Below are 72,089 nucleotides of genomic sequence, written 5' to 3'. Positions count from 1 at the left end.
ATGAGAAACATGGGATTCGGAAATAAATGGATCAAATGGATTGAAGCTTGCCTATCTTCAACTGCCATTTTGGTACTTGTTAATGGCTCACCAACGAATGAATTCTTTTCGGAAAAAGGAGTTAGACAAGGCGATCTGATCTCACTTTTCTTATTTATTATCGTCACGGAAGGATTGAACCTATTAGTAAAAATAAACCATTGACTCCGAAGCCATCAAAGGTATATCTGTTGGTCGAAATAATGTCATAATCTCGCATTTATAATACGCAGACGACATGATTTTCTTCGGTGAATGGAGCGAAAGAAACACAATGAACATCATGAAACTTCTTAAATGTTTCAAAAAACTCTCTGGTCTCAAATTCAACCTTCAAAAAAGTAGTCTCTTCGGTATTGGTGTTAACAGCAATGAAGTATCAAGAATGGGATTAAGTGTTACTTCCTTATGAATCGGGCGAATTAAACATCGGGTCACTGAGCGCAAAATATTTAGTGCTCTTGGGCAAATGATGGTGGCGGTTCCATACCGATCACAACTCTCTTTGGGTCAAGGTTATTGTTAGCATTTATGGGTCGCGGGTGGTTTGGATTCTTTATATTCTAGCAGGTCTACTCAAGGAAGCTCAACTTGGAGGAGTATCATCAAAGCCGGTTACGCAATCGACTCCCTGAAAATAAGTTTTTCGAATTCATTCACCAAAAAGGTGGGAACGTCCAAACGATCAGCTTCTAGCACGATAGGTGGGTAGGTAATGGAATCTTAAAAGAAGACTTCAACAGGTTATAAGTATCGGAAAAGAACAAGCAAGCATTTGTGGCATAGAGACTACACCAAACACAAGGCTCCAACGGTTACTCTTGAGATTGGGCTAGGCCCATCAGAGAAAGATCACACACCGAATTAACAAATCTGGTAACTTTATTAAACGGTATTCATATAAACAACAACTCTGAAGATAAATGGAAGTGGGTGCTAGAGTCTGATGGTATCTTCCAAACTAAAATGCTAGCTAGAATCATCGATGATGCGGAACTAAGCCACAACATGTCGACTAGAACCCTCCGAAACAAAGCCATCCCCCCAAAAGTGGGAATTTTTATTTGGAGAGCAAACCTAAAAAGACTACAGTTTCGCATCGAACTTGATAAACGAGACATCGATATTGACTCCACACTTTGCCCAATTTGTATGAACGATATTGAAATGGTGGAACATTGCCTATCAAATTGTGTTAAGTACTTGATTTATGGAACCAATTCCTTAAGTGGTGGAACCTACCCCATATAAACCTTCTGTCGATGAACTAAATTTTAATGCGTCTCTGATCCAAAGCCCACCTCTAAAGGGTAAACAAATATGGCAAGGTGCTAAGTGGGTGTGCTGCTATGCGTGGAAGGCTCGTAATAAGGTAGTGTTTAAGAAGCATTCATGGAACACGACAACAATTTTGACAAATATTCAATCATCAAGCTATAGATGTATTTCTAAACGGGTCAAGAAAATTTTGTTGGGTTGGCACCAATGGCTAATAAACTCGGGCTTCTACATTTCTTCTTCGAATCAAAGATCCGGGATTGGCTAATTTTCACTCGCACCAAAGTTTAAGTTTCAAGCTCCTCTTTATTTTGTACATAAGTGTGTATATATTCATATTGTTTCGCTAGGTTTAGTTCGTTGGTCATTTTTTCCTTTGTAATCCTCGTTGTACTTCTTGTGTTTCATTAGATATAAAATTGCTTATTTAGAGAAAAAAACACTTACGGAAGTGATCAACTTTGACTTTAACTTGATTAGCACATCTAAATTTAGTAATGTATGAAAAATTTTTGGCTTTGTAAAGATCAATCATTCATACAAAATTATCAATTTTTTTATAAACTAACGAAAAGTTAGAAAAAGTTTGATAAGTGTTATTATTATTATAATATTACTTAACTAATAATAATTATTATTATTATTTCATTGTCACATATTTCATGTAGAAAAAATTATGATGTCAACTTTTAGTTTGTATAGTTCAACCTTTCTGAATGTATGATTTTTATAATGATATATAGTTGTAATACAATTATTAATTATTAATCCTCTATACTAAAACTCGTTCAAAAATATGCCGTTCCAACAAGATCAAAACGAAAACACCAAACAAATTTACAACATACCCCCCCCCCCCCCCACCCCCCCACCAAAAAAATATGCTATATTTACAAATTTTCAAGAGTAAAAAAATGTAAAAATCTTATTTTGTTAAAAAAAACATACACAAACTCCACCCAAAAACTTATACAAACTCGTCCAGATATATGTCGTTCCAACAAGATCAAAACGACAACACCAAACAAATTTACATCATACCCCCCAAACTATGCTATATTTACAAATTTTCCAGGGGTAAAAAATATAAAAATCTTATTTTGTTAAAAAAAAAAACTTACACAAACTCCACCCAAATTTTTAACGACACGTATCTTCCCGCTCGCTAGGTGTTAAATTTCTCCGAGACCACCGACCAACTCGAAATAATTTTACGAACGCAATGAAACTAACTATACGCGAAATTGACGCTTTTTAAAAAACGCTAAATATTTCGGACTATCTTGCGTACATACGTATACATGTATGATAAACAACCAAACTAACTACATCATATCGATGGTTCCGCCCCCCTTTTTAACACACTTTTTTCCGGCGTCAAAAATGCGCAGGCCATTTATTGTACTAGGTACTACCCACGCGTATCCAAACACACCCGCAACAACACGTTTTTAATTATGTAAATACATAACGTTACGTTAAATGTGAATATGCAACCCGAAAATCTCCGCCGCATCGCGCGGGCCAATTTAACTAGTTCAAACTAAAGTAACATGCACCCATTAACCGTGACTAATCTTTAATGACCCGTCCTAATCCATCCGGACGAATACATTACAATTGATTACATCGCGAGGTACTTGACCTCTATATGATACATTTTACAAACATTGCATTCGTTTTTAAAAAGACAATCATTCATTACATCGAAAGTTGACGGCATGCATACCATTTCATAATATATCCAACTATAATTGACTTAATAATAATCTTGATGAACTCAACGACTCGAATGCAACGTCTTTTGAAATATGTCATGAATGACTCCAAGTAATATCTCTAAAATGAGCAAATGCACAGCGGAAGATTTCTTTCATACCTGAGAATAAACATGCTTTAAAGTGTCAACCAAAAGGTTGGTGAGTTCATTAGTTTAACATAAACATTCATTTCCATCATGTTAATAGACCACAAGATTTTTATTTCTCATAAATATACGTCCCATGCATAGAGACAAAAATAATCATTCATATGGTGAACACCTGGTAACCGACCTTAACAAGATGCATATAGAATATCCCCTATCATTCCAGGACTCTCTTCGGACATGATAAATTCGAAGTACTAAAGCATCCAGTACTTTGGATGGGGCTTGTTGGGCCCAATAGATCTATCTTTAGGATTCGCGTCAATTAGGGTGTCTGTTCCCTAATTCTTAGATTACCAGACTAAAAATAGGCATATTCGGTTTAATAATTCAACCATAGAATGTTGTTTCGATTACTTGTGTCTATTTCGTAAAACAGTTATAAAAATAGCGCATGTATTCTCAGTCCCAAAAATATATATTGCAAAAGCATTTAAAAATGGAGCAAATGAAACTCACAATACTGTATTTTGTAGTAAAAATACATATAATGATATTGGACAACTGAACAATGCAGGGTTGGTCTCGGATTCACGAACCTATATCATTTGTATATATATATTAATACACATAATTGTGATTGAACAAATATATTATTATTAGTGATGTAATTCATTTATATAGTAGATTAATAAGTTTCATTATATATATTTTCATTTTATATATAGATATATTAATATAGTTAAGTTATGTGTATTAAAAATATATGTATAATCTTTATTCCTATGTTTATAACTTTAATAATATCATTAATACTTTTATTTTCATAATCGTAATTATCTTAATACTAATGATATAGATAATACTGATAACGATAATAATGATAGTTTTAATAAAAATAATACTTTTAATAATAATGGTAATTTTTAATAATTTTAATAGAAATCTCAGTAATCATACAGTATTACCAATATTAATGTTTAACAGATAAGTCGATTAATGATACCTTGTAATATTAATAATAATAATGATGATACTAATGATTCTACCTATGTTAATGATAATAATATTACTAATAATTCTAAAATTTTTTATAAAAAAATACTTTTATTGATTTTTATATAGATAACAATAATAATCCTAACAATATTGTTGGATATATAATAATAATAATTTTAATCATAATAATAATAATAATAATAATAATAATAATAATAATAATAATAATAATAATAATAATAATAATAATAATAATAATAATAATAATAATAATAATAATAATAATAATGATAACGTTAGTAGTAATACTAATAGTTTTTAAATGATAATACTAGTACCAATGATAACACTAATAAGAATGATAATAACTTTTATTAATCACATCACTACGAATTATTATACTAATATTAATGATAATAATAATATTTTTAATACTTACAATTATGATATTAATAATAATACTTGCAACACTAATAATAACAATCATAACAATGACAATGACAATAATAATAATAATAATAATAATAATAATAATAATAATAATAATAATAATAATAATGAAACTATAATAAAAAGGCTACCTTAATTAGAATGAGTTAAAAAAAAAACTGTCGATGCCAGGACTCGAACCCGTGACCTCCTGCTCGCCCGATAACACCCTTAACCATAGCACCATTTCGATTTTTCTGATTATATGCCAGACTCAAATATATTAAACCCGTATTTTCTTGTTTCTTATTTCTTCTTCTTCATAACGAAATCAACTAGAGGCAATTCAAACTAACCACTAATTACCTATCTAGTTTTAGGACTTGAAGTCTATACGGAAACGATTTAATTTAATGTTTGAAATTAACAAAAAGTAAGAAAGATGGATACCTGCTGTTCGACGTTGAAAAAAAAAATTTGGTTTTGATTTAGAGAATGTTTTATATAAAAGTTTCTACACGAATTAGTTTGTAAATCATATATAAAAACGTTTGGAATCATCAATTTATACATAAACTCAAAAACGAATACGAATTTTGCCAAGAACACTACGATTAACTTTTAAATCCTAAACTTTGACTCATAAATTGATAATCAATATGAAAAATTGAAATCTAAAAACTTACAGATAGTTTCCTTAAGGAATTCCTGACAAAATGGCATTTATACTTTTTGCAATTTGTTTCGAATTCGTAATTTAGCCAAAAAGTTACATGTACAGAGTACTATACGTGTTCTTCAATATTTCTGTTTCAAATTAATTAAATAAAAGCTGTAATGGTGTTTGTGATTGATAGGTGATATTGATGATGAGAGAAACTGGATGTGTTAGTTAAACTCATTGGGTAATTCGTTTGTTATACAGCCAATTTGATCGACGGAACCATATTCCCAAGGACAGCAAAAATTAAAAAAAATATATAAAAGGTTGAGTGTGATTGTTAACAAATTTTTGGATTCATTCATGTGATGATACAATGATTCGTATGATCTTGAGAAAGAAGAACAAATCATAAACAGTTTGATAGTGATTTGAAATTGATTATGTAATTATTTGTATATATATGTTTGTATATAATAGTACCTGTATCTATACGTATATGTATATGTAATCAGATATATAATACTGTTTTTATGCACGTAAATGCAACTGATAATAATCTGTATTATTATTACTATATACGCATTTCAATAATAATATCAATACTAATAATAATTATATAAATAATAATAATAAGTTAATAATAATAATGATAATAATATCAATAATAATAATAATAATAATAATAATAATAATAATAATAATAATAATAATAATAATAATAATAATAATAATAATAATAATAATAATAATAATAATAATAATAATAATAATAATAATGATAAATAATAATGATAAAAAAATGATAATGTTAATAAGTTTAATAATAATCATAATAAAAATGATATCACTGATATTATAACTAATACTAATAATAACACTACTTATAATACTATTAAAATGATATTGCTAATGATAATCATGTATCAAATTACATGTATCAAAATGTATATATAATCATTTTATTAGTGTTAATAATACTGATTTTAATATAAATCTTTATTTTAATGAAAGTACTAATATTATAAATGTGGCAATTATATTTTATCTCTTAGTAATTTAATATATTGATTTTACATATTATTAAGTATGTAGTATTTAATAATATCTATTATGCATAATAACACATATCAATTGTTTAATACTTATATATTTCATATCTATAATATTAATTAGGTATAGAAAACCATGTGCATATATTTATATATATATATATATATATATATATATATATATATATATATATATATATATATATATTCATTTTAATAGCAATTTAATTATTCTGTATATTATTTTGTATCGCCTTTTACGTATTTAATTCTAATGCTTAAATTATCTTTTATAATTTTGAACTATTATAATTACTTACATTTATATATATATATATATATATATATATATATATATATATATATATATATATATATATATATATATATATATATATATATTACAAACAATTGTTAGTGAATCATCGGGAATAGTCAATAGGTAATTGATAATATGAACACAGTTCAAAATTGTTAAGACTTCAACATAATAGACTTTGCTTATCGTGTCGAATCGAATAAAGATTCAAGTTTAAATTTGGTCGAAAATTTCCGGGTCGTCACATAATCAAGATGCTTTTATGTTTTATTTTATATTAATGTTAATTAATATTAATATTAATATCATATAAAAACATATATATTCGTAGAATTGTATCCATCAGAAGTTCATGCCTTGACCCTTGTACTACGGAGTACGGAGTATATATCAACAAACAGTATTCACATCAAGAGTATGGTGGTAATACACATCAACCATCATGATACGGTCTATTCGAGTCGACCGTTAACTCCTAGAATAAAGTCGATTCGAGATGGCGAGTCTCCAAAGAAAATAAGAGAGAAACAGACTTTTGGATTAAACCAATCTTTCATTCATATCCTCAAATACAAAACAAAGTGCATATTTATAATGCTAATAACATACGGTTACTAAACTGATAGACAGTTAATAAAACTACTAATGTAAACTAAAATAAACTACTACATTTGAAAGTGGGACACGTTAACCACTAACAATTAACTAGTGCATGAAATATTAGAATATGGAAATCATGGGATATCGCAGGAAGTTTCTTGACTTCTTCTTGTTTGAACATGTAACACAAATGAACATATAAAAACCGTAACCATGTTCGTATCAATACTCACCTGTTAAAAATCAACCTTGTCCTCAAGGTTGGAAAAAAACTTGCCACGGTGGTTCCTTAATAGTTTGGAGAACTACAAACTTCGGTGATTTGTACATGGGACCGGGTTCGAATATTTTTGGGCCATCCATAAAGGCGTCGGTACTAATCAAAATGGTAACGGGGTGGTTGCTGAGATGACCTGTAACTACCCTGAATGAAGAGAAATTTTCCCATGCAATGCGATTGGAGATAAGGCAAGGAGGTGTGTAGTAGTTTTAGAATACGGTGTGGTATGAATTTTGAGTGGTAGAGTAGGAAGGTTCATGTGATGATTCATGGGAACGGTATTCAAATTCATGGGTGGTGTAATAGGTGCACTTTTCTCAAGTAGTAAGGATGGAGGTGGGTTTTTGGTAAGGATGTCAGGAAACTGTTTAGATGGGTTAGTAGCATGGATTTTTGAGACTGATGTGATGATGTCTTCATTGGTGGTGGTATGGATTGCTAGTGGTTGAGTGACGGGCTCAAGGCGGTGATTGGTGATGGTGACATAGGTAGAGAATTGGTTGGCTAACAATTCAAGTCGGGTGTTAGTCACTCGATAAAAATCGTTCAGCTTATCCATTTTCTAGTTCATTTGCTCAACGAGGGCACTCATCTCCTCAACGAAAGTCATAAATGACACGTTGACTCAATGAAAGCACTATTGATACGGTCTATTCGAGTCGACCGTTAACTCCTAGGGTAAAGTCGATTCGAGATAGCGAGTCTCCAAAGAAAATAAGAGAGAAACAGATTTTTGGATTAAACCAATCTTTCATTCATATCCTCAAATACAAAACAAAGTGCACATTTATAATGCTAATAACATACGGTTACTAAACTGATAGACAGTTAATAAAACTACTAATGTAAACTAAAATAAACTACTACATTTGAAAGTGGGACACGTTAACCACTAACAATTAACTAGTGCATGAAATATTAGAATATGGAAATCATGGGATATCGCAGGAAGTTTCTTGACTTGTTCTTGTTTGAACATGTAACACAAATGAACATATAAAAACCGTAACCATGTTCGTATCACATCACACGCAACCAGCTTCTAATTAAACTAAAACTTAATACATATATACATACATCATCGACTGTTATAGGAGTATATCATTTATAATTTAACGTAATTTATAATTATTCGAAAAATGCAGTATTACGCTCTTTTGTTGAATTTTCTGTTTAATTCAATAAAACATTATATTATATTTATTCATTTCATATTTTATAATGCTTTTAAATCTCATAGTTATACACTTCTATAAAAATTTGCATAACACGACCATATCTTGTAAAATGACTTTATCGAAATCATCACGGAAAAATTCGGTTTTATCACATAAAATCAAATGGAGTATTATTATTTATCTTCTCTAGTTAGCTTTTAACATGGAACTATTATCCGTTTACCGTTTTATCTGTTTATTTAGTTTCTTAGTCAATAACGACTTTAAATAAAAAGTTGTAGTCAACCAAAAAATTCTAGTCAATATTGGCTACTCCCTTGTTTATTCACATTTTTAAAGGTATCTTAAATTAGGTGTCAAATTAGATTACGATTGAAAAACAAGGTAAAGACAAATATTTGATGACATGATTTAATGATTGTACTTTATTTAAAACGTGTAGTGTTACATATTAAAAATACAATTTCATACATGTCATGAAGTATTCATCCATGACACCTTTCTCATATCGTTTAGGAGATAAAGGGGAGGGGGTTTTACTTGGCCGTGCCCTTGGATCGGTTTCAATGTTTCCTCCTGGGCAACGATGGGGGCGGGGTTATTATCGTTGCATCGGCATAGTCGAAACGGGAGATAAACGCACCAGGTGGTTTAGTCCCCCTCGGTGATCCCAATCGTTATAAAAAAAAACAAGTGTGACGATAAATTTGAGACGTACTCTCTCCGTCTCAATTTATAGTCCCGAGTTGATTTTTTTCATAACTTTAACTCTTAATAATTTTTTTTATATTATACTTGACGAAAATTATATCAAATAGAACATATAAAATTTAATTTATTTATATAAATTTCATTAAATAACATAAAAAATTTATTTTAAGTTAAAGTTAAGAAAAAAGTCAACTCAGTACTATTAAATTGAGACGGATGCAGTATTTTAAGATATAGTGGTTTTCAGCAATGCATTGTTGACTGGATCAATTGAGAGCCCATTTAAATTTTCCTATATAAGTATTAAATAAGATCCAAGGTTTTTTTCATAATAAACTAGAAAAACAGAGCAATGGAACAATACAAAGGTTCAGATGTTGACAAATACAGATGTTTCATGAGTGGTGAAGGTGAGAAGAATACTACATGGAAGTTGGGTGTGCCTCCTAACTTTGATGTTGTCAATAAACTCTTTGAAGAAGGCAGAACCAAGGTAATCCTCCCACTTACTCTTTTAATTTTCTCCCAAAATATAACTTATATTTAAGACAATAGTGATGTACCATCTATTTTCCTATTTATAGAAAATCCGTATTTTTGGTGATTCTGATGTGGAGTGATTGCAGAGATTTTGAGTGTGTGATGACTGCAAAGGCAGATATAGTATTATGTGAGTGGTAGCATCGGCTAACACTGAAATACGTGATGTATTGATTTTTTTTTGAACTTTTAATTAATGATACTACTAGATAATGTAAATTTTTTGAGTGACACAGTGTAATTTTTTTTTTTAAGCTTTTAACTAGTGACACCCGTGACTACGAATTCTAGATCCATCATTGGATGACTGTGACTTGGTATAGTGGGGAATGTTTTGAATAAAGATGTGAAAAAGTTTTGAATTGATAGAATATGATAGAGAGTTGAGTGAAAAAGTGAGGAGATTGTGATAAAATAATAATATAATAATAGAAAATGGTTGTTGATCGTCCCGTTCGAAAACTACAAACCCTTCGGAAATGGTCGCATATAGGCTACCACCCCATAACACCCCTTATGGAGCACTTAAGGAGTTTGACTTATTAATAACTACAACAGGAGAAGTATAGCTGCCCATTTATAAAATGTTATGCTATTTGCTAGTTAAATACTTATAATTATCTTAAGACGCATCTACTATTACTTTCGAATAAGTTTATATTCTGTTCAGACTAGTTAAGAAAGGGATGTTTACATTGATATACAGAGTCTAACCGAGTTATTCCATGACCGTTTTCAACCTCTTACTAATGTTAAGTTTTCTTAATTTTAGAGATATAACCATAACCATGTTTCTTAATTAAGAGACTTGAACTTATAATTGAAGTTTATAAGCTTGATTATTACTTGTCAAAACTACTGCATATAATATCTCTACTTTGAAACATAAGATATGGCCCACAGGTTCATTAGAAGAACAAGTTCAAAATCTTGTGAAAACATGGGAGATGGAGATGTTCCATAAAATGGTTCCTGAAGATTTTAAAACTGTTGACGTCACAAGGGTGACAGTGAGTGTTAATGGTAAACAAAAATAATTACTAGCTAGTTTCATATTCAACTAAATAACTACAACTACTTATATCATCATATAATTTTCAGGTAGAAAACCTTTGACACCAAAAGATGTAGCAAAAATAGGTGGAGGGTACAATATGTTTCTTCAAACTTCATTGCCCGAAAATCTACGAATGTATAATCCTAACGATGAAACTGTCGATACGGCTCACAAATTATTCATAACTACATTTCCGCGCGGATTTGCAGTCGAGATTCTACAGGTTTATTCTGGTCCTCCGGTGATTGCGTATAAGTTTAGGCATTGGGGTTACATGGAAGGTCCATTTAAAGGTCAACCGGCTACAGGAGAAATGGTCGAAATGTTTGGTATATCTACAATGGAGGTACAAATTTAACTAGTTTTATTTAAACATATTATTATTCACAAGTTTAATTGTTTCCAATATAAACTGCATATATATGTATATACATGAAGTGGGATTTTAGCCTTCAAAGTCACTAGTTGGTATATTGTTCCACTTCGCCTTCCATCCAACATTATTCCGGTATAAAGTAATCAGTTTATAAAATATTATCATCTTTATTATACCATATATCTATCTTTATATATTTTAAGTTTTACATTATATTATATATTTTACCCTACATATATATATTCATTAAGGGTATAACAAAACTTTACATCCTTATTTTATCTATTTATTGTATAAGTAGACAATTAATTTGACAACGTAAAAAGAAATATTCCGACAATTAAATTGAGTATTGTTGTTGTTGTTAATTAAATTGAGATGAAACGAGTACTAAGAAATCTTTGATCCGGTCAAAATTGAATGGGTTGAGCATTATTATTACCATCTTATTTTGTGTTGTTTCCGTACTTATAAGTCTTCAGATGTCTTTATCGAAACAGTCAACCGACCAAACACATATTCTATGATTTGAATGACTTACGTTTATCATTGATTTTTCGAACAGTTGGATGAAAATTTTAAGGTTGTAAGGGTAGAGTTCTTTTACGACAGAGGAGAGCTGCTCGCAGGTCTAATGAAGGGTGCAGGTGCCAACGTTACCGAAGCTTCAGTCACTGGTGGAGAGTCAACAAGCTGTCCTTTCGCTTAATTCATTATGTATCAGGTCTCATTTGGTACCAAAATTGAACAAGTGATTGTTTGACATATGTCGTTTGGAATAAAAAAAATTTTATTGTTGGTTTAAATCTGGGAACAATTTGTGGGAGTTCATTACTCTGCTTGATTAATAAATTTGTAGCACAATGTAACCTTGTGTAGTTTGTTAAAAGTCGAAATTTTTGTATAATTTATTTTTACGCCTTTATTGTTGGTGAGATGACTAAAATATTAACAAAACTTGTGGTCCTTGCTCCTTAGTTTTATATTCTTAAACAAATCGTATTTGTATGGATGATTGTTTGAATCCTCTTGTTCTAATGGATCTGTTACTGACATACGTGCTTACGTTATCTTGTTTCACTTACCACAACTACTACTACTAGTACTATTACTACGTATTATTTTGAGTAGAATTAAGAATCAAATAGTCAATTAGCAAAAATTAAAAATGTGAAGAATAAATTAAAAAAAATCAAGATTAAGAAAAAGCATAGTTTAAGTTGGAAATGGACCGGTTTGAAAGCATAATTTTATTCTTTATATTTTGTGCATGATTTTAACATAGTATGTGTATGACTTTTATAATGTCAAACTTAACTCCTAATATGTATGTTCATAATACATACATAAATCAACTAGTTTCTGAATTTAAACTATGAATTACAACTAAAAATTACAAGTTTGATGTTGCAGCTAGATATAAGTTATATTCAGGTTGGTTTGTTCATTGTAAAGGTGGTTTTTTTCCAGTTTCAGGTTACCAAGTAAAATAATTCAACTGAACACATGAAGAACCCGAAACTCAACATGCTAAACACCTCAGCAAGCAGTGGTAGTATGTTAGGATGTTTATATTTATATCACCCTTGTACTTTTGACCTGTTCGGCGTATTTCTTAAATTCAGCCCAACTTCATCCAATTTCATACAGACGATCCAAATCGAATCTGTATTGATGCATTGAGTTTTGATCAATATGTCAAAACGTGACTAAAGAACTAGTAACAACATGTGATCATTGTTGCTAGTGTATTTGAAAGAATGTATGTACGGATCGCCCATAATACCCTAAAAAATTCTTATCAAGTCAACAACAACAACAAAACCCAATACCACCTGAGTGGTGTATGGGGGAGGTGAGATGTAGACAATCCTTCCCCTACCCGAGAATAAAAACAGGTCATTTCACCACCCAGAAAAGTAGAGAAAGTCATCCCTGTCTTTCTTCGACGGATAAAGAGATTGCTTCCGAGTGGACCTCCGGCCAAAAAGTAGGAAATTTGTTTTTTTTAAATAAAAACTAAGAAATAGTAGGAAGAAACAAAATAGTAAGGATAAAAATAAAAATAAAAAAGAAAATAAAAATAAAAATAAAAAAGAAAATGAAAATAAAATAAAGACGCCATGAAAATGGTAGAATCAGATTTTCATGGGTTTAAAAGTCTGTCTGAAAATCAATTTAGGCTCTAAGCGGCAGTCAAGACGCCACTTAATCGACGCTTGGTGTTGCCTCAATAAATAGAGCCAAGGGGCCTTGAAAACAGAAACAGAAACACGAAAGGCATGCCAGGTGGGCGTTGTTGCGCAAGCAAGGGGCCAACCACCGGTAACAAACCAAACACCACCCATGCATCATTACGGTAGACATCCCCGAAGACACACAACTAGAAGGCGGCGGCGGCGACGGCGACGACGACGAGTAATAGTTAATAGTTTTATTATTAATAATACAAATAGTCGTCGTCGTCGTCGGCGGCGGCGGCGGCGGCAGTAGTAACTAGTTGTGGAGCCCTCGCTTCGCGCCGGGGGCTCCGTTTTGAATGCGAGTTAAAAAAAAAAGTCTTATCTATTTTGTAAAAAAGAATTTTTTTCAACATCGAATATTGAAGGGTTGTTCCTTTTGTGAAAGTTGCTTCTTTTAGCGTTCGGGTTTTATTTTAAAAAAAAAAAGTTAGTAAAGTGGGGGTTCGATTTGTATTTTAATAAAAGTTAGAAGGTTAAGTTTGTGGAATTTGAAAAAAATGTATGTATAAAGTGGGGGTTCGATTTGTATTTTAATAAAAGTTAGGGGGTTAAGTTTGTGAAAATTGAAAAAAGAAATAGTACTATTCATAAGATTTTTAGAGGGTTAAGTTTGTGGAATTTGAAAAAAATGTATGTATGAAGTGGGGGTTCGATTTGTATTTTATTAAAAGTTAGGGGGTTAAGTTTGTAAAAATTGGAAAAAAAAATAGTACTATTCATAAGGTTTTGTCTGTTAGTTATATTTGTAATATTACAAGTACTAGTACTGCTAAGAGTAGTATCGTAGTAGTAGTAATAATAATAATAAAAATAATGCTAAAACTGGTAGTAGTGGTAGTAGTGGTAGTAGTAGTGGTAGTAGTAGAAGTAGTAGTGGTAGTAGTGGGAGGCGGCGGGCGGCGGCGGGCGGGGCAGGGGCGGCAGGCAGCGGCGGCGGCAGGGGCGGCAGGCAGCGGCGGCGGAAGCGGCGGCAGCAGCGGCGGCGGCAGTAGTAATAATAATAATAATAATAATAATAATAATAATAATAATAATAATAATAATAATAATAGTAATAGTAATAAAAAATAATAATCCTAATAATACTACCAATAAAAATATTAATAATAATAATAATAATTATCAAGTCGTTCAAGATATTTAATTTGTAAGTGACTGTCATACCTCTATAGAATATATCAAATTCATCTCATTTTTTTATATTGTTTCAAAATCTTACAATCCTAAAAGTTATATAGAACAATCAATATAATTACTATTCTTAAGCCCAAGGAACGGAACCTGTATACAGTGATGCCCCACAGTATCTGAACAGACCTTCGATTTCAGGGCAGCCATTTGGGTAAGGGATTGACCTGTGAAACGGGTCACGACCAATCTTTTTGCGCCGAAGTGAGCTTGAACATGAGTAAGGGTCGTGAAGAAATTGTGTCCGAACTAATGCTTCACCTTTTAATGCTGCTTCTCTTGAAGTTGTTGTCGCTGGAGTGCCCAAGTAAAAGAATCTCGTCTCCGGGAACCGAATTGCAGTACGGTGTAGATTAAAAAACCGTTCTTTCTTGAAATCATAACCGACAACCTACATTTTGGTTGTAAATGATTACTGCTTCATTAGTTCACAATTCTTAGATCAAAGTTATTTGATACTGGAAGAAACCCAACCATTCAATTGTGTTAAAGGTTGCAATGTCAACCCATTTACTAAAGATGGGTTATGTTCTATCTCAAACAGGTAACATAACAATTTTGATCTTGTGATATTGTGTTCTTAATCACATAAATTCCTAAAACAATATATTCAAAGGTGTTAGAGGGTCATCCCAAACAGACCCAATCTGACGTGTACACACGTTAAGCAGTTTTTGACTCATTACACAGCAGAATAGTAAATTTATTAATGGATGCCGCAATTCCAACCCGTATATGAGTATATGGATCAAACTCGTCCAAAGTTTAATCACACATAAAAATTTCCCCATAATAACTTCAGTAAAAGTTTACACTATAACTTTTGTGATGATATTTAGCATGTTAATGATATATAAAAATCAGAAAGAAAAAAAAAAGACAATAAATTGTTCGCCACTCGGCCAACATAACCCAAGTCATTGAAAACGTTGCCTGTTTTGGCCTAAACCAGATTTTGACCCATTGCTCAACCTGACTATTATGTCAACTCAACTTATAAATATAGAAAGATGAAGCTAATCATACGTACTGTGATATTTAGTGGATAAGATCCGGTGAGTTCCCGGAACCGGCATACACTAAAGAGAAGATTCTCAAAACTGTCCCTTGCATGTTCTTCAGTGAGTGCTTTCCATCGCACCTTCTCTTGGTTGCCTGTATCCAAATTTCTGATGTAAGTAAATTCACAAGGATGATATAATTATAATTGCAGATGGTATTAATATAAGAAGTTTATTAATCAAGAAACACAAATGTAAATTAACACAAATATAAGGCATTTTTCACTTATAGTGGGATTCAAACATTATGTGTTGTGCTATTTATAAGGCAGACATTAACATAGAGTATTTCTTAACATCAACGTGTATCATCATGAGAACAAAGGGTTATTCATTACATTGTCATACCTATATCAGATCAACAAAATATAGTACACTAATATGTTAAGACAGTTTACGGAAATATCTTCCTCCCGTTCAACATCTATCCTTCGTCAGACAATCATTGCAACTAAGATTAGAACAGTTAATTGAAACACACTGTGTAACAAAATAATTTGATATCGATTTGCTTGCTCTATATTTACATAACAGATCACTTGACATTAGCATCTACAGTTATACCTCTCACATGGTCGTTCATACCAATCAATCTACAATGTTTGCAATTTACCATCTATGAGCTAAATCACACTAACAATTATTCTAATTTTGATAATTAGCATAATCTATGGTATGAACACAAAGTTTTCCTAAAGATCCCCTCAGTAAATCCACAACAATAAGATCCATAATGACGTAAGATCAGCAAAATACAAGGACACAGAAACAGTAAAGATCCAACATTTTTCACCAATGATTAGAATTTTTTTTTTTTTTTTTGAAAAGCAAATAGTCGGCATCGAATACTCTGATTTGCCAAGCACGCACGCGCTTTCGGAAGGAAACCCGAATCACATTGCAGAACCCGATCCTTAAACCATCCCCAGGGCAGGCGGACCGAGTTTGAATCCTGTGATTAGAATTAATTAAGACAATTAACAAAAGAAACCACAAAAACTCACCAAACCATCCTTTCGATTCAGCAACCATCCAATAGCTTTGGGCCTCACTTCTTGGACCTGCATCTTTACGAGTCTCACCACCACTAAACAACAACAAAGCTTCATCATCATTAGCTGCACTCTCAATCCCTTCCTTTATATGTGCCACAAACGTCGAAGCTTGACCCGGATTCTTCTGATACGGTTCCAAATACCACGAATCCTCCTTATCAATTTTATCACAACTACTACTTGTATATATCGAATGTCCAGCAACCATTACCAGATTCTTAATCTTCGGAAACGGATAATTACCATCCATCGCAGCATCAAAAGTCCTATAACTACTCGTACTCCGAAATCGACTAGTGTAAATCGATAATGCGACAAGTGTAATCACTCCAAACGACATTAAGATCAAAAACATCATTACAGGATGTAATTTGTAATAGTACATTACTCGATTTCCAACGGATTTCAACATTATAACAGCAGATGAATGTTTATTAGGTTTTCGAGATTTTCGAATAGTATTTGATTCTAAATCGAAATCACCTTTTGGATAAGCGTTGAATGATTTCGGACTATCAGATGTGAATTGATAATTTAACATTATTGATTTGAATCACAGCATACCTAAATTGCTAAAATTGTGGATTACGTAGAATTAGGGTTTACCAACTGAAGTAACGGATCAGTGAAATTGAAAGGTGAATTTTTACGTGTTAATTGTGGAAAGAAATGAAATGAAATCTGATGAAGGGAATTCAGATTTCAGATCATTAATTGTGTTTACTTTTAATTATTTGATCTGATTGATTGATGTTTTTGAAATACGAAAGAAGATTGTTTAGTTTATAGGGGTTGATCCGTACACCACCTCAAATTTGCCATATCCATCAAATAAATTATTTAGACATTTTTACCCTTTCTTTTACAATATCAAATTTGTCATACACCACCAAATAAAGGGTATAAATGTCCAAATAATTTATTTAGTGGTGTATGGCAAATTTGAGGTGGTGTACGAATCAATTCCCCTAGTTTATTTCTATTTCTAGTGAAATGAACAGTGAAAACACGAGTTTGTTTAAACGAAACAGTTTAATGATATGTTTTAGGTATTAAGTTAATGTTTTATTGCCTATTGATTTTACAAATATAAAGTTTGCTCAAAGTTGAATATTTATATTTATATTTTTAATAATAATAATAATTATTATTATTATTAATAAATGCCTTTTAAATTTTTTTTAGAAAAATAAAATTACAATTTAGGAGAGTTTAATATTTCTTTTTATAAAAGAATTTGTATTATTTTTTTGATTAAATTAATATATTATTATGACATCATCAATATGAAAAATAATAGGTAATTTAGATTAACGATAATGTTATCATTTTAGAGGTTTATTAGATTATATAGATATAGATTAGTGGGAATTAGTAAAACGAATCCTTATACTTTTATGACTATCGAATAAGACCCTCGAAAGTTATTTTTCTTCCTTTTCTTTCCCTTTTCTTTCACTTGAAAGCCTAAGATAGATTCATTCTCCCATTTATCCTACTCATAAGTCATAAGGAACTGGGCAGATATGAACCGAGTCGAGCTATTTGGATCCGATCCTCGATTCACATTTTGCCAGACTTTTTGTCTTTTCTCTGACCGGACAGAGACAAACCCATATATAATATCAAAAATAACCGAAACGCAACGAATCGGACCGAACCAAAAATATATGGTCTGAACATTATTCTGACTGTTTACTACAACTTGAAACTCGAGACGGAACCAAACGAACTAGATTGGTCCGGTTCTGTACCATGCACACCCTTATTTATTACTGACATGTGAAATAATTATAATCAATAATTAGCAATCTTGATTTGTAAAAATAATTTGTAGATAACACTTGTCATATTCAGATATTCTTAACATATTAAGAGAATTATTAGGATAAATTGATAGAAATATAAATCATGCTCGATTAGATAAATTGTTTGTAATAAACGAAAAGAACAAAAGAGAACAATGGTCAAATTATCAAATCAAATCGTCTAGTAATAACAACATCACTCTACAAGTATAGGGACACACGTGCTTTTGCGCAGAAAACTCGAACCACATTATTGGTACCCGATTTTTAAACCATTATGAGGGCAGACGGAGCGGACCGAAATCTTGAAATACGGGTTGGTAAAACTTCACGGGGTGACTCCATAAATCTGGTAATACCTTGAAATGTTTTAAGGGGACTCGAACTTGAGAAATCTCACTCTCATCCAACATACAATGGTTGGGTGTATTATTATGCCACATGGACGGGTAATTTTTGTACTAGTATATGTTTACAATGCCGTAAAAAAAAGTATATTTTTACAATATCATTTAACAAAATATTAATATCACCGCGAGAAGTAAGAGAATTCGTACTTACAAAAATTGTATACAAATCTTCGGGCTGTGAATTTTTGGATACAATATTTATAATTACGAATTCTCTTATATAAAATACACTCCGATCTTGTCACAGTTTGAAATTTCGTACTTACAAAAATTGTATCCAAATCTTATAAACTCATATTATTAAATATAACTTGTTACACAAAATGGAGTTGAATCCGAGTTGATAAGATTGTTTTTAAACTTTGAACCAAACGAAACATTACAAAATCTTGATATTGTTGGCAAAGTGAAAAAGGTGCGCACGTGACACTCGAACTATATACTTCCTCTAGAAATACACCAAACCTCTTTGTAAGAGTCGAATGTCTGATAAATACTTCTACCGAATACCCCATGTGGTAGAACGAGTATCATCCCACTTTATCAAGAGTTGTAAATCCTTGCTGAAATTAAGACTCGAACTTGCGACCATTTTGACAAAGACTTCCACATGATGAGTCCCGACTTTTAAAATAACGAGTATCACTAAACTATTAGCTCATTGGTAAATATTGATATTGCTTATGTATTACCTTTCCGGATTTTGTTTGTCACAACTTAGTTTTTGACACCAATAATAAACAAATGACTAATAACCTGTGCTTGTTTCGTTGCTTAAAACAAAATGCTAACTTAACTTTTTGCATCTATGAACCAGACAAAAGTTCCAAATATAAACGAAGCACTTTACAATGACCATTTTCGACGATGAATTCATAGTATCATCCAAATTAGTATACATAGTTACTTTTTACAATACTCGATCATATCCAACAATATATGATGGTTAACGGTGAAGCCTCGGACACTGTATCGATCCATCATGCTGGTCGCCTTCTCCCATCATCGAATTTGGACTCGAATCCACCTTTCTTCCAAAGTCTCAAAACTCATTGGCTTATGAATCCCTCCCTTCAAGATTCTCTAAATCCATAGATTTCAATCTAACTATCACTAACAATAAACATTTCTCACGCTTTCTTTATTGCTCGTTCGCCTTTGTGTTCTTCCTTATAATTCTATGTTTGTTATTACATTTCTTGCCAAACAAGCAACGTCACCCAGGCACGTCTAAAGACCTAACTTTAGCGCTTAAACAAGCTCTCATTTTCTTCGATGCTCAAAAATGTATGTAAATCTGTTTATCATTCTACGTTTATTTATTCTGTTTTATCAAACACATCCTAAGTTATATTTAGTTCCGGTGTAATGTAATCTCTAACTTCTCGTTACCATTGTATAAGTATAATAAAAGGGTGGGCCTTTTACTGTTCACAGTGGCATGCCCATAAATATACCAACTTTCACGGGCAAAATGATAATCTTCTCCTTTTAAAAAAAAAAAAAAAAAAAAAAAAAAAAAAAAACTTTTTATCTTTAAAACTTATTTACGTTCCTTTTTCATTCCTTTACTCTTTTTACGTTAAATTAATCGGACAAAAAACACTACGCAGCGAAGCGCGGGCTTTTGCCCTCGTTTAATACAAACATCCCTTTTACTGAAATAATAAGCCTTTGAGACCTATCTTTTGTGAAGATTATGTATGTTACAAAACATCATATAAGTTATAAGTTTGTTCATTTTGGCAGCTGGTGTATTGCCTAAAAACAATATGGTGAAATTTCGAGGTGATTCTGGATTAGACGATGGGAATTCAAGCCTCGTTGGTGGATTTTATGACTCTGGGAACAACATCAAGTTTAGCTTTCCTATGGCTTATACAATCACTTTGTTGAGTTGGTCTGTTGTTGAGTATCATCATAAATATGAAGATATCGGAGAACTCGATCACATCAAGAGCATAATCAAATGGGGCAGTGACTATTTGCTCAAGCTTGTTATCCCTCCAGATCAAACATTTTCTAGTTCAGTTACTTTGTTTTCACAGGTACACAAAAGTTCATAATATTGACCAATTTAACTAGCTTAGTAGCAAAAAAAAAAAACAGATGAGATTTTCCTGTTCAGGCTACCTGGAATGTAGCAGAATATATATGTATACGTATAACATTAATTACAGGATATAAACTATAAACTATTAATAATATATTTGTATCATTGATTAATAAAGGTTGGGAGTACAGGGAAGAACACAACGTCGAATGAGAACGATATTAACTGTTGGCAAAGACCAGAGGATATGAGATACGAAAGGCCGGTTTTTAGTTGTGATGAAACAGCTTCAGATTTGGCAGGAGAAATAGTTGCAGCACTTTCAGCAGCATCATTATTGTTCAAAGAAGATGAGAAATATTCGAAGAGTTTAATCAACATGGCTATGGTACTATTTGATATCGTCACAAAAGACGATCGTCAAGGTACGTACACGAAAAAAGATGAGTGTGGCGGGCAAGCAAGAGAGTTTTATAACTCAACAGGGTACTCAGATGAGTTAATATGGGGAGGGTGTTGAAATAAAAGGATCAGAATTGTTATCAATTCATCATTTCCTTTAAAGAGTTGATTAGAGTTGACCAAGATATGTCTAACGGCTAGTTCCTTTATTCTGTTAGAAAATAAAATAAAAGCCATCAACGGCTATAACTCCCAACGGCTCTTTAGGACCAATTAGCTGTTACTCCTTTGTTGTATAAATAGTTGAGCATTTCATTGTAAAGAAATTAATTTTCAAGCTTGTATCAATTCAAGTTCATCAATATAAACTGATCAATACAATTACAGCTTTTTAATTCTCTTAAATAACATGGTATCAGAGCTATAGTGTTGATCTTGGATCAAAACACCAATTTAGCTTCAGTCATTTACCAAAGAATTGAGCCGCCATGTCTCACGACGGTAGCTCAGTTCATCATGAAACCAACATCAAACCGACCAACGTTTTAAGCAAACAGAGTTACCTGGAAGTTCTACGCCAACGAACCCTTGGGGCAAGGTCAAATAAAATACCGTCACAAGGGGGGGCAACAGAATCCACAACCATCAAAACAAAATTCACTGTAGAAAACCGCCAATTGACACCACAAATGGAATGTACATACCGTGGTATGTCTAAACACATTAAAGATAACTGTTTTAGAATTATTGGTTACCCCGAGTGGTGGAGCAACCGGGAAGACAGCAAAACGGTGACGGCAGCGGCGAAAGTAGCGGCAGCCGGCGGCCACCAAGAGGTTACCAGCAGCGGCGCCTCAAGAATCGCCCATAAAAAGGTCAGAGGTAAGTCTCCTTTCACTTTCTCGTCACGAAAATCTGCCATAGAAAAAAGGGAAAACCCTAATTGCTTAAAAACTGAAAGAGCAAATACTTTAGATCATAAATACAACTTTCCGACATCAATCGGAGATGAAGCAACATTTGAAATCCATAATCGTTTTTATTGTCTTCAAGAGACAAGAGAGAGAACTGGATTAAAACATAACTTGGAAATAGATAAAAAGCAAATGACTGTACATGAGAAAAATGATAAGAAATGGGTGGATAAAAAGAAAGTTCACGTGGTGAATTGTAGTCACAAGTCTTCTGTTGACCAAAAATTGCAAAGGGGTCCCTCCATCTCTACATCTTTTTCAAATAAATCCATGATTGATAAGAATTTGCAAAACAGTACCAACTCTTTTAGAACTTCTATTTTTGACACTAGATTTTTAAATGGTAAAGCAAATGTAGTTTCAAATAGCACAAAAAGTAACGAATGGATTTTTGATTGTGGTGCTACACACACCATGAGTTTTGAAAAATCCGATTTTTATGCTCAATCAAAACCTCGGGTTAGTAAAATTCAAACGGCTAATGGGGGTGTTGTACAAGTTGAAGGGGGTGGAAAAATTGAAATTACTCCAACTATGAACTTATCTAATTGTTTATATATTCCAACCTTGTCACATAAACTTTTATCCGTTAGTCACGTTACAAAAGAATTGAATTGCTCCGTTTTACTACATCCCGCTTTCTGTATCCTTCAAGATATCAGAACTGGGGAAATTATTGGGCGTGGCACCGAACGGGGCGGGTTGTACTATGTGAACGAAGTAACCCAACAAGGTACCGTGATGCTTGCCCACGGAACACCTTCGAGGGAAGCTTGGTTATGGCATAGGAGGTTGGGTCACCCATCTGTCGGATACCTACATGCTTTATTTCCGAGTCTTTTTCCATCAAATGTTGCTTTAAATTGTGAAACTTGTATTTTGGCTAAAAGCCACCGAAGTACTTTTAAACCAAGTAATACGAGAAAAGATGTTCCTTTTGCTTTAATTCATTCTGATGTATGGGGTCCTGCACCGGTTATTGGGGGGAGAAATTTCCGGTACTTTGTCTTATTTATTGATGACCATTCACGAATGACTTGGATTTATTTTTTAACCCACAAATCAGAAGTTTTTGATAAATTTTCTCACTTTTATAAAATGGTACAAACTCAATTTAACAAAAACATACAAATGTTAAGATCCGATAATGGGGGTGAGTTTGTAAACTCATCAATGAAACTTTTTTGCGAAAATAATGGGATTATTCATCAAACCTCGTGTGCTCATACTCCCGAGCAAAATGGCGTAGCCGAACGTAAAAATCGACTACTTTTAGAAATGACAAGAGCTTTATTAATTGAATCCAAGGCTCCGAAAAGTTTTTGGCCCGAAGCTCTTGCTTCCGCTACCTATCTTATTAACTGATTACCTACTAAAGTTTTGGGCACAAAAACTCCTAAAGATACTCTTTCCCAATTTCATACCCTTCCGACCTCATTTAGCATTGAACCTCGCATATTTGGGTGTTCCGTCTTTGTTCACATCCCAAAAAGTGAGCGCACCAAACTAGATCCATGTGCGGAAAAATGTGTGATGGTTGGTTATGGGATCAACCAAAAAGGGTATCGGTGCTATAGTCCAAAGAAACGTCATGTCTACACTACCATGAATTGTGACTTTCTCGAAACAGAATATTTTTATCATACCCAACTCACAAGTGAGGGGGAGAAAGAGGATAATGACACTCTAAGTTGGATACAATGGACACCTAAACCTGAAAATATCCAAATTCCAAATTCAAATCCCGACAATATCCAAATTCCAAATATCCAAATTCCGATATCAAATCCCGACAATATCCAAACATCAACATCAACACCAAATCCCGAGACACCAAATACTACAACACAAGATAAACCAGAATGTTCAGATCAAAGTGAATCAATTCCCGACGAACCGCTGATGTTCTGCGAGGTGTATATAAAATAGATTATATTTTACTAGGAAAATACTATTAAATACGATACAATTTTACACAAGATATTTATTTATTTATAGAATGGATATACTTAAACCTTGCTACAACACTTATAGGCAGTGTACCTAATCGTACAGTAGTGTAGTTTTTAGTAAGTCCGGTTCGTTCCACAGGGAAATCTTTAAACAAAGCTCAACGCTATATTAGTTTACTTTTATTAAAAATACAAATATATATATAAGTAATATTATTATTATAAAAGGGGGGTTTTTACCGTTTAATGACCGGTTTGTCGATTTTAAGACTTTAGTCGCAGTTAAAACCTAATGTAAAATATAAAATAAATACAAGACTTAAATTAAAGCGTAAAGTAAATAACGATAATGAAATTGCGAATAATAAAAGTGCGATAAAATAAACTTGCGATAATTAAAGAGTACGATAATTAAAAGTGCGATTAAATAACAATAAATAAAAGTGCGATAATTAGAAGTGCAATTAAATATAAAATAAAGGAAATTAAATATGAAATAAAAGAATTATGCTTATTTAAACTTCCGTAATCATGATGTTTGACGTGTTGATTTTAGTTTTATGCCCATGGGTTAATTGTCCTTTGTCCTGGATTATTTAATATGTCCGTCTGGTTTTTGTCCATAACAGTCCATCAGTCATAAATATAAAGTGCGAGTGTCCTCATCAAATTATTCTTATACCCGAAGTTAAATATTCCAACTAATTGGGGATTCGAATTGTAACAAGGTTTTAATACTTTGTTTAATGAATACACCAGGTTATCGACTGCGTGTAAACCAAGGTTTTACTACTTTGTTAACAATTACACCAATTACCCTTGAATGTAATTTCACCCCTGTTTTAATTATTCTAGTGGCTATTAATCCATTCCCGTGTCCGGTTAAATGAACGATTATTCGTACATATAAATACCCCGCCCATCGTGTCCGATCGAGTGTATATGGTAATTTATAGGGACGCCCAATTGTAAATCTTTATATTAACATTAACAAACTTTCATTTAATTAAACAAATATAAAGCCCATTAATAGCCCATAGTCTAATTTCCACAAGTGTCGTTCTTTTGTCCAAACCCCAATTATGGTACAAAGCCCAATTACCCAATTTTAGTAATTAGCCCAACATCATGATTACTTCGTTTTAAATAAGCATAATAATAACTTAGCTACGAGACATTAATATAAAAAGGTTGAACATAACTTACAATGATTAAAAATAGCGTAGCGTTACACGGACAGAATTTCGACTTACACCCTTACAACATTCGCTAACATACCCTTATTATTAGAATTATAATTAAAATTAAAATTAAAATATAAATTATATATATATATATATATATATCGTATATATTGAGAGAAGAGAGAAAATAGTGTAGCGACCCGACCAAATCATGTTTGACGGCGCCGTCTACTTAGGTCCCGTTACGTGGTCATAAGTCTTTAAGACAAGGTTTGACCAAAATATGTCGCCTTCATTTCAAAATAAAGATTGTTCCCAAAGTTTACAAGAATTGTTCAACCAATAGTTAAGTTACAACGTTATAATACGAATGAAATCTAGGCGACACGGTTTAAAGTAAAGTCAAAAGACGCTCCATGAAATGCACATATACTCGACATCCAATGCAAGTATCAAATAATGAGCGGAAGCATGTATCATGTATCGTTCAAGGACCTGAGAAAAACATAGAAATCTGTCAACGAAAACGTTGGTGAAATCATAGGTTTAAGTAAGTAAGTACAAGTGAACCACAAGATTTGCATCAATGAAATAATAGTAATACATTCCAAAAGTTTGTTTCACGAGCACCCAATTATCAAAGCTTAACATTCCTTCCATTGTATACCCCATCACTTAGTGCTAGAACAAACACTGATTCTCGAAAATATATTTCATCCGTAGACGGTAGCGAACCGTCAAAGATGAGGGTTGTCAACCCATATGGCCATATAACATAAGTTCTCGCTTACACCCGGCAAGTGTAACTAATGATAATCGAATTGAGGATTTTTGTTCTAAACTCGTATGTAGAATGTTTGTTTTCCCGTTCTTGTGTTCACTTAGTTCAAAAGAATCGTTTATGTTTTCTCATCCCAATATAAGTTCAAAAAGAGTAAAAGTGGGACTATGATCTCACCTTGAGTGCACGAGTAGTAAAGTACTTCGACAAGTAAACGTGTGCAAAGAACAATGCTAGTCTTGACCTAAACAATAGGGTTGTATCAATAACGGTAAACACGATAGGTCAAAGATGTTCAATTAGTCATATGGCTCGTTACGACTCGATTATGTAGCATGTGAATCAACTAGTCAAGTTTCATGCACGATACAAGTAACTAAGCATGTTAGAACGATCGTATAATTGTTTGGTTAAGTTTGACTAAAAGTCAAACTTGGTCAAAGTCAAAGTCAACGGGGTCGGATCGGGTGTCCGACAATTTTCTCATGATGAGAAATCATTTATGAGCAGAATGGCCAAGTTTCATGTTAATCGGAGTTACGGTTAAGCGGGAAACATTTTGTGAAAGGAAAAATAAAAACTAAAATGAGCTGGGCATATGCGCGGCGCGCAAAGGGTTGCGCGGCGCGCACCCAAGTGTAAATCCTGGTCAGAACTTAACCACGAAGGCAAACATCTGGGATTTCTAATTTTGCGCGGCGCGCGGGTATATGCGCGGCGCGCAATACCTGGGAAACATGCAGTTTGCAGAAAAAGACCAAGTCACGAACCAAAACTCAAATTAACCTATTTTATGAACCGAAAACATCCAAAATGCATACTATATATCGTCGGAAAGGTAATTTGACAAGGAAAACAACTAAACACGTTTCATCAAACAAAAACATCAATTTCAATAACCGATTTTCCGTCAAGTGATCATTAAGAATCCATTTTCAAAGTTTCAAGTTCATCAAATGCATTTTAAGTTTCGGGAATCCAATTCACACATGTGATATGCCGTTTTGAAGGTAATCAAACACACATTGCAACAAAGCACTTAACAACAATATCTCATAGCATTTGATGCATCAAAAGTTCATGTAAAGCTCATCAAACCCTAATCCAAGTTCACAAAATCATTAATCATGTTCTTGGAGTTTCCTTAATCAACCTATACATCAAAACGAAGCTAACGATACTAGTAACACTTTTAAAACATGCACTTTAACAATCTAACAACATTTGATCATCCAAAATCAAGGATTTAGCAAGTAATTTTCATATTGAACTAGTTACACCAAAAACAACGAATCGAGTATACAAATTACATACACGACATCACAATGAGCCATAGACACTAATTAACAACTTTATAACTCAAAAATCTCAAGAACACATAAAATTAGTGATTTTAGAAAGTTACCCAAATGAGATGAAGTTGGTACCAAAATGAAGAGGATGAAGAGAGGATCACAAATATGTAGTTTATTTTGTTGTAAGCCTCCTAGATCGAATTTAGATGATGATTGAATGAATTTGGTTTTTGAGTGTGTGTTCTTGCTAGAGAGAAAGAGAGAGAGATGGAGGTGGAAATGAATGGGTGAAAGGGGTTTGACCCTTTGACCTAGTCAAGGGTTTGATCCCTTGTCAAGTTTAGTCCCTCAACTTTCGTTCGGGTGCGGGAATTACCTAAACGAGATAATTTAAAACGCGTATCAACGGGAGATGTTATAAACATATAACGGACTTTATATTAGTATAACGGAAAAGTAAATGGAAAAAGGCGGGATGTTACATTACCTACTCCTTAAAAGAAATTTCGTCCCGAAATTTAAGTAGGCGTAGTAGTCGTTGTTTCTTCCTCGAGATCTTGCGTTTCCGAATTCACAAATAGATGAGGATACTTCCTTTGCATTTGATCTTGTCTTTCCCAAGTAAACTCGGGTCCTCTTTTGGCATTCCAACGAACCTTGACAATCGGGATTCGGCTTTGTTTCAATGTCTTGACGGAGGTGTCCACAATTTCAACCGGTTCCTCCACAAAATGAAGTTTGTCATCCATAGTAAGTTCTTCGAGAGGGATGACGATATCGGGTTCGGCAAGACACTTTTTCAAGTTAGATACATGGAAGGTAGGATGAACGGAATTCAATTGAGGCGGAAGATCTAAACGATAAGCAACGGTTCCAATACGCTCCAAGATTTCGAAAGGACCAATATACCGCGGATTTAGCTTCCCGCGTTTCCCAAAACGGATTACACCCTTCCAAGGCGCGACTTTTAACATTACTCGGTCACCGACTTGAAATTCAAGATCGTTGCGTCGTTTGTCGGTATAGCTCTTTTGACGACTTCGGGCCGTCCTAAGCCTATCTCGGATTTGAACGATTTTCTCGGTGGTTTCGTGAATGAGTTCAGGTCCAGTGATTTGCACGTCGCCTACCTCGGCCCAACAAAGAGGTGAACGACATTTGCGGCCATATAGCGCTTCAAAAGGTGCGGCTTTAATACTCGCATGATAACTATTGTTGTAAGAGAACTCGGCGAGAGGTAAGTGCTTGTCCCAAGCTTTTCCGAAATCAACCACGCAAGCTCGTAACATGTCCTCTAAGGTTTGAATTGTACGTTCGCTTTGTCCATCGGTTTGAGGATGATATGCGGTGCTCATGTCTAAACGCGTTCCCAACGCTTCTTGCAATGTACGCCAAAATCTAGAAACGAAACGGCCATCTCGGTCGGAGATAATCGATAAAGGTACACCGTGTCGGGCTACGATCTCCTTAATGTAAAGTCGTGCAAGTTTCTCCATTTTGTCCGTTTCTTTCATGGCAAGGAAGTGTGCGGATTTGGTGAGACGGTCAACAATAACCCAAATGGTATCATAACCGCCCGTCGTTTTTGGTAGCTTGGTGATAAAATCCATCGTTATCCTTTCCCACTTCCATTGCGGGATCTCGGGTTGTCGAAGTAGTCCGGACGGTCTTTGGTGTTCGGCTTTGACTTTGGAACATGTCAAACACTTGGAAACATAAGTAGCTACGTCCCTTTTGATGTTCGGCCACCAATATAGTTGTTTAAGGTCGTGGTACATCTTATTGGCACCGGGGTGAATCGAGTATCGTGACTTATGGGCTTCATCTAAAATAAGGCTTCGTAGATCCCCATAACTAGGCACCCAAATTCTTCCGGCGAAATATCAGAGTCCAGTTTCTTTAACTTCGAATCGAGAGGTGAGGACGTTCAAGTGTTCGAGAGAGATGTTTTCATCCTTGAGAGCCTCATCTTGGGCTACCCGAATTTGGCTATTAAGGTTGGTGTGAATGGTGATGTTTAAAGCTCGGACACGGAGAGGCACCGCTCTTTCTTTTCGACTTAAGGCATCGGCTACTACATTTGCCTTCCCGGGATGGTAACGAAGCTCGCAATCGTAATCGTTTAAGGTTTCAATCCACCTTCGTTGTCTCATGTTTAGTTGCTTTTGATCGAAAATGTGTTGAAGGCTTTTGTGATCGGTGAAGATAGTACTCTTGGTTCCATAAAGATAGTGTCTCCACATTTTAAGTGCAAAGACAACGGCTCCGAGTTCGAGATCATGTGTCGTATAGTTTCGTTCATGAATTTTGAGTTGTCGAGAAGCATAAGCAATGACTTTCGTTCGTTGCATCAATACACACCCAAAACCATGTTTTGAGGCATCGCAATATACAACAAAGTCATCATTGCCTTCGGGAAGTGACAAGATAGGAGCGGTGGTTAGCTTCGTTTTCAAGATTTGGAATGCGGATTCATGTTCGGTCGCCCAAATGAATTTCTTTCCCTTGTGAGTCAATGCGGTTAGAGGACGTGCAACCAAAGAGAAATTTTCGATGAATCTACGATAGTACCCGGCGAGACCCAAAAATTGACGAATGTGAGTAGGAGTAGTAGGAGTCTCCCATTTGCTAATGGCTTCGATTTTCGTTGGATCGACTTTAATACCTTGGTCACTTACAACATGACCAAGAAATTGAACTTCCTTTAACCAAAATTCACACTTGGAGAATTTGGCATAGAGTTGTTCTTGTCTTAAAAGTTCAAGCACAAGTCGGAGATGCTGTTCGTGCTCTTCTTCATTTTTAGAATAGATCAATATGTCATCGATGAACACAATAACGAATTTATCGAGATACGGTTTGCACACGCGGTTCATAAGATCCATGAACACCGCCGGTGCGTTAGTGAGACCAAATGGCATGACAAGGAATTCATAACTACCATAACGAGTTCGAAAAGCGGTTTTGGAGACATCTTCCCCCTTAACCCTCAATTGATGATAACCCGAGCGGAGATCGATTTTCGAATATACACAAGACCCTTGTAGTTGATCAAAGAGGTCATCGATGCGAGGAAGAGGATATCGGTTCTTAACCGTCAATTTATTTAGTTCACGATAATCAATGCACATTCGTAGGGATCCGTCTTTCTTTTTAACAAACAAAATCGGAGCGCCCCAAGGTGAATGGCTAGGTTGGATAAAACCTCGATCAAGTAGTTCTTGGATTTGACTTTGCAATTCTTGCATTTCAGATGGAGCGAGTCTATATGGTGCACGTGCTACGGGTGCGGCTCCCGGAATAAGATCGATTTGGAATTCAACCGGTCGATGAGGCGGAAGACCCGGCAATTCGTCGGGAAATACATCGGAATAGTCACTAACAATTGGCACATCATCGATGTGCTTCTCATCGGACTCGACTTTCTTAACGTGAGCAAGGATCGCAAAACAACCCTTACGGAGTAGTTTTCTAACTTTAATACACGAAACGAGGTTGAGTCCGGTGCAACTCTTATCGCCATAGACGATCAAAGGTTCACCATTCTCGATAGGAATTCGGATTGCGTTAAGATCACAAAGAATGTGAGATTTCGTTTTGACTAACCAATTCATACCGATTATTACATCAAAGCTTCCTAGTTCCATGGGTATCAAGTCAATTTCAAATTCCTTACCCAAAATGTTCAAAGTACACCCCCGGTAATATGTGTCGGCACTTAAGAGTTTTCCGTCGGCCACTTCGATGGAATAAGTAGTATCTAAAGGGTGTGGTGGAGTGCAAAGGGTAGGAGCTAAAGTCTTGGACACAAAACATTTATCGGCACCCGAATCGAATAAGCAAGTAACATAAGAGTTGTTGAGAAGAAACGTACCCGTGACTAGTTCATTGTCATCTCGGGCTTCCTCGGTGTTGATGTTAAAGGCTCGGCCTCGGTTGTTGGGGTTGGCTTTCTTCTTTGGGCATGCATTTCTATAATGACCCGTTTGACCACATTCGTAACAAGTGCCCGTCTTTGGTGCATTGGGCCACTTTCGAGCAACGGGAGTGGCACTTTTACAATCGTTGGCCTTATGACCAACTCCTTGGCACCGGTGGCAAATTAACTTACTACATTCGCCAAAATGATGTTTGTTGCATTTGTTGCAAAGAGGTAGGTTCCCGGCATAACCTTTCTTGCCGTCGGAGGTGTAAGGCTTCTTAGCAAAGTTGTTGTTGCTTGATTGGGAGGGTTCCCACTTTCTTTTGTTGCCGCCCGATTTATCCTCGGCCTTAGGTGCCGGAACTACGATTTCGTCAACCGTTTCAATTAGTTGGCGAGCCATGTTCATAGCGGCTTGATGAGTAGTGGGTTTGGATGACATCACCCCTTGTTTGATGCTTTTTGGAAGACCGAGCATGTAGAGCTCAATCCTTTGAGATTCGGGGTTAACAAGATTAGGGCACATCAAGGATAGTTCGGCGAAGCGTTGATTATAAGCTTTAAGATCGTTTCCGACCGCTTTCAAAGCTCTTAGTTCTTCCTCAAGCTTTCGGGTTTCTTCGCGCGGAAAATATTCAACAATCATCTTTTCCTTTAGATCGGCCCAAGAGAGGGCATGAGCTTCATCGGTACCCACCGATTGAACATAGGTGTTCCACCATGTTAGAGCAATTCCGGAGAAAGTGTGAGTGGAGTATTTGACCTTGTCTTGGTCCCGACAACCGCTTATGCTAAAGACGGCTTCCGTTTGCTCAAACCATCGGGTGAGCACGACCGGTCCCCCGGTTCCATCAAAAGTGTGAGGTTTGCACCCCATGAAAGCTTTATAGGAGCATCCCTCGTTTGAGTTTCCGGCTCCATTGTTGTTGTTGTTGTTGTTGTTGTTGTTGTTGTGGTTGTTATTATTATTGTTGTTGGATGAGTGACCGGCCATGGCCGCATCTACGGCGGTAGCTATCATCCGTTCGAGAGCTTGTTCGGGAGTTTCATTGCGGCGTACACGACGAGGAGCCATTGTTCCTTCAAGACACAAGAATATCATTGATTAGTATTCTCAATAATACTAACCGTGATATAGAATAAAGATAAAGAGAAGTTTTTCCTCGACTCGCCTTAAATTCTTTATGCCATAATGTCGGAACGTTCATATGAGTCACCGTAATATAATCCCGGAAATTATATTACCCTGATTCATATGTGCATTCGACATTATTCTATAAAGTCAAGGTGGCGTGTCAATCAAATTAAACAACGTGAGATTAAGATGAACTAAGAGTAGATATGAGTAGAAGCGTTCGAGTATAAATGCACAAGTAGTCAAGTAATTCCTACTTCACGTCTATATGCCGGTTGTAGTCTAGACTCATCAATGTACCCTATGACTCGGGGTTGACACTAATGAACTCTAAATCCCTACAACCAACGCTCTGATACCATCTGTAGCGACCCGACCAAATCATGTTTGACGGCGCCGTCTACTTAGGTCCCGTTACGTGGTCATAAGTCTTTAAGACAAGGTTTGACCAAAATATGTCGCCTTCATTTCAAAATAAAGATTGTTCCCAAAGTTTACAAGAATTGTTCAACCAATAGTTAAGTTACAACGTTATAATACGAATGAAATCTAGGCGACACGGTTTAAAGTAAAGTCAAAAGACGCTCCATGAAATGCACATATACTCGACATCCAATGCAAGTATCAAATAATGAGCGGAAGCATGTATCATGTATCGTTCAAGGACCTGAGAAAAACATAGAAATCTGTCAACGAAAACGTTGGTGAAATCATAGGTTTAAGTAAGTAAGTACAAGTGAACCACAAGATTTGCATCAATGAAATAATAGTAATACATTCCAAAAGTTTGTTTCACGAGCACCCAATTATCAAAGCTTAACATTCCTTCCATTGTATACCCCATCACTTAGTGCTAGAACAAACACTGATTCTCGAAAATATATTTCATCCGTAGACGGTAGCGAACCGTCAAAGATGAGGGTTGTCAACCCATATGGCCATATAACATAAGTTCTCGCTTACACCCGGCAAGTGTAACTAATGATAATCGAATTGAGGATTTTTGTTCTAAACTCGTATGTAGAATGTTTGTTTTCCCGTTCTTGTGTTCACTTAGTTCAAAAGAATCGTTTATGTTTTCTCATCCCAATATAAGTTCAAAAAGAGTAAAAGTGGGACTATGATCTCACCTTGAGTGCACGAGTAGTAAAGTACTTCGACAAGTAAACGTGTGCAAAGAACAATGCTAGTCTTGACCTAAACAATAGGGTTGTATCAATAACGGTAAACACGATAGGTCAAAGATGTTCAATTAGTCCTATGGCTCGTTACGACTCGATTATGTAGCATGTGAATCAACTAGTCAAGTTTCATGCACGATACAAGTAACTAAGCATGTTAGAACGATCGTATAATTGTTTGGTTAAGTTTGACTAAAAGTCAAACTTGGTCAAAGTCAAAGTCAACGGGGTCGGATCGGGTGTCCGACAATTTTCTCATGATGAGAAATCATTTATGAGCAGAATGGCCAAGTTTCATGTTAATCGGAGTTACGGTTAAGCGGGAAACATTTTGTGAAAGGAAAAATAAAAACTAAAATGAGCTGGGCATATGCGCGGCGCGCAAAGGGTTGCGCGGCGCGCACCCAAGTGTAAATCCTGGTCAGAACTTAACCACGAAGGCAAACATCTGGGATTTCTAATTTTGCGCGGCGCTCGGGTATATGCGCGGCGCGCAATACCTGGGAAACATGCAGTTTGCAGAAAAAGACCAAGTCACGAACCAAAACTCAAATTAACCTATTTTATGAACCGAAAACATCCAAAATGCATACTATATATCGTCGGAAAGGTAATTTGACAAGGAAAACAACTAAACACGTTTCATCAAACAAAAACATCAATTTCAATAACCGATTTTCCGTCAAGTGATCATTAAGAATCCATTTTCAAAGTTTCAAGTTCATCAAATGCATTTTAAGTTTCGGGAATCCAATTCACACATGTGATATGCCGTTTTGAAGGTAATCAAACACACATTGCAACAAAGCACTTAACAACAATATCTCATAGCATTTGATGCATCAAAAGTTCATGTAAAGCTCATCAAACCCTAATCCAAGTTCACAAAATCATTAATCATGTTCTTGGAGTTTCATTAATCAACCTATACATCAAAACGAAGCTAACGATACTAGTAACACTTTTAAAACATGCACTTTAACAATCTAACAACATTTGATCATCCAAAATCAAGGATTTAGCAAGTAATTTTCATATTGAACTAGTTACACCAAAAACAACGAATCGAGTATACAAATTACATACACGACATCACAATGAGCCATAGACACTAATTAACAACTTTATAACTCAAAAATCTCAAGAACACATAAAATTAGTGATTTTAGAAAGTTACCCAAATGAGATGAAGTTGGTACCAAAATGAAGAGGATGAAGAGAGGATCACAAATATGTAGTTTATTTTGTTGTAAGCCTCCTAGATCGAATTTAGATGATGATTGAATGAATTTGGTTTTTGAGTGTGTGTTCTTGCTAGAGAGAAAGAGAGAGAGATGGAGGTGGAAATGAATGGGTGAAAGGGGTTTGACCCTTTGACCTAGTCAAGGGTTTGATCCCTTGTCAAGTTTAGTCCCTCAACTTTCGTTCGGGTGCGGGAATTACCTAAACGAGATAATTTAAAACGCGTATCAACGGGAGATGTTATAAACATATAACGGACTTTATATTAGTATAACGGAAAAGTAAATGGAAAAAGGCGGGATGTTACAAATAGAATATGAAATTTTGATCAGAATTCGGTTTGCTTTATAGCCAGAGTTGAAATTTGGGGCTCCGCGACTCGCGGCAAAATCCCCTTCAAACTTCGCGAGTCGCGGAGGTTAATTTTACAGCTCAGTCCTTGGAGTTTTCTCTGCCGACGGTTTTTTAATATATATATATAATATATATATAATTAATATAATTAATTATATATTATATTATATTTATTTACATAGTTAACTTGTAATTTTTAGTCCGTTGCGTCGAGCGTTAAGAGTTGACTCTGGTCCCGGTTCCGGATTTTCGAACGTCCTCGCGTACAATTTAATATCTTGTACTTTGCTTTTTGAATCTTGTACTCTTGTGATTTCGAGACGTTTCTTATCAATAATTGGAACCTTTTTGATTGTCTTTTGTACTTTTGAGCTTTTTGGTCGTTTGCGTCTTCAATTCGTCGAATCTGTCTTTTGTCTTCACCTTTTATTATACAAACGAATATCACTTGTAAATAGAACAATTGCAACTAATAGCTTGTCTTTCTTGAGGAATAATGTTATGAAATATATGTTCGTTTTTAGCATTATCAAATATTCCCACACTTGAGCGTTGCTTGTCCTCAAGCAATATCGTCTTGAAATACTAGAATCACTTCTTTATTCTTCACACTTTGTACATCAGTGATTTCTATACGGCGGTATAAACAATGGTAGTAACGATATGGTTTACAGTCCCACATGACTATAAAAATTTAGATCCATTAAGGAAATTGGATCTTTATGAAAACATTTGATCTTTTGAAATCTAGTTTTTACCCTAGATAAGTTTTCCGGAATAACCCTTTACCGGTGTTTGCAAAATATTTTTGTGGGTTTAGTGGGTTTCAGATTTGAAAATTTTAGCTCAAAACTTGCGGTTTTGTGTCACCCACTTGCTAACCTTGTATTTGGAAAGCAACACGTCTAGTTTACTTATCCCGTATATTACCTTTCGGTAAACTACCGTCCGGTTGTAAAGGAAAGCGTTGAACAAGCAACTGTTAAGGCAATGTCCCCTGACATGCTTTTAGTTATGGTCTATAACGTGTCGGACGCAATTACTATCCTTGGTAGGAGCAATAGTAAAGCTCACCCTTATAATTTTTCGTTATGGCACAAGGTCCTGTCTTTGACCATGCTATGCAACCACCGTTCTTACGGTTGACACCCGATTTAGTTTAGGTGACCTAATGAATTCCAGGTGAATTCCTAGGATTTTACGTTCAATGGTAATGAACGCATTGAAAATAGGGTTTTCAGAAAACAAATCGGTTTATAATTTTGATCAAAATATTTTCTCGTTTAAGCTCGAGTTTAGATATTATCGAATTCCATGAGTTTGTAATTCTCAATCTTTAAGGTCAATCTCTAGGATTGAGTAATATCAGTCTTAAAAGCTGATTTTTAATCTTTAAGGAGATTATCCTTTCTGGGGATCTGATTCATTAGTCTTATCAAGCTAATTTGCACGGTGCCCCCCCATTGTACGAGATAAATCCTTCTCATGGTTAGGATAAATCTGACCACTTGGCGACCCTGTTTAATGCTGAGGTCCGTGGATTTCCTGCTGATTTTAGTGATGACTTTTCTAGATTTTTCGTCAACCTACAGCTGGTCTGGACGACAACTTCATGACCTAAATCAAGAAGCGCGTGTCTTTTTCGGAAGACTTTACTTCCTTTTAATGATGGAATTGATTCATCGTGTAGATCCATCTCTTCTTTTCTTTCATCGGGTAAAACAGTTTAGTTTAGTCCAAAGCAAAAGTATTTTCAGTTATTTGTTACAGATATATGTGACATATGTTTAAAATAACTTGGTAAATTTTCCCACACTTGGCTTTTATTTTCCTTTTTATCGTCCTCTATTCCATTTTAAATGAATTTTAACATTTTAGTTTGTTTCTCAATTTATGTCCTTTCCGAGGTAACAATAATTTCGGTGTTAAAACCTAGTTTTATCGTTCATAAATATGTATAAACATGATTTTGAATTCATTTAATTGAAAATTTTGAAAAATTTTACTAGAATTGGGTAGTCAGTATATAAGACTAGGGCTGTTCTTTTTTATCAGAGAGCACTAGATTCTAATACAACTACTGCTTTACTAGTATTTTTAATGGTAACCAAGTGTTTAATATAAAAAATTTTAAAATCCGAAAGAATTTAATCCCTTCCCACACTTAAGATCTTGCAATGCCCTCATTTGCAAGAAATCAGTAACAATTTAAATTATTGAGGGTGATTTGTGTGAAAATGATTAAATTTTTACCAAAGTTTCCAAATATATTGGCGTTTGTTTGCTGAATGATAAATGGTGCACATCATTTGTTCATTCCGTCTTGTTGTTATTTCACATATATTTTGCATCTTGTCGTCAAAATTAGTTGCTTTTGCTGAACTTAATGCCAGTCTTTGAAAATGCGTTGTTTTACCCTGTTGTGTACATAAGATAAACTGCAAACATATATACATATTTTTGAAGTTTGGTATATTACCCCACATTCAAAAATTATTAAAATCTAAGAATAAAAGTTAGATAATTATAAAAATGATTACAATATTAACAAAAATATTAAATGTATCAATAATTACAAATTACAAAATAAAAAAAAATAAAAAATAAAAAAAAAATAAGTAAACTAAGGATGATATTGGTACCAATAGGGGTTCCAGGCATAACCATAAGTGCTATAGAATGCTTCGGCAGGGTCATACGTAGGATATGGTGGCTGCATCTCAATAGACCAAGGAGGGAAGACGGGTTTCGGCGTAGGAATATAGTTTCTACCTATATGTTGGCAATGAGCTATGATCTGGTTCTGATGAACTTGCCAATCTTCAAATGCTCTCTGTCTAGCATTTTCGTATTCCTGAGAAGCTATAAACCTATGCATTTCTTGCATCTCATTCCCCCCTCCTACATTACCTTGCTGCTGGTTTCTCTCCACCTGTGGATGTCTACCATGGTATCGTACTGCGGCGTTATTTCGCCTCTTCAAAACTTTCGCACCATGGTATACATTTAAACCTATAGTGTCGCGGGGTTCCGGTTCTTCTACTAATAATCCCCCCCCGACTTATATCCACACCGAGATATTCACCGATCAAAGTAATAAAAATTCCACCTCCTATTATGCTATGTGGTCGCATCCCCCGAACCATAGCTGATAAATAATAACCCACACAATATGGTATACTTACAGCGCTCTGTGGGTCTCGAATACACATATGGTAAAACAAATCTTGTTCATTTACTTTTTCTTTGTTCTTACCCCTTTGTGTAATCGAATTAGCTAAAAACCTATGTATCACTCTTAATTCGGCTCTATCTATATCCAAATAAGAGTAGTTTCCCCCTTTGAAACGGTGATGGCTTGTCATTTGACTCCACACACCGTGTGTATCAAAATTCTCATCTATCTTTCTACCGTTTAGTATCAATCCTCTACAATCGGCAGACGCTAACTCCTCAGGCGTATATATACGTAAAGCCTGAGCCATGTCCAGTAAAGACATGTGGCGCATCGAACCGCCTAACAAAAATCTAATAAAAGAACGATCGGTTAAACTAGCTACCCGATCATTCAACTCTATACTACATAACAATTCTTCACACCATACTTTATATACAGGTCTACGTATGGTGAATAAGCATATCCAGTCATTAAAAGAAGAATTACCATACCTCTGTACAAGTAATTCCCTAATTGGCCCGGCCAATTCTACAGCTTCTAAGGGTCCCCATTCTATGACCCTCGGTACCTCAACAACCTTAGAGTGAAGAGTATGCAAACCCCGTTGATATTTTGGATAATCTATCCAAAGTCTGTCAAATCTCAGGTTCGGGTGCAACTCTTCCAAATGCATATCGGAAAAGGTCATGACTGGATGAGGTACATCCTTCTTGTAGTAGTTATCCACCTCCTGTTGTTCCAAATTCTCAGCAGGAGCATTGCGGGCTTGGGATGAAGATTCACCCCTTTCATTCTGCAAAACACATCAAACACAAATTTTGTGCATCCAAATATGCATTAGTGTCAGCAAAATCATCAATCAAAATAATTACAATGACATTATCAATTTATATCAAACTTAAGCTCATTTTCACATTTTTATCAAATCTACACTTTTTCAAATAAGCATATACGAAAATGTTCGCCAAGTTCATAAGCATTCAACTCAAATAACATGTCAAAATAATCATTACTAGCAATTAAACAGGTCTCAAATGGCATTATCTTTCAAAAATCAAGTTCATGAATTTTAGACTTTGAAAAAGTCCACTTTAATTCTCAAAATCATGTTTAGGCTCAAAGTTTGGATCATTTAGCTACCTAGACATGTTACACTACTCAATTTAGCAACAATTCATGACAAAAATCGGCCATAACCTGTTTATATCAAAAAGCCCCAAATTTGCTCAAGAACACAAACCCTAGATTATTCAAAATTTGAAGTTTAAGGCTTCTAATCATGTTAAACAGCATCAATCTAGGTTATACAAGCATAATACATAAACAATTTAAGTCTAATTACACTAAAAAGCATCAAAATCAAATTGGGGAAAAAATAGCTCAAGAACATCAAATTTCGGATTAAATGGTGTTTAGGTGTAGAAATTTACCGTTTTTCTTGAGTAATTCTTAGATAGCATCCTTCTCAACATGATTTTAGCAAAAAATTTGGTGATTAACGGTTAAAAATTGGGATTTTTGGGGTGTTTTTGGGTGGTTTTTCGGGGTTTTTCGCAGCAGTTTTCGGGTGTTTTTGTGTGGGGGAGCTGATCAGTTCGGGTGTTTATTATTTTTTTTCTGGGTTTTGATCCCTCCGCGAGTCGTGGAGATTTAAGCACCAAACTCCGCGAGTCGCGGAGTTTGGTATATTTTTTTTTTTTTTTTTTTTATATCATTAACTTATTAAAACAATTAAGTAATTAATTTTAAAATTTTGTTTCCCTTGTTATTTAGGACGAGGTCGTTTCGGATCGATGTCCTAGTCCGTCCTTCGACAAAATTTTAAAATTTGTCTTTTTGTAGCGATTGTTTTAAAAGCTAAGATTTTTGGGTTTTTTAATGTTTTTGGCATACTTTAAATCAATAAGATTAAAAATAATGATAATAAAAGTTCTCGTCCCTCCCTCGGGTAAAGCAATTTCGGTTCAAAGACCTAGTCTTCAACTTACGACGAATTTTAAAAATCATATTCTTAACTTAATGAGATAAAGTAAATTTTTGTTTTTAAATTCACACAACTTAAATATGAAATTCAAAATTAATATTAAAAATTCACACCAAACTTAAAATTTGAAATGCATAAAATTAAAAATTCATATTTTAAAAATTAAAAATTCATACCAAACTTAATTTAAAAATTTATAAATTCATATCAAACTTATATTAATTTTTCAAATATTTACAATTTTAAATATATTGTTTTTACAAAGTTTACAATATTAATTTAAGATTTAAATATTAATTTTAAAAACATGGTAAAAATAAAATTAAAAATCTTTTTGTCTTTTTATCCCACTTTAATCAATCAAATATTATCAAAAATATGCGCCCCTCTTTTCGGTAAAGTAATTTCGGTTCCAAGACCTAATTTAACTCATGACGAATTTTTGAAATATTTTGGGTTGATTGATTAAAGATATTTATACCTTAAGAATAAACGTTAAATTTCGCAGTGATGTAATAAATTTTTGAATGATATCAATAATTTCGGTCGCCAAACCTAATTTTATTCAATACCAATTTAATACTTTTTAGCGAACAAATTAGCGTTTATTATCAAAAGGTTAAAAATAAAAATAAAAATAAAAACTGTACAGACATACCTGTGAAATAGATTTCTTAGTTATATGATCTATTCCATTCATAAGATAGTCGGTTTAATTGGTTTTCCATGGCTACATAGGCGTAACCTCGAGCATTCAGTGTCTTTTCTTCTAAACATATGAACGGTCCGTCTCTGCATAAAGTAACAAATTCGGTATTTGAATAGGTTTGATTATTTGAACATTTACCTCCATGTGACCATTTTCCGCATTTGTGACATCGTTCTAGGTGTCGTGCTCTTCTTTTCGCTGCGGATTTTGATTTTCCTTTACCAAATTGTAACTTATTATCTTCGCATCTGGATTCTTTTCTAACTCCGTCCATTCTTTCTCAGATTACTGATACTAATTCGCTCGGGAGTATGTCATTATTACGTTTAGTGATCAAAGCGTGTAGCATTAGACCATGGTTTAATTCACAGGCAGTCTTCATTTCGTAAAAACCTAAAAAAAATAAAAATTCAGAATGGGGGGAGAAGACTAGTTCTTTAGGGTCTGCTAGGGAAAGACCATACGTGTTCCATTTTCGAGAACTACACGAAAACAGACAATCTAACTCTAACAGAAATACATATTATCCTTTAAAGACTTGATTCTCCCCACACTTAGTTAGCTGTGGTATCGAAATTGTGATTAACTTCGTTGTCGACTTCCATCGGACCATGTATGTAATGTTTAACTCTGTGACCATTAACTTTAAATTCAATCCCATTTGAATTTATTAATTCTATCGTTCCGTATGGGAAAACTCTTTTGACTATGAATGGTCCAGACCATCTTGATTTCAATTTTCCAGGAAATAGCTTGAATCGTGAATTGAAAAGAAGAACTCTGTCTCCTTCTTTAAATTCCTTTGAACTTCTGATTCTTTTATCATGCCATTTCTTCGTTCTTTCTTTATAGATTAACGAATTTTCGTATGCTTCATGTCTTAATTCTTCTAATTCGTTTAGTTGACTTAATCGTAGATGTCCGGCTTCATGTAAATCAAGATTACATGTCTTCAAAGCCCAAAATGCTTTGTGTTCAATTTCTACTGGAAGATGACATGCTTTTCCATAAACAAGTCTAAAAGGTGTGGTTCCAATTGGAGTTTTGTAGGCTGTTCTAAAAGCCCAGAGTGCATCCTCCAATTTAATGGACCATTCCTTCGGATTTGATCTTACGGTTTTCTCTAGAATACGTTTTAAAGCTCGGTTGGTATTTTCAACTTGTCCACTTGTTTGTGGATGATATGCGGTGGAGATTTTATGAGTTACTCCATATCTTTTAAGAACTTTCTCAAGTTAATTATTACAGAAATGAGTACCCCGATCACTTATTAAAGCTTTCGGTGTTCCAAACCTTGCAAAAAGACGTTTTAAAAAGTTGACTACAACTCGTGCATCGTTAGTTGGGAGAGCTTGTGCTTCCGCCCATTTAGATACATAATCAATGGCTACGAGTATATATAGATTATTATGAGATTTTGGAAATGGACCCATAAAGTCAATACCCCAAATGTCAAATACTTCACATACTTGGATGACATTTTGTGGCATTTCATCACGTTGACTTATTTTTCCGGCCCTTTGACATGCATCACAGGATTTGCAAAGAAGGTGTGCGTCTTTGTAAATTGTAGGCCAATAGAATCCAGCTTCATAAACTTTTCTTGCTGTTAGTTGAGGCCCATAATGCCCTCCTGTTGGTCCTGTGTGACAATGGTTTAAAATTTTACTAGCTTCATCTCCAAATACACATCGGCGTATTATTCCATCGGGACAACTTTTAAACAGATGTGGATCTTCCCAGAAATAGTGTTTTATATCACTGAAGAATTTCTTTCGTCTTTGGTACGATAATCCTTTTTCAAGGAATCCACAAACTAAGTAGTTTGTATAGTCTGCAAACCATGGGATTTCTTTATAATCTATCTTCAATAGATATTCATCAGGAAAGTTGTCTTGTATGGCCGATTCATTCAGAACTTCTAATTCGGGATTTTCAAGATGAGAAAGATGATCAGCGGCGAGATTTTCTGCTCCTCTTTTATCTCGGATTTCAATATCAAACTCTTGTAAGAGTAAGATCCAACGGATTAATCTTGGTTTAGCATCTTGTTTTGAAAATAGGTATCTAAGAGCAGAATGGTCGGTATAGACCACCGTTTTTGCTAGAACGAGATATGATCGAAATTTGTCAAAAGCAAAGACAATAGCAAGGAGTTCTTTTTCAGTAGTTGTATAGTTTGTTTGTGCTCCTTGTAATGTCTTACTAGCATAATATATAGGTTGAAATCGTTTTTCAATCCTTTGTCCTAAAACGGCTCCCATTGCAAAATCACTTGCATCGCACATTAGTTCAAATGGTAGATTCCAATTTGATGTTATCATGATTGGTGCATTAGTGAGTTTTTCTTTAAGAATATTAAAAGATTTGATACACTCATCTGAAAAGATGAATGGCGCATCCTTTTCTAGGAGTTTATTCATAGGAGTGGCAATTTTAGAAAAATCTTTTATGAAACGTCGGTAAAAACCGGCATGCCCTAGAAAACTCCTAACTCCTCTAACATTTGTGGGATGTGGAAGTTTAGCAATTACATCTACTTTAGCTCTATCCACTTCAATTCCTTCTTTTGAAATTTTATGTCCAAGAACGATGCCTTCTTTAACCATGAAATGGCATTTCTCCCAATTAAGTACTAGATTTGATTTTTCGCATCTAATTAGCATTCGTTCCAGATTAACTAGACATGATTTAAATGTATCACCGAAGACTGAAAAGTCATCCATGAATACTTCCATGCATTCTTCTATCATGTCGTGAAAAATCGCCATCATACACCTTTGAAAGGTTGCAGGGGCGTTGCAAAGTCCAAATGGCATGCGTTTGTAAGCAAAAGTACCATAAGGGCACGTGAATGTGGTTTTCTCTTGATCTTCGGGTGCTATTGGAATTTGAAAATATCCAGAAAATCCATCTAGAAAACAATAGTAACTATTTCCGGCTAATCTTTCCAACATTTGATCTATGAAAGGTAAGGGAAAGTGATCTTTTCTGGTGGCGTCATTTAATTTTCTATAATCAATACATACACGCCATCCTGTTACAGTCCTAGTAGGAATAAGCTCATTTTTCTCATTTGTAATGATAGTCATGCCACCCTTCTTAGGTACGCATTGAACTGGGCTTACCCATGGACTATCAGAGATTGGATAAATTAAACCTGCATCTAGCAGTTTAATAATCTCTTTCTTAACTACATCTTGCATATTAGGATTTAGTCTTCGTTGGCGTTGCACATACGTTTTATGACCTTCTTCCATAAGGATTTTATGTGTGCAATACGAAGGACTTATTCCTTTAATATCATGAATCTTCCATGCAATGGCTGGTTTATGAGCTTTCAACACAGAAATGAGTTGTGATTTCTCATTTTCAGTAAGAGAAGACGATATTATTACAGGTAATTCAGATTCACCATGTAAATAAGCGTATTCCAAATGGTTTGGAAGTGGCTTTAACTCTAATTTCGGAGGTTCTTCTATCGATGATTTATATCGATATCTGTCTTCTTCTTTTAGCATTTGAATTTCTTCTGTTGTTGGTTCATATCCATTAGCTATAAGTGTAGCTAACATTTCAGCTTCATCAATTGGTTCATTACCTTCTCCTAAAGAACATTCTCCTGTCCCTTGTAATTCTGGAAATTCTTCTAATAATTCTGCATGTGCATCTATAGTTTGAATATAATAACATGTATCATCTGCAGATTGTGGTTGTTGCATTGCTCTATCAACTGAAAAGGTAACACTCTCATCCTCTATACTTAGGGTCAGTTTCTTACCGAACATGTCTATCATTGCTTTAGCCGTGTTTAAGAATGGTCTTCCTAATATGAGAGGAACTTGAGAATCTTCTTCCATGTCCAAAACAACAAAATCTACTGGAAATACTAAAGTACCAACTTTAACTAGCATGTTCTCCATTATCCCTCTAGGATATTTTATTGATCGGTCGGCTAGTTGTATACTTATTCTTGTTGGTTTCAATTCTCCAAGGTCTAGTTTAGCGTATAGTGAATACGGCATTAGATTTATACTAGCACCTAAGTCTGCCAATGCTTCTATTGAACTAAGACTACCCAGAAAACATGGAATTGTGAAACTTCCTGGATCAGATAATTTTTCTGGTATCTTATTCAACAGCACTGCTGAACAATTTGCATTCATAGTGACAGCCGAGAGTTCTTCCATTTTCTTTCTATTTGAGATTAGATCTTTCAAGAATTTAGCATATCTAGGCATTCCTGAAATTACATCAATGAAAGGAAGATTTACATTTATCTGTTTAAACATATCCAAGAATTTGGATTGCTCGGCTTCAAGTTTTTCTTTCTTCATTTTACTCGGGTAAGGAAGTGGTGGTTGGTATGGTTTAACATAAGGTTTATCCTTAACTGTGTTATCTTCATTAACCTTTTCAACTACCGGTTCTTTTTCCTTATCTTGATCAGGTTGTGGTTCTTGTGGAGTAGGAATAGTTTCATCAGAAGTTACAGGTATTTCAGGTGGTTTAAGTGTTGTACCACTTCTTGTGGTAATAGCTTTAGCTGTTTCATTCCGGGGGTTAGCATTTGTATCGCTAGGTAGACTTCCCGGTTTTCTTTCACCTATTAACCTTGCTAGGTTACTTACTTCTTGTTCCAGATTTTGAATAGAAGCTTGTTGATTTCTAAATGCTTGAGCATTTTGTTCATTGGTTTGTTTCTGAGATGTGAAAAACTGCGTTTGAGTTTCAACTAGCTTCGTCATCATATCTTCTAAATTTGGTTTTTTATCATCGGTTTGTTGTGGTGGTTTGTTTTGAAAATTAGGTCTTTGCTGATTGTAAGTATTATTGGATACTTGTTGATTGCTAGGACCTTGTTGGTTGTTGTATGGAATATTTCGGTTATAATTCTGGTTTTGATTGTAAATTGGTCTTGGCGGTTGATAATTATTCTGATAATTATTTCCAGGCCTTTGGTTTATGTATGAAATATTCTCTCTTTGTTCCATTGTTAATTCAATACTGAGACAATCTTTTGTCAAATGTGGTCCTCCACACTGCTCACAACTAATTCGTATTGAGTGAATATCTTTAGTCATCTTTTCCATTCGTCTCTCCACAGCATCTATTTTTGCGGAAATGGAATCTAAGTCATGGCTAGAATCGGCTCTAGCTGCTTTAGATGATCTAATGATATCTTTTTCTTGGTGCCACTCATGTGAGTGGGAAGCAGTATTATCAATAATTTTGTAAGCATCAGTTTCGGTTTTCTTCATAATAGAACCACCAGCTGCTATATCTATGTCTTTTCTTGTAGTGATGTCGCATCCTTGGTAGAATATTTGTACTATTTGACAGGTGTCTAAACCATGTTGCGGACATCCTCTTAATAACTTTCCATATCTTGTCCACGCCTCATATAGAGTTTCATTTGGTTTTTGTGTGAACGTAACAATTTCTGCTTGAAGTCTTACGGCTTTAGATGCAGGAAAGAATTGTTTAAGAAATTTGTCAATTAAAACGTCCCATGTATCGATCGCCCCTTCAGGTAACGATTCCAACCAATCTTTGGCTTCTCCCTTTAAAGTCCAGGGAAATAACATGAGATATATCTGTTCATCCTCTACTTCTCGTATTTTAAATAGTGTGCAGATCCTATTAAAGGTACGTAGATGTTCATTTGAATCTTCCTTCGGCGCACCACTAAATTGGCATTGATTAGTCACCATGTGTAGAATTTGTCCTTTGATTTCATAATCTGGCGCATTAATGTCTGGATGAGTAATTGCGTGACCTTGGCCAGTGCGTTTAGCTCTCATTCGGTCTTCCATACTTAAAGGTTCCAGATTCTCCATAATTGAATTTGTTGAATCGGTATCACTAGATGATTCTGATTTAATGGTTCGTTCCTCAACAATCTCTGTTTGAATGATTGGTGGTTCCGGAGGAAAGTTTAGTGGTTCAGGATCTACGAACCGTTCCTGAATATTCTCCGGATTCTCAATTGTGAGGTTGGGTTCAAAAAATGGATTATCGGAAATTTGAACTGAAGTACTTGGTTGACTGGATGAAGATTCTAAAGAAAAATCAACGGCGGTTATATTTGTTAAACGATGTCTTGATCGAGTTACAGGTGGTGAACGTACAAAAGGTGATGAACGTCTTGCTCGGTGCATTCACTGAATATCCTATTAGTTTTTAAAAAGGAAAGAAAAATTATAATAAGTTATCCAATCAATAGACTTTTCTGATTTTGCCCACGTTTCGAATAGCCAAAAGATGCAGCAGAGGGGCAGGATTCGTTTGGTCTCAATATAATTGAGGACTGTTTGGCTCCAATAACCCGGTCCACGTACAAATCCAACTATTACTACGAACCAGAAAATTTTGATGTCTATTAATTTAACCACTTAAAATAAATTTTCGTAATTTTAAGAAATTTAGATAAGAAGTAGAAAAAATTCTAAGTCCTAAAACTAGAATAACGAGAAATAAGAGAGAAAAAGAGTTCGTCGAAAAAGGTCGAAAAAGAAAAAAATGGTTGAAAAATAAAAGGTGACGGAAAAATAAAAGAAACTTATAAAAACTTAAAAATACTAACCTAACCTTATTACTACAACTAACTTAAAATTATAATCGTAAATTGAAATTACTAATTGGAATGATAATTGGTACATAGTAAAAGGTCTAAAAATATTAAAGCTTACAAGGAAAAACTAAATCCCAAATGGAAATAACTTAAAAAGAAACTAAAACTTAAAAAGGCGTCGCAAAATTCTAAAGCACCTAAATCTTAGTCTAAAGAAAAAGCACTTAAGGAATTCTACGGCAAAGCCTAAAAATCTAGGAGTAAAAATAACTATAGCAAAAACTAAGTTTAAAATTAAATATGAGCTAAAAATACAAAAGTTATGCTATAATGATTAAAAAGGGACAAAATATAAAAATATACAAAAAGTTGTAAAAAGTACAATTTTTATAAAAATATTATTTTTATATTATTTATTTAATAAAACTACTAATTTTACAATTTAATAAAACTAATTAATACTAAATACATAAATTAAATAAAAAGTAAAAGTAAAAATAAAACTAATAATAATAATAATAATAATAATTAGGTTTAAATAATAATAATAATTAATTAAAACCCGTAATTAATGCAGGTTTAGGGTTTCTGTTCGCGTGTCAGAGAAGCTCCGCGAGTTGCGGTGATTTATAAAGAAAACCCCGCGAGTCGCGGGGTTCAGAATTTCAGCTGACAGGTTTTATCTTCAACACGTTTTTCTTTATTTATTTATTTATTTTATTTTCTGTTTTTAATTTTTATATAAATAAAAGATATTAAAATTAAACTTATATTTTTATAAACTAAAATAAAAATAAAGAAACTTATAAAACTTAAATATTTAACAAAATCTTAAAAATACTTATATTTTTGTTTTTTCTTTTTATATTTTCGAATTTTTAAAACGTATTTTTACAAAAACGACTTTTAATAAAAGTAACTAAAAATCTTTTTTTTTTTTTATATATTAGCGTTGCGCTTCCGGCTTTTAAGATAGTCCCCGGCAGCGGCGCCAAAAATACTTGATGTTCTGCGAGGTGTATATAAAATAGATTATATTTTACTAGGAAAATACTATTAAATACGATACAATTTTACACAAGATATTTATTTATTTATAGAATGGATATACTTAAACCTTGCTACAACACTTATAGGCAGTGTACCTAATCGTACAGTAGTGTAGTTTTTAGTAAGTCCGGTTCGTTTCACAGGGAAATCTTTAAACAAAGCTCAACGCTATATTAGTTTACTTTTATTAAAAATACAAATATATATATAAGTAATATTATTATTATAAAAGGGGGGTTTTTACCGTTTAATGACCGGTTTGTCGATTTTAAGACTTTAGTCGCAGTTAAAACCTAATGTAAAATATAAAATAAATACAAGACTTAAATTAAAGCGTAAAGTAAATAACGATAATGAAATTGCGAATAATAAAAGTGCGATAAAATAAACTTGCGATAATTAAAGAGTACGATAATTAAAAGTGCGATTAAATAACAATAAATAAAAGTGCGATAATTAGAAGTGCAATTAAATATAAAATAAAGGAAATTAAATATGAAATAAAAGAATTATGCTTATTTAAACTTCCGTAATCATGATGTTTGACGTGTTGATTTTAGTTTTATGCCCATGGGTTAATTGTCCTTTGTCCTGGATTATTTAATATGTCCGTCTGGTTTTTGTCCATAACAGTCCATCAGTCATAAATATAAAGTGCGAGTGTCCTCATCAAATTATTCTTATACCCGAAGTTAAATATTCCAACTAATTGGGGATTCGAATTGTAACAAGGTTTTAATACTTTGTTTAATGAATACACCAGGTTATCGACTGCGTGTAAACCAAGGTTTTACTACTTTGTTAACAATTACACCAATTACCCTTGAATGTAATTTCACCCCTGTTTTAATTATTCTAGTGGCTATTAATCCATTCCCGTGTCCGGTTAAATGAACGATTATTCGTACATATAAATACCCCGCCCATCGTGTCCGATCGAGTGTATATGGTAATTTATAGGGACGCCCAATTGTAAATCTTTATATTAACATTAACAAACTTTCATTTAATTAAACAAATATAAAGCCCATTAATAGCCCATAGTCTAATTTCCACAAGTGTCGTTTTTTTGTCCAAACCCCAATTATGGTACAAAACCCAATTACCCAATTTTAGTAATTAGCCCAACATCATGATTACTTCGTTTTAAATAAGCATAATAATAACTTAGCTACGAGACATTAATATAAAAAGGTTGAACATAACTTACAATGATTAAAAATAGCGTAGCGTTACACGGACAGAATTTCGACTTACACCCTTACAACATTCGCTAACATACCCTTATTATTAGAATTATAATTAAAATTAAAATTAAAATATAAATTATATATATATATATCGTATATATTGAGAGAAGAGAGAAAATAGAATATGAAATTTTGATCAGAATTCGGTTTGCTTTATAGCCAGAGTTGAAATTTGGGGCTCCGCGACTCGCGGCAAAATCCCCTTCAAACTCCGCGAGTCGCGGAGGTTAATTTTACAGCTCAGTCCTTGGAGTTTTCTCTGCCGACGGTTTTTTAATATATATATATATAATATATATATAATTAATATAATTAATTATATATTATATTATATTTATATACATAGTTAACTTGTAATTTTTAGTCCGTTGCGTCGAGCGTTAAGAGTTGACTCTGGTCCCGGTTCCGGATTTTCGAACGTCCTCGCGTACAATTTAATATCTTGTACTTTGCGTTTTGAATCTTGTACTCTTGTGATTTCGAGACGTTTCTTATCAATAATTGGAACCTTTTTGATTGTTTTTTGTACTTTTGAGCTTTTTGGTCGTTTGCGTCTTCAATTCGTCGAATCTGTCTTTTGTCTTCACCTTTTATTATACAAACGAATATCACTTGTAAATAGAACAATTGCAACTAAAAGCTTGTCTTTCTTGAGGAATAATGCTATGAAATATATGTTCGTTTTTAGCATTATCAACCGCAAAGTTCAAATCAAAGTGAATCAACTCCCGACGAACTGCAAAGTTCAAATCACGAATCAACTCAACAGATTCCAGTGAAACCTGTTGCAAGTCAAAATGAATCAAATGAAGGTTATGTACTTCCTCCAAGAGCTAACCGGGGAGTTCCACCTAAAAGATATGATCCCGAGAAAGAAGCTCTTAGATCGAGATATCCAATGGCGAATATTGCCAACGGAAATTTATCAGAAGAAGCAAAGAAATTCAATTCCGCGATATACTCTGAAGAAATACCAACTACCATAGAACAAGCGCTGAAATCAAAAAAATGGAGAAAGGCAATGGAAGTTGAAATGGAAGCTTTCAAGAAAAGTGATACATGGGAAAAATGTATTCTTCCCAAAGAGAAGAAGCCAGTAGGATGTCGATGGGTGTTTACAATAAAACACAAACCAGATGGCACAATTGACAGATACAAAGCTCGGCTAGTTGCCAAGGGATATACTCAGACTTATGGGATAGACTATTCCGAGACTTTCTCACCGGTGGCTAAAATTGACACCATTAGAGTTCTCTTCTCTGTTGCCGCAAATAAAGGATGGCCTCTTCACCAGTTTGATGTGAAAAATGCTTTTCTACACGGCGAGCTCAAGGAAGAGGTCTATATGAAAGCTCCACCAGGATTCACAGAAAACTTCAAAAATAGGGAAGTTTGTCGCCTTAAAAAATCTTTATATGGGCTTAAGCAATCCCCTCGGGCTTGGTTTGGAAAATTTACCTTAGCAATGAAAAAATATGGCTATAAACAGAGTAATTCAGACCACACTTTATTTTTAAAACAAAGAAACAAAATGATAACTTGCTTGATTATTTATGTTGATGACATGATAATTACAGGAAATGACAGAGATGAATTTTTTAAATTAAAAACAAATTTATCAAACGAATTTGAAATGAAAGATTTGGGAAGACTAAAATACTTCTTAGGGATTGAAGTTTTACGATCTCAACAAGGAATATTTATATGTCAAAAGAAATATGTGCTTGATTTACTTGCTGAAACAGGAATGATCGACTGCAAACCAGCCGAGACCCCTGCAATCCCAAACCAGAAGTTGTTTATTGAAGAAGGAGTTGAACTTGCAGATAAAGTTCAATATCAAAGGATCGTTGGAAAACTGATCTACCTTGCTCATACTCGCCCAGATATAGCGTATGCAGTAGGAGTTGTCAGCCAATTTATGCATCACCCTCAAGTACATCACATGGAAGCTGTGTGGAGAATCATCAGATACCTCAAAGGAACAGCTGGACATGGAGTTGTATTCAAAAACAACGGACACCTCAAAACTCAAATATATACAGATGCAAGTTGGGGAGGTGAAAAAGGAGACAGAAAATCCACATCAGGGTATTTTACCTCAGTTGGCGGGAACCTGGTTACATGGAAAAGTAAAAAACAAAAGGTTGTAGCTCTTTCAAGTGCTGAAGCTGAGTTCAGAGGGATAGCACGAGGAGTTCAAGAAGCGTTATGGATCCGAAAGCTACTAACAGAATTCGGATTTCCACCGGAAGACAATAGTCAGATTTTTTGCGATAACGAAGCAGCCATTGCTATTTCAGAAAACCCAGTTCAACATGATCGGACAAAACATGTTGAAATCGACAGACATTTTATCAAGGAAAAGCTTGAAGCAGAAATCATCTCTCTACCATTTGTGAGATCAGAAGACCAGCTCGCAGACATCCTTACCAAATCAGTTAATGGAAGACTATTTAAAGAAGTATTAGTCAAGTTGAATTTCGGAGATCCCACTATTCAACTTGAGGGGGAGTGTTGAAATAAAAGGATCAGAATTGTTATCAATTCATCATTTCCTTTAAAGAGTTGATTAGAGTTGACCAAGATATGTCTAACGGCTAGTTCCTTTATTCTGTTAGAAAATAAAATAAAAGCCATCAACGGCTATAACTCCCAACGGCTCTTTAGGACCAATTAGCTGTTACTCCTTTGTTGTATAAATAGTTGAGCATTTCATTGTAAAGAAATTAATTTTCAAGCTTGTATCAATTCAAGTTCATCAATATAAACTGATCAATACAATTACAGCTTTTTAATTCTCTTAAATAACAGAGGGACTTGGTTGTTTTTCGCGACAGGGAATACGAGTTATCTTAGCTATGCTACCGAAAAATATGAATTGGCCGAAAAAGAAGAATTATCAGCTGATAAAGGAATTTTCTATTGGAATAACAAGTTCACTGCTAACACCGTATGTTTTTTTTTTTTTTACTAAAATAACGAATACTATTAATTTTTTGGTAGAAAAAGGGTTAGAAACGGAGTAATTGTCATTGTTAAATTTTTTGGCAGAGAAAAGGATTATAAACGGTCACAAAATAACCTGATTAAGCTTGTACATCTGACTAATAATTAAATTATATCCTGCTGATTAAAATTTGATATCCTTTAATATAAATCTTGTAACTAGTAATGTTTCATTTGGACCCAAATTTTAGTAGTTTGACCACTCAAATTATGTACAGGTTTTGTTAACAAGGCTTAGATTCTTCCTTGATCTTGGTTTCCCATATGAAGAATCCTTCATATTGTCATCAAACAAAGTCGACTCACTCATGTGTTCATATATGGCTACTACGACACAGAGAACACAAGGTACTTTTAAGTTGAATCATACAAATAATGTATAAATTGTAGTATTACAGTTACCATAAAGTTGGATACATACAGGTGGATTGATACTCTTAAAACCGGATCATGATGCACCCCTCGAGTATGCGGCCACATCATCTTTTCTTAGCAAACTATATAGCGACTATCTTGCTCTTCTGCAAAGGTCTGGTAGTAGTTGCATTAATGGAACAAGTTTTACAGTTGATGATTTGCAAAGTTTCTCCATGTCTCAGGCAAGTTTACAACAAACATACTTTCATTCAAGGTATATTATTACAACAATCATATGCTACATATTGTTAGCCCAGTGGTTGTTGGTTCCTGGGTATACTTACAAGAGGTCTTAGGGTCAAACCTCACTAGCAGCGTATCTTTAGGTGGTCGGAGGAATGAGTCAGAAACGGCCCGGGTAGCCTGACCAGGAAAAAATTATTATTTTACCCTCTTTATTCCAAAGTATATATATCCTTGTTATGTGTTATGGGTCAAAAACGGTCACGAGATAACCCATTTATGTCATGTACATAATCCTCTCCAGTTAGTAGTTAGTCTGAATAGGAAAATCTTATGTATTTACCCTCTTTCTTCCAAAGTGTCTTTGTAATGGGTCGAAACGATCACGAAATAACCTGGTTAGGCTGCGTACATCTGAATAAAAACACTCTCTCGATTCCCCGGATGACCTGAATAGAAAAACCGTATCCCTTTACCCTCTTTGTTACTAAAGTTTCTTTGGTGATTCCATCTCTATTAAACCATCAATTTTTTTGACTAATTTTTTTTTAGGTAAATTACATACTCGGAGACAATCCAAAGAAAATGAGCTATGTGGTTGGATTTGGAAACAACTACCCAAAGCAAGTCTGCCATAGAGCCGCATCGATCCCATGGGATAATCAATGGCACTCGTGTGCCGAAGGGACTAAATGGTTAAGCTCTAAAAAATCAAATCCCAACGCGCTATTGGGAGCCATGGTACGAGGACCTGACCGAAATGACATGTTCATAGATGATAGAAATAAGCCATGGTTCACTGAACCAACCATTTCAAGTAACGCTGGTCTAGTTGCAGCGCTCATTGCACTCATTGATCATCCACATTCGTCTTCAAGAGCAAATAGTGGAGGTCTATTAGGTATAGATATTTTCGGTATGTTTGAAAATATTCATTAGTAACACAACCTCGATGATGATGCCTAGTTCCATTCCATTTTATATTTATTTCAGAATATTTAATTTATTAGCACAAGTTGTTCTCTTGGTGTTCGAGATGTTTTATGGAGTAACTCAGTAACATATTTGTCTCAGATGTAGAGTTTCTTTGCTTTTGAACAATTAACCTATTGCACTAAAATTATACAAGTTTTATTTTAAAAAATACATATTACTATATTATATTAGAGGGAAGAATTCAGGGTGTTATTTTGAGCACAAATTTAGGAAGTTGAATGTATGAAATCAGGCTAAAGTACAATGATTAAAATCAAATATAGGTGACTGTATAGTTCAGAATTTTTTCTATTCGTAATCTTAAATAGTATTCCGTATTAATCAGATGGTGTTATTAACATTAACATATAACATAATATACTAATCAAGTTGCCCAATAACGCATACCACTCTGGTTCAGTTCATGGCTATGCCAAATTGTACAAAAAATGAGTGTGATTAGAGCATGCGCATAATGCGCAATTCAATCAGTACCAGGTCTTGCGCTCGGAGAGCTTGATTACTCGAGATTTTACCTTCTATAGGAAAGTCAATGTACTCGTCGTTCATAAGACAGTTTCTCCGATTATAAAAAAACATAATATACTAAAAGAGACCAGATTATGGTCGTTTGACTATGTCTAACCGCTTTTTGAATTTCGTGTTATATAACCATTTGATAATATATGTATATTTTTAAGAATTGAGATAGTGGTTGAATCTAATTTGCTTTCATGTTTCTAACTTTTTTTTTTCAATCTTTATTTTTATTTTAGTAATATTGTTATTAAATATTTTCTTATATACCATTTTTACTTAAGGGTTATGTGCTAACTATTTATGATAATTAATTTGATACATCTTAAAAAGAAATACAATTAAAATAATTTTTGATCTTTTTTATTTTTCATGTAGTATATATCAACTTATATATACTAGCAGTTTAATTAGATCGTTTTTAACTTAGCTTCACTGTGAGAAAAATAGCATAATGGGAAACTATATTTTTTTTTTTTTTTTTTTTTGAAAGGCAATAATTTATTAATATAAATAAGACTAGCAAGAAGCTAGTATTATAACATCCCTAAATAATAATTTCTAGACTCCACGATCAACAATTCCTAAAATATCTTACAACTCGATTCAAAATACAATGACCTCGACTAGTAGGACACATGGTTACAATCAAACAATCTAATAATCTACCACCATTCAATCAACACCACACAAGACCACTTAAGGGCAATCATTCACTAGAAAAGTGTGAATAGGTGAAAACTAACCATGTGTTAAAATAATAGGACACATGGGAAACTATATACGTATTTGTGACAATCATTGATATTAATATTGTAATTATAAATTGTTAAAATAAATATTTAATATCTGAAATATATTGTAAACGATTTTTTGCAGCAAACTGTCGTGAGACAAAAAATAGCAAAATAAAAAAATAAGGAGTTAAACTGTGAACTAAACAAAATGTACAATGTAAAAGTAATGATTTTTTTTAAGTAAAAGTAATGATTTTTAAAAAAATGGATATTTATATTTTCGACTAGTGACAATTCGACTACGGTGGATCAAATATATTCGCAGTCCGCGATCAATCGAGTAGCTCGTTAAATATAAATTTTACAATTTACACAACAAGTACGTAGAAATTTCCTTTTTTGTCAACAAAAAATTAAATATAACAACTACAAATTTACACTCAGTCAACCAAAATAAAGCGAGTTCAGTCTCCTCTGTCACCACTTTTTCCCCAAATCTTATAATTCTTGATCTCTTTCACACAACTACCGCAATCCACCATGGACTCGACGGATTTCCCCTCCGGCAAGTCTCCTCGGTCACTCCAAGGTCCCCGTCCGGCACCACTCAAAGTCCACAAAGACTCTCACAAAATTAAAAAACCACCAACACCACCACACCACCACCAACCACTACAACACCACCACCAACCACCACAACAACAACAACACCGTCCACCAGTAATCATCTACACAGTTTCACCAAAAATAATCCATACAAACCCAAATGAATTCATGAATTTAGTCCAACGTTTGACCGGCCCAAATGCTTCTTCATCTCCGATAGGCTCATCTTATTCAGCTTTTCAAGATGACGGCGGTGCTGTATCGCCGGCGGTAAGATTTGCTTCAATAGAAAACGCCGTTAAGTCGCCGGACGGCAGAAGACAACTACTACATCCACAACAACCAATAACAGTAACGGGTGATTTTGCGACGGATAATGATGGTATTGAAATGGGTTACCTTCCTCCCGGAATATTATCTCCGGCGCCGGGATTATTACCGCCGATTCCACCTAATTTTTTCTCACCCGTACAAAATGATTTTTTTCATGATTTAAGTCCAGTGTTACATAGTAATGGTAGAAATTTTTATAATAGTATTATGGAAGCTAATAATTTTATGCCAAGTCCTACAAATTTATCTTCGCATTTAATTTCACCTACAACACCAAACTTGGATCTTTTTCATAGTTTATTTGACTTGTAATTTTTTTTTTTTTTTTTTTAAAAGCTTGACTTGTAATTTTTTACCATCTGCTTGGTTGATTTTATAGTTGTTCATAGTTTTGTTTAGACAAAATTTCATTACTGAACTTTACATCAAATTTGACTACTCGTTCTTTTTTTTTTTTTTTTGTGCATCTCTCGTCCCTATCACAATTCTACATCCCGTCCTTTTTAGGGACGAGAGATGTAAAATTGACAGAAAGAAATGAGGGATGCAAAAAAAAAAAAAAAAGGGCAAGGAGTCAAAGTTCAGAGACGATGAATGAAATTTTATATTTTATTTAACAGGTAGGGGTAGAATTGAAAATTTTAATTATTTTATTTAATTAGTTTTGGTGGACCAGATAATGATTTGGAACACTTTGCTATTCATTAGAGCTGTGGGATTGGAGTACCGTCTCCCCCACGTCGAACACCTAGTCACCTAAATAGCCACTCCCCACTTCCGTCACTTGGTGCCGTCCCCCTTCGGTCAGCCGCATAGGCGACGTGAATGTTACCCCTTTTTTATTTTTGTTTTTTTTTTCAAATGAATAAATTATTAAATATAATAAAATATTATTTTAACACACTAACTAACACACTAACTGACATATGTCACAACTCCCCACTTTTTCTGACTCAGCAAATCACGCCTGACATGTCAAGTGACATGGGTCACCACTCCCTTTATTTCATCTGTTTCCTTCTATTTGTATTTCTTTATTTATGCTAGGTTAAATTGTACTCCTTAACATGCAATATGATTGGCTGATTGTAATGTTTCATAGTTGGCGTTCTTAACCCATGAAGAGGGTAAGATAGTGATGTCATCGGGTTGAGTTTGGGCTCTGCAAATCCACCTCTAAACACGGTTAAAGAACAATGTCTCAAATCCAGACTCATAATTGATGAGTTTCAATTTACTTGCTAAATGTTGGATTATTGGGTTTTCTGATGGGTAAATGAGAATCCCTTTTACTTAATAAATGTCGGGTTTGAAGGATTTTCTTGTGCCCGAGAGACATAATAAATTAATGTGGCTTACATGTTGTGATCCAAGTCGGGTCATACCCAATAACAAGCTATCAACACTTTATGTATTTGTTTTGACAATCGGATCATTAAAGCAAATACACGACACTTGAATTTTAGAAATTGGTTTTCTAAAATAAATGCTAGATATAATTATTTGGATAATTATAAGTTACTACATGTTGTATATTATTTATATAGGTTATAAATAATATAAAGTGTATGTAACATATGTGTGTTGCATTTTATTTTATAAAAGGCTTATAAAATAAAATACTTACAACTAAATGCATGTATGTTTTATAAATATGTAATAAAATATAAAATAAATGGAAGGGGTGGGGGGCCATTTTTTTGAAGGCTCCTAGGTGCCAACCACCCTTCCTTGATTACTCCATATAATTATGACTAATACACATGCATTGGTAAAATTTTTAACACACTCTTTGACTCTAGCATTTTGAAAATAATACTTGCAATTTCCTCTCCTTTCTCCTCCCCTTTTTGGCCGAAATTTTGGAGCTTCTTCAAGGGATTCTTGGTTGATTTTTGCAAGTAATTAAGTGTCTAAAATCCTAACCAAGTCTTGGGTGTTGATTATTGCTTGTGGGTATCAAAGATTTGAGGCTTCAAGTTAGAAGTTTTCTTCATCTACATCATCTTCTTCATCCTAGTTCTTCACCTCCATTTTGGAGTAGGTATAAACATCTAACTAGCTCTATTTACATTTAAGTGTATTTTCAAGACTAGATCTTTAATGGATTTCAAATTTAAAAGGGTTAAACTTTACATGCATAAACTTGAAATTGCTTCCGCTTTATATATACATATACACACGAATTTATATGTAACAAAATGGGTTTGTGACTTTGTTTATGTATTGAAATCCATCAATGGTATCTAGAGCCAAAGTCTTGTTAATATGCTTCTTGTTTTTGGCTAGTAAACTCACTTTCTTTACAATCTACCAACATGCATGAAAGTAGAATGTAAAAATATTGAGTTTTGGTGGGTGTATGGTGATGGCCGAAATATTTGGTCCCAAAAATGGGTTTGGGATTTCAAGTTTTGGCCATGTTTGATGTTATGTTGTTGTTCACAATCGAGCCTAGGCCATGTGTTTGTTTGGTTGATTGATTTGGTGATTATTCATGGGTGTAATATTCATTCATATGGCTTGTAATTATTTTGTAATTTTGGTTTGTAAAAGTTGTAATTAATCTTGTATTTTGTATGTAATTTGTTCTATTTTGGTTTGTAAAATAGAATAGGTTGTTATTTCATTTTCTAGAAAAATTGTATTAGGATATGATTTTGTAAAATGAAAGTGAAGATTCATGAAGAAGATTACAAGATGAAGTTTTGAAGATTACAAGATTAAGTGGGAGATTTTGGTAAAATCTCTTACTTTGGTTTAACCCCTTAGGTGACATTTGTTTATTGGCTAAACAAATGTCTACCAAAATGGCTCTTGATTGTGAACACTTTGCTATGCATGTTTGTGTATGTTTGTATGTTTGGTTGCTACAAGATCATCACATGATTACACTTGCATAATACATTATAAAATGGTTATAATAAAACATAACAAAATGACACTAATAATTGGTTATTAGACTTGAATAAAATGGTTTATTTAAAAAGGTAATGAAATGGTTAAAACTAGTAATTGGTTACTAAAAGGCACATGAAAATGGGTTTTTCATAAACATACTACACACCAAATGCATGTTGGTGTATAGCACTTTGTTTTCTAAACTAGAATGTAGAAAACCTAAAATCCCTTTACTAATACAAGATAAACAAGTTAAACGCCATCCTTTTGTGGAAACACTTAGACATATTAGGAATCTCATGATGGGATAAAGGTCACCTAACCGTCATGAGTGAACTAATATGAATAAAGTACACTTTGCATGCTTGTGGGATAAAGGTCACCTAACCACTTGTATGTTAAGTCTACATGTCTACACAAGTAGGACGACTTGATTTGGGAATCATGAACTTAGGGTCACCGAAGCATGAGGAACAAATAGGCGTTGATGGGATTAATATGCCATGCAAAAGGATTGCATGATCCCATAACTTAGAAGTTGCAAAAGGATTGCAATTGTCATTATGACTACCTAGCTAAATCAAATGACGGGATAAAGGTCACCTAACCGAAATTTGATTTACCGTTGGATTCTAATATTTAATAAAACAAATTAAAAGGGTATTGTTTATTAAATCCAAATCGATACTTAAAAGAACTTTGTTGAATTTTGTAGATGGCCGCTAATAACAACAACAACATGAACAACGCACCACTTAACTTTAACAACCTATCGTTACGGTCTCTCCTCGAGAAAGACAAACTCAACCATACAAATTTTATGGATTGGTTCCGCAATCTTCGGATTGTCCTCAAACAAGAGGATAAAATGTATGTGCTTGAGGACCCCATTCCCGACCAACCGGATGAGAGTGATGTGGAGGCAATGGCCTCTTACGATAAGTATTGCCACGACTCCCTTCAAGTCTCATGCTTAATGCTTGGGACTATGATACCCGAACTCCAAAAGGATTTCGAGCATCATAGCGCTTACGACATGATAACACAATTGAAGGAGATGTTTCTCCAACAAGCACGTGTTGAGCGTTTCGAAACGGTTCGGGCGCTTCATGCTTGTCGTATGGACGAATCCCAATCGGTTTCATCTTATGTACTTAAGATGAAAAGCCTTATCGATCGTGCTAACCGTCTCAACCTTAACATATCTAATGAGTTAGCCACCGATCTTATCCTTAACTCCCTATCAAAGAGGTTTGATCAATTTGTAATTAATTACAACATGAATGGGATGGATAAGAGCATAGGTGAGCTTCATGGTATGCTTAGGACGGCGGAAACAAGCATGGGTAAAAGAGCTTTACCCGTGTTAGCAATCGATCAAGGTGGGTCTAAAGGTAACACCTCTAAGCCAAAGGTGGCTAAGAGAAAAGGACCCGTCCATCAAGGCAAAGGGAAGGGGAAGATGGTTACCCCAACCATCAACAAGGCCAAGAAGCAAAAGGTAGCCGAGAAGGCAAACCCCAAGGAAGACCCATGTTTCGGTTGCGGTGAGATGGGTCATTGGAAACGAAACTGTCCGGTCTATCTTAAAGAGTTGAAGGACAAGAGGGATGCAGGGCAAACCTCAGGTAATATATATATGGTATATATAGAGCTTAGTATTACTTCTTCTAATACATGGGTATTAGACACGGGATGTGGAACTCATATTTGCAATTCTTTGCAGGGGTTCAAAAGAAGTGATCATAAAGCGGGAACATCAAGTCTCTATATGGGCAATGGTGCAAAGGTGCATGTTAAAGCTCAAGGAGAATTTGTTTTGAAGCTTCCAAGTGGATTGGAGCTTATTTTAGAAAATGTTTTGTATGCACCGGATTTATGTCGAAACATTATTTCTATTTCTCGCTTAAGACAATGTGGTTTCAATGTTAATTTTATTGATAATGATATCCATTTTTCTAAAGATGATATATTCTATTTCAAGGCTACGCCTTCAAATGGAATTTATGAATTGGTTCATGATGATGCATCATCTAATAGCTCAATATACCATACTAGCACCAAGAAACTCAAAAGGGATTTGAGTGATTCCTATTTATGGCATTGTCGCCTTGGACATATAAACAAGAACCGAATGCATACACTTCAAAGGAATGGACTTTTGAAATCAAATGAAATGGATTCGTTTGATGTATGTGAATCTTGTTTACAAGGCAAGATGACTAAAGCACCTTTCAAAGGCACTCATGAAAGGGCTAAAGATTTATTGGGTTTAATACATTCGGATGTATGTGGACCCTTTAAACCCATAACTAGGAATGGTGAAAGATACTTTGTTACTTTCATTGATGACTTTAGTCGTTTCGGATATGTCTATTTACTAAGACACAAGGACGAAACGTTTAAAGCATTCAAAGAATATCAAAACGAAGTACAAAATCAACTCAATAGGACAATCAAGGTACTTCGTACCGATAGAGGAGGTGAATACCTAAGCGATGCCTTCCAAGATCATCTTAGGAGTTGTGGGATCATCTCACAACTTACTCCACCCGGAACACCCCAACTTAATGGAGTATCCGAAAGGAGGAACCGAACCCTAATGGATATGGTTCGATCTATGATGGCTAGAAGCTCGTTACCTCTATCATTTTGGGGTTATTGTCTAAGCTCCGCGGCTCGTATTTTAAATATGGCCCCAACCAAGAAAGTGGAACGAACTCCTCATGAGATGTGGTTTGGAAAACCTCCTTCTCTTTCATACTTGAAAGTATGGCGATGTGAAGCTTATCCTAAGCGTTATGTAGCAAATAAGCTACATGCTCGATCCACAAAGTGTATCTTCATAGGATATCCCAAAGATGACATGGGATATTACTTCTATGATCCATCCGAGCAAACGGTATTTGTAGCTCGGAAAGCGGAATTCCTTGAAACCAAGTTCCTTATGGAAGGTGATGGTGAAAGAAAAATAGATCTTGTAGAGGTACAAGATCAAGCCGATGATACACAATTGGTTGACACTAGCACTCAACATGAGGATGCTGAAAATGATCAAGTGGATGATCAAGGTACACAAGACGTTCGAAGATCTAGTAGGATTAGTAATCCTCCCGAGAGATATGGGTTTCTCGTGGATGGTTGCTATACGGTTGATTTGGATGAACCGACAAACTACAAAGATGCTTTATCAAGGATAGATAAAGATAAATGGCAGGAAGCCATGAACGCCGAGATGCAATCCATGTATGAAAACCAAGTTTGGGAACTTGTTGAGCAACCTCCTAGCTCTAAGCTAGTTGATTGCAAGTGGATTTTCAAGATGAAAACCGACATACATGGAAACTTGGATACATACAAAGCTAGACTTGTAGCAAAGGGTTTCACTCAAACTCAAGGGGTTGACTATGATGAGACCTTCTCGCCTGTGGCAATGCTAAAGTCTATTAGGATATTATTTGCCATCGCTGCTCATTATGATTACGAAATTTGGCAAACGGATGTCAAAACCGCTTTCCTAAATGGATATCTTGAGGAAGATGTCTATATGGCACAGCCCGAAGGTTTTGTCGATCCGAAAAATCCTAAAAAAGTATGCAAGTTAAAGAAATCAATCTATGGGTTGAAACAAGCATCGAGAATGTGGAATCATCGTTTTAATGAAGAGGCAAAGAAATTTGGCTTTATTAAAAATGGTGATGAAGCTTGTGTATACAAGAAGGCTAGTGGGAGCTCCATAATGTTCCTTGTGCTATATGTGGATGACGTATTATTATTTGGGAATGATATAACCACAATGCAAGAGGTCAAAACTTGGTTAAAAAGTTGCTTCTCCATTAAGGATCTTGGAGAAGCACAATATATATTGGGGATTGGAATCTATAGGAATAGATCCAAGAGATTGATAGGCTTAAGTCAAAGTACATACATTGATAAGGTCTTGAAAAGGTTCAAGATGGAAAACTCTAAGAAAGGTTTGGTACCTATTCAAAGAGGAACCGTTCTCAGTTCATCTCAGTGTCCTACCACGAAAGATGAACAAGAGAGAATGAAGAAAGTCCCATACGCATCTGCTATTGGGTCTATCATGTATGCAATGATATGTACTAGACCGGATGTGTCATGCGCTCTAAGCTTGACAAGTAGATACCAGAATAACCCAGGAAATAGTCATTGGACTGCGGTTAAATGTATATTGAAATACCTTAGAAGGACTAAGGATATGTTTCTAATATATGGGTCTGGTGAGGAGGAACTCGTTGTAAAAGGTTACGTGGACGCGAGTTTCCAAACTGATCGAGATGACTCTCGGTCACAATCCGGTTATGTATTCATGTTAAATGGTGGTGCGGTCTCTTGGAAGAGTGCGAAACAGGAAGTTGTTGCGTTATCCACTACAGAGTCGGAGTACATTGCCGCCTCATTGGCAGCTCAGGAAGCTGCATGGATGAAGAAATTCATCGACGACTTAGGAGTGGTCCCTTCCATTCAGGACCCTCTTGAGATCTTTTGTGACAACGAGGGTGCGATTGCTCAAATCAAGGAACCTCGTGCTCATCAAAAGACTCGTCACATTGAGCGGAGATTCAACTACATTAGGGATGAGGTTGAAAAGGGAAAGATATGTATTCACAAAGTTCACACAGATCAAAATGTTGCGGATCCACTCACGAAGCTTTTACATGGGCCAAAACATGAGGGACATGTTTGTGCATTAGGGCTTCGACATTCTAGTGATTGGAATTGATCTACTTTATGTATTGTAACGGAACGAATTAGTTCAAACTCATTAATATAATTATGGTATTAATTTAAATTATGAGTCATGTTCCAATTTAGCATATTTTATCCATGAATAAATTATTATTCTAAATTCCGTAGTTGATCACATTTGTGGGAACAAGTGTGAGGTCTAGACTATTATGAACTTGGATTGGTTAACATTCAAATGGTGAATGTAGGGCAAGGTTGCAACCAAGGTTCATAGATATTTGTGGGACACAAATATTGGAAGACCCGCTCTCAAGATTACTATATGGAACCTTTGTGGTTGATCACATGTAATCTTGAGTAAAGGAGAATATCATTATATCCTCTGACCTGAGACACATATTGGGTTCAGATATTCACCGAATATTGTGCCTTGATTCTTTCCTTCGCTATTCTGAAACATGGTAGTACATAAGGGAGGTTTCAGGTATGGTACGAAGTGTAATGTCTAGGACGTATGTAGTCAAGATGGAATTTGTCCCTCTTATTCGTTGAGAGTCAGATGTCTAAGGCCTGACAAAGTTAAATCTATAAGAGAGTGATCATTCTATGTCTCTTGGATTTAACATGACATCTAGGGCAAAAGGATATATTGAAAGATTCACCTAAATCATATTCGAAATGGAAACTCGAAAGGGATGATGTTATTGAATGGCACTAAGTCATAACATGTTGGGGGTGATGGACGGTCGTTAGGTGGTATCTGTCACTTGCATTAATTCCTTATGTTTCTCGTGCAAGTGGGAGATTGAAGGATTTTCTTGTGCCCGAGAGACATAATAAATTAATGTGGCTTACATGTTGTGATCCAAGTCGGGTCATACCCAATAACAAGCTATCAACACTTTATGTATTTGTTTTGACAATCGGATCATTAAAGCAAATACACGACACTTGAATTTTAGAAATTGGTTTTCTAAAATAAATGCTAGATATAATTATTTGGATAATTATAAGTTACTACATGTTGTATATTATTTATATAGGTTATAAATAATATAAAGTGTATGTAACATATGTGTGTTGCATTTTATTTTATAAAAGGCTTATAAAATAAAATACTTACAACTAAATGCATGTATGTTTTATAAATATGTAATAAAATATAAAATAAATGGAAGGGGTGGGGGGCCATTTTTTTGAAGGCTCCTAGGTGCCAACCACCCTTCCTTGATTACTCCATATAATTATGACTAATACACATGCATTGGTAAAATTTTTAACACACTCTTTGACTCTAGCATTTTGAAAATAATACTTGCAATTTCCTCTCCTTTCTCCTCCCCTTTTTGGCCGAAATTTTGGAGCTTCTTCAAGGGATTCTTGGTTGATTTTTGCAAGTAATTAAGTGTCTAAAATCCTAACCAAGTCTTGGGTGTTGATTATTGCTTGTGGGTATCAAAGATTTGAGGCTTCAAGTTAGAAGTTTTCTTCATCTACATCATCTTCTTCATCCTAGTTCTTCACCTCCATTTTGGAGTAGGTATAAACATCTAACTAGCTCTATTTACATTTAAGTGTATTTTCAAGACTAGATCTTTAATGGATTTCAAATTTAAAAGGGTTAAACTTTACATGCATAAACTTGAAATTGCTTCCGCTTTATATATACATATACACACGAATTTATATGTAACAAAATGGGTTTGTGACTTTGTTTATGTATTGAAATCCATCAGGGTTAACTGGTTTAATAAATAAATGCAAGACTAAATTAACGCAACGTTAGATTCCCTTTTAACGCCCCAAAATCCGAGTTGGCATGTGAGACTATTCCTAACCCTGCATTAGATGTGGAGGCGGATTGGGTACTTTTTGGCCGAAAAATGCATCCAGGCATGACAATCAGTTATACTTTTGTGTTATTCAGAGGAATAATTGACAGCACATACAAAAACGCCTTTTAAATTTTGATGGCAGATACTTTGGTGTTTCACTAAAATAATCATTCCACAACCGCTTCGCGGCAACCGCACGATTTCTCAGAATGTAACCTCGAACTCTTGGAATACGCTGCTCGAGCTCGAACTCTTCTTCTTCATCTAATTGTTGAGTAAGTTGACAAGCTCGTCCACTGAATCAGATTCGAAATGACGTAAATACGATTCCATAATTATAAAAAAATATAAGGTGATAAATTTAGAAGGTTGAGTGCTCAAATTTAGATTCACAAGGTATCAAAGGCATATTTTATAAAAAGACACTAATATAGTTTTTAAAAAATCGAAATCTTCATCTAGAGGACAAGATTAAATAGAATCCCGGTTAGAGTCGAGCTAGATAAATGTGGTATTGATTTGAACTCGATCTTATGTATGTTATGTGGAAACAAGGTCGAGACTGTTGGAAATTCCTTGCTCATATGCTCTAAGTCGTCGGAAGTTTGGAACCTCCTATGTTCTTGGTGGAACATCCCAACAACCGCCACAGATTCGATGGTTAAAATCGTCGATGATGATATTCCAGGATATACTTTATCAAAGATGGGCAAGATTATATGACAAGGTGTTAAATGAGCCACATGCTATCACATTTGGCAAATGTGGAACAAAATGGTTATTGATAACAAGACATGGGACATGACAAACATTATATTGGAGATCCAAACAACTTCTTTGGGGTGGATATCGAAACGTCTAAAAAGATGCTCTCTTGAATGGCAATAATGGTTAATTAATCCGAGCTACTTCATCTTTGCAACAATTTCTAAGGATGAAATCGGTTAACCTTTCGGTTTTAATTTAGCTTTGTAGTTTTCAATGTATATAGCTTTCAGTTGGTCTTAGCTTCGTCATTCTCGTTGTTTTATTCATACTCTGTAAATTTTTCACAGTAACCAAACGCTTGATTTAAAAAAAAAAAAAACAAATTTTATAGTTTTTAAGCCAGGAAAATTAGTATTAGTATATATTTATAATATAATTAAATAGTAACGGGTTGCTCCCGTAAATATTAAAAAAGTTTTCATAGTTAGATTCTCCAATAAACAGTCTATTCATCTATTCATATTAATTAAGTAGTACTGTTTCAAAAAAATTAAATATCACCAGTACTTGTATTATTTTTTTCAAACAATAATAATAATAATAATAATAATAATAATAATAATAATAATAATAATAATAATAATAATAATAATAATAATAATAATAATAACAATAATATAATAATAATATAATATATAATAATAATAATAATAACAATAATATAATAATAATAATAATAATAATAATAATTAATTTAATAATAATCATTTATCTACATAAATCACATAACTAATTCGGACACGTGTCACTACCACATGCATCCTCAGCCTTCTTAATTTTGTGGTAATTTTGGATTAAAAAATTAAGCTTATTTCCTGGTGGTGACACCTGTCCTCATTAGCAACCAATTCATCTTAATTAAATCCTTTTTCATTCAAAAACCGTACCCTATCCCTCCCTCTTATTCCTCCTCTCTCTTCAAAAAATATAAAATCACCAGTTCTTCTTCATCGCCGATTCTATGTTCATCCCGCCGTATTAGGCGCCGCAAGTACCACCAATGAATCGTTTGTGTTTTTCTCAACAATACCGTACAAATTTCATGGGAAAAGATTCATGGGCTTTGGGTTGATTATATGATAGTTTTTTTAGGGCAAAATAATAAAATAATGGTTTACTGCTATAGCCGTTGATTATATGATTGTTGTTTGGTTGAAAAAATCTTTTTAGGGTTAAATCTCCTTCATCAACCCGATGCCTACTGCTATAAACCCTAAATCATCAATCGATTCAATATGCACGACGGTTATACAAATCGTCACTATATTTTGGTATGTGTCGCCTGGATTACGATCAATTTATCAGTGCTTCAAAAAATCACGCGGTCAGATTTTAGCGATTGATGATGATGAAGATGAACATCCGCCATTGTTACAGACCTCAAATTGCGTCCTCACTGGTCAGCTCTAATTCACTATTTACTCAATCTAATATTATATTCTTGATTTAATTAGGTTATTTATAAGTTTCATTCTGTATTGTTGTTGATTGAAATTGAAAATGAAATTGAAGGAACTGTATGTACAACATTAGCACATTTTATAGCAGGTGTAATAGGATCGGGTGTTTTATCATTACCTTGGAGTATGGCTCATACCCGTGATTTGTTTGAATGATTTGCTTCTTTATTACCTTGATTTTTTTTTACAGGAACCAAAAATTTGTGGATAATTGAACCATTCAGTAACAGAGAATTTTCTTTGAGTTTTTCACAGGTGAGTTTAATTGAAAACCCTTATATTCAATTACAGTAAATTTCAAGAACTATACATGATTTATATGACTTCTTTGTAGTTTAAGTTCTCGATTTTGCTTCAAGTTCCATCTTTTTTAGTCAAAATGCTCTTGCAATTTTATTTTGATTAGTTTTGGCTGAAATATTAATTCGTGTTGTATGAATTTTGTTATAATTTTACTTAGGGTTTCTTTTTTAAATATGCTTATTTGTCATCTTTTTTTCTTCATTGTGTTTCTTCGATTTTGTTGACGGTTGGTGTTTGTTTTTTTTATTGCAGGTTGCTGGACGAAGGTCTTCTCTTGTGATTGTTAAGCGAGTTTTTGTTATGCTTATAGTTTTTGTTAATAATATGTTTGGATTTTTTTTGTTTCGTTGTTGTTATGTTTGTAATGTGATATGCGGGACTTTCAATAGCAGTTTTTAAATTAGCTGTTAGTGTATTTTAGTCATTTATGGCATAAGTAGATATAGCTTTTTAAGTTAATTTGCTTCATAACTGTTCAACGATTAAAGAAGTTAAAAGGTTACATGGTGTAGTTACAAAGTGTTCAGGAGATTCAAGGTTGTCTCTTAATAACAATTTGATTAATGGATATTTGAGGATGTGGTGCTTAACGGATGGAAGAAAGGTGTTTGAGCTGTAAATGTTGGTGCTTCGAGACAAATTGCGATTCGAAATATGTCGAGGTATCGTAATCGAATCGTGAGTGTGTCTTCTGGTCAGTCGTCTTTCATTATTGGTGATTCTGGAACTTTTGAAAGTGGTTCAGAGGGTGTTAAAATTTCTAATGTATCATTACCTCTGATTCTCAAGCTGTTTCAAATGGTGAGTTTCTTTCAATGTAATATTTTTGGCATTTAGCATCTGTTAAGTTTTATGATTGTGTTTTGTACTAAGCTATTTTAATTGTATTTTTTTAAGTTGCAGCAACTAATATTGAATGCCCCTTGCAGTCATCTGTTTAAGGCGATCGTATTTATCGATTTTCCATGGTTGATTTTGTTGGCGTCTTGAATTCTGAAGGTGTCCTACATTTCATACTTTGTTAGTTCATTGCTCTATAGGTTTGATTATATTTCTTAGCCTTCTTTGTTTATTGTTCAGGTGTTTTGTCATTTTATCAAGATCTAGGTGACTGTAGTTATAGTTGCAGTAGTTGTGATAACTTTTGGTTAAAAGAGAGGGTTAAATCGTGTTCTCGGGGTGATCAATGATATTGTGACGTAGCTTTTTCAAATGAGGATGAAGCATTTCGTTGCTTTTTTTGAAGGATAAAAAACTCTTTGGCCATGTCAGAGGAGGTAAACTTTCTTTGTAGCTAATGTATGGTGTTCTTACATGAATATTTGCAGCGTCTTATTCCTTATGCTTTTATTGTCATCAAATGTGTTTCTTGATTGATTTTATCATCGTGTGTCTATCGATGTTTTTAGAAATCGCCGTTAATAAAATACATTTATATGCTGTTTTCTATCATAAGGTTCTGTTGTTAGGTATCTGTACCATTGTGTTTTAGAACCAGTTTCAGTTGTAAATAGCTATATGTCTTACGAAAGTAGATGATACGTGTGACAAATAGTGATGTTTAGGTTAGAGGTTTGTGATTCAATTGTTTTTGTTACTGTCAAGTTAAATTTTCACTAAACACATGTTTCATTTTTTGAACTTTTATAGTAATCATTGGTATTGAATACTAAAATAAAATATACCATTGTTTCGATGATGTCCATATAACTCCATTCAATTTCATAATGTTGCCAATTTAATAATGTAGTAAAAAAGTATTGACTTTTAGTCAAACTGTTATAACCATTTAACTTGGTTTGACAATTGAATCTTGACAAAATGTCAAACAGTTATATGCAATACTTTTTGTCAAAAGTATTAAAATTTTGCTATACTCTTTAAAGGAAATACTCCGTACTTTTATTAGATGGTTATAACATATAACTTGGTTTGACATTTTAGTCAAAGTGTTATATACTGATGTCAAACTGTTATGGCTATATAACTTGCTTTACTATCATAGTTTGACTTTTAGCTGAACTATTAATAGCAACCTATTTTGTAATTTTGAGTATAAATTTTGTTTCTTCAAGTATTGTTTTGTAATTTATTTTGATGCAACCTGCAAATAAAAGTAAAATATTACTTCTTGATTTGTAAACGGGTTGATTTTTCGTTGATTTTTTGGTAATTTAGTTACTATTTAGTGTTAAAAACCTTCTGAATTAACAAACCTTGCTGATTTTAAATTATTATAGATACCTGGAACTTTTTTTTGTGTTGATCTTTTCGTTCGATTTTTAGTATTTTAGTTACTCTTTGGTGTTTATCTAACTATATAATGTCATTGTTGTAGGTTCGTTGATTGCATCTGAAATAAGATCGGTTTAAAATGAAATGAGTCTAACAGGTGATATTTGGACAAAGTGAAGATTATCACCTATGTTTATTATTTGTATGTTTATATTGTGTTGATATCTTATTTGTTCAATCGTGATGCGTGTCATTGTTGCAAAATGCTAAAAGGAGTGTATCACGGTATGCCAGTTATGTTGTGCAGCTGTGTGCTCAAAGCTTATATTGCATTTGGTAAACCTATTGTTCATCCTGCTACGGTGGATCTAAGAGGCAAAGTATGAGTTTTCTACTATCCGTTATTTTTTCTAAACAATATTATTATTATTACCATCATCATCATCATCATGTCAAATACTTTAACGAGCACAAAGGTCTTATTAATTTTGGCAATACACTAAATATATGAATAACTTTGTACAGGGAAGAACGTTTGTAAAACCAGGTTGTTCTCATGACGTTCTGAAAGCTTCATTGAGTGTATTTGTCAATATGTTGTACTGAGATATTCATCTCAAGTGATGACTTAGGCATTCTGAAGAACTTTAGATATAGTTGTTGGCCTTAAATAAAAGTATAGGTATTGAGTAGATTTATAGTTTCT

The 72,089-nt window shown here is 34.2% G+C and overlaps 3 protein-coding genes and 1 pseudogene across 3 annotated transcripts; 3 read left to right on the top strand and 1 right to left on the bottom strand.

The window, feature by feature from the left end:
- Nucleotides 1-9,765: 9,765 nt before the first annotated feature.
- LOC139872632 (pathogen-related protein-like) lies at nucleotides 9,766-12,286 on the top strand. The gene is made up of 4 exons (XM_071860545.1): nucleotides 9,766-9,906; nucleotides 10,844-10,976; nucleotides 11,055-11,356; nucleotides 11,952-12,286. The coding sequence occupies exons 1-4, from the start codon at nucleotides 9,766-9,768 to the stop codon at nucleotides 12,093-12,095; spliced, it is 720 nt and encodes a 239-aa protein (XP_071716646.1). The 3' UTR covers nucleotides 12,096-12,286.
- Nucleotides 12,287-14,771: 2,485 nt separating this feature from the next.
- On the bottom strand, nucleotides 14,772-17,511 carry LOC139873135 (uncharacterized protein C57A10.07-like). The gene is made up of 3 exons (XM_071861066.1): nucleotides 16,883-17,511; nucleotides 15,848-15,972; nucleotides 14,772-15,208 (listed from the first exon to the last, which is right to left on the bottom strand). Exons 1-3 carry the CDS (start codon nucleotides 17,472-17,474, stop codon nucleotides 14,891-14,893), a joined length of 1,035 nt encoding a protein of 344 aa, XP_071717167.1. The 5' UTR covers nucleotides 17,475-17,511; the 3' UTR covers nucleotides 14,772-14,890.
- A 2,582-nt stretch (nucleotides 17,512-20,093) lies between these two features.
- Nucleotides 20,094-54,919, top strand: LOC139870360 (endoglucanase 9-like; annotated as a pseudogene).
- A 1,746-nt stretch (nucleotides 54,920-56,665) lies between these two features.
- On the top strand, nucleotides 56,666-57,480 carry LOC139873355 (protein MKS1-like). The gene has a single exon (XM_071861284.1). It carries the CDS (start codon nucleotides 56,770-56,772, stop codon nucleotides 57,478-57,480), a length of 711 nt encoding a protein of 236 aa, XP_071717385.1. The 5' UTR covers nucleotides 56,666-56,769.
- The last annotated feature ends 14,609 nt before the right edge of the window (nucleotides 57,481-72,089 follow it).

The sequence above is a fragment of the Rutidosis leptorrhynchoides genome, chromosome 10 (assembly GCF_046630445.1).
Source record: "Rutidosis leptorrhynchoides isolate AG116_Rl617_1_P2 chromosome 10, CSIRO_AGI_Rlap_v1, whole genome shotgun sequence".
NCBI classification, from domain to species: domain Eukaryota; kingdom Viridiplantae; phylum Streptophyta; class Magnoliopsida; order Asterales; family Asteraceae; genus Rutidosis; species Rutidosis leptorrhynchoides.
Note: the sequence above shows the minus strand (reverse complement) of the source record. Positions and strands in the feature narration are given on the sequence as shown.

Coding starts and splice junctions, on each gene's coding strand:
- LOC139873135 (XM_071861066.1), bottom strand. CDS start 17,474: ATGTTAAATTATCAATTCACATCTGATAGTCCGAAATCATTCAACGCT. Junction 15,973..16,882: donor TGAATCGAAAGGATGGTTTG/GTGAGTTTTTGT, acceptor ATTTGGATACAG/GCAACCAAGAGAAGGTGCGA. Junction 15,209..15,847: donor CTTATCCACTAAATATCACA/GTACGTATGATT, acceptor ACCAAAATGTAG/GTTGTCGGTTATGATTTCAA.
- LOC139872632 (XM_071860545.1), top strand. CDS start 9,766: ATGGAACAATACAAAGGTTCAGATGTTGACAAATACAGATGTTTCATG. Junction 9,907..10,843: donor TTGAAGAAGGCAGAACCAAG/GTAATCCTCCCA, acceptor TTGAAACATAAG/ATATGGCCCACAGGTTCATT. Junction 10,977..11,054: donor GGTGACAGTGAGTGTTAATG/GTAAACAAAAAT, acceptor TATAATTTTCAG/GTAGAAAACCTTTGACACCA.
- LOC139873355 (XM_071861284.1), top strand. CDS start 56,770: ATGGACTCGACGGATTTCCCCTCCGGCAAGTCTCCTCGGTCACTCCAA.